This window comes from Miscanthus floridulus, chromosome 19 (assembly GCF_019320115.1).
Source record: "Miscanthus floridulus cultivar M001 chromosome 19, ASM1932011v1, whole genome shotgun sequence".
NCBI classification, from domain to species: Eukaryota; Viridiplantae; Streptophyta; class Magnoliopsida; order Poales; family Poaceae; genus Miscanthus; species Miscanthus floridulus.
Genome location: NC_089598.1, coordinates 16,765,768 through 16,837,856, shown reverse-complemented (window position 1 = coordinate 16,837,856; position 72,089 = coordinate 16,765,768). Strand labels below are relative to the sequence as shown.

General features: G+C 46.5%; 3 protein-coding genes across 4 annotated transcripts; 1 reads left to right on the top strand and 2 right to left on the bottom strand.

Moving 5' to 3' along the window:
• Positions 1-25,858: 25,858 nt before the first annotated feature.
• LOC136525303 (uncharacterized) lies at positions 25,859-46,665 on the bottom strand. 2 transcript variants are annotated; one of them, XM_066518307.1, is made up of 2 exons: positions 46,344-46,665; positions 25,859-25,947 (listed from the first exon to the last, which is right to left on the bottom strand). In XM_066518307.1, exons 1-2 carry the CDS (start codon positions 46,566-46,568, stop codon positions 25,906-25,908), a joined length of 267 nt encoding a protein of 88 aa, XP_066374404.1. In that variant the 5' UTR covers positions 46,569-46,665; the 3' UTR covers positions 25,859-25,905. The 2 variants fall into 2 exon arrangements, with proteins under 2 accessions (XP_066374404.1, XP_066374403.1); XM_066518306.1 differs by lacking the exon at positions 25,859-25,947 and adding an exon at positions 42,593-43,217.
• Positions 38,202-39,740, top strand: LOC136528563 (BTB/POZ and MATH domain-containing protein 1-like). Its single transcript, XM_066521539.1, has one exon. It carries the CDS (start codon positions 38,676-38,678, stop codon positions 39,738-39,740), a length of 1,065 nt encoding a protein of 354 aa, XP_066377636.1. The 5' UTR covers positions 38,202-38,675.
• A 1,194-nt stretch (positions 46,666-47,859) lies between the features above and the next one.
• On the bottom strand, positions 47,860-59,240 carry LOC136527883 (hydroxyproline O-galactosyltransferase HPGT2-like). Its single transcript, XM_066520740.1, has 12 exons — positions 59,017-59,240; positions 58,866-58,929; positions 58,727-58,776; positions 58,453-58,646; positions 58,137-58,197; positions 57,906-57,978; positions 57,609-57,732; positions 57,424-57,511; positions 56,974-57,024; positions 49,013-49,084; positions 48,304-48,413; positions 47,860-48,187 (listed from the first exon to the last, which is right to left on the bottom strand). The coding sequence occupies exons 1-12, from the start codon at positions 59,163-59,165 to the stop codon at positions 48,165-48,167; spliced, it is 1,059 nt and encodes a 352-aa protein (XP_066376837.1). The 5' UTR covers positions 59,166-59,240; the 3' UTR covers positions 47,860-48,164.
• Positions 59,241-72,089: the final 12,849 nt, after the last annotated feature.

The window sequence follows — 72,089 nt, the reverse complement described above, 5'->3', positions numbered from 1 at the left end:
GCACCTCACTAGGACCTTGCTCTTCTTGGCACTCACAAACGTGTTTCTCAGCTGTTGGAATGAGCAAAAGATGCTCCACTCACGAGTGGAGCTTCTATTTATAAGGTAGCCTGAAAAATGAACCGTTATGAGCTTCTGCGGGATGACCGGACGCTCCAGTCGTGATGACCGGACGCTCCGGTCAGTTCAACCCGTGAACCAGTAGTAAAGAGTCGACCGAACGCTGGCAGGGTCCGGTCAGCACTGACCGGACGTGTCCGGTCGCATAAAACCCTTACTGGAACCTTACTGGACTCGACCGGACGCTGAACCCTCAGGGTCCGGTCAGCACTGACCGGACGTGTCCGGTCACTCTTTCCCAAGTCTGGACCCTTACTGGAGTTGACTAGACACTAGCCCTCAGCGTTCGGTCACACGACCTTCCAGCGTCCGGTCACACCAGACTTAATCACCTCAGTTAAATGAACTGACCGGACCCTACGGCCAGCGTCCGGTCAGTTTTTGACCCTCCATTCACTTCCAACTTTCGAACATATGTGAATGAAGTTTGCTCCAAAGGATCTTAGGCATTCATAGGAGCTACCTAGAGCTAGTTTAAACAAGTGTGCACCACACCTAACTCACTAGACTCAACTAGGTCAAGCTACCCGTTCATACCCCCCTTCATAGTATGGCCAAAGGAAAAATAAAGTCCTAAACTACTCTAAGTGTCTCTCCAACTCCAATCAACACTTAGAACTAGTTATCCTTAACCTTGTCGTCCATCCTTTGAAAACCAAAACGATTTCCATCATAGGGGCATGACAACCTCGATTGCCCAATCGATCTCCATTACCATGACCTAACTTAATTGCCTCTGCAAAACACACGTTAGTTATAGTAATCTTGTATTGACATTAATCACCGAAATCCAACTAGGGGCCTAGATGCTTTCAAGCACGGCTTCCTATTTGATGTCGAGGGTGGCGCTGATCCTCAGCGCTCGGTCATCAGGGCAGGCAGGGTCGACCGGGATGAGTTTGATGGTTTCAGCGGGCTCGAACGCCCCTGCACGATGCTTGGAGTCAGGCACCTCACCACTGAGTTGGTCGAGGTGGGCGATGAGGGTCTTGGCCTCTGCAAGAGCCTCGGCGTACTCGATGCATTCGACGTCGCAATCGTATGCATGTTCGTACGTGGACTCAATCGTGATGACACCGCTAGGGCCTGGCATCTTGAGCTTGAGGTAGGTATAGTTGGGCACTGCCATGAACTTGGCGTAGCACAGCCGCCCCAGAATGGCATGGTAGGCTCCCCCGAACCCGACTACCTCGAAGGTGAGGACTTCCTTGCGGTAGTTGGAGGGGGTGCTAAAGCAGACAGGAAGGTCGATGCACCCGAGGGGTCGCGTGCGCTTCCCTGGCATGATGCCGTGGAAGGATGCGACGTCGCCTCAGAGCCTCGACTGGTTGATCTCCAAGAGCTCCAGGGTGTTGGCGTAGAGGATGTTGAGGCCGCTGCCTCCGTCCATCAACACCTTGGAGAGTCAGGTGTTGCCGATGATCGGGTCGACGACCAGTGGGTACTGCCTGGGATTTGGAATATGGTTAGGGTGGTCATCTCGATCGAAGGTGATCACCTCTTGAGACCAGTCGAGGTACTGGGGGGTGGCCACCTTGACCGAGAAGACCTCTCGGCATTCCCTCTTGCGCTGCCATGCCGTAAGGCATGCCAAGGGCCCACCGAAGATCATGAAGGCATTGTGTACCTCAGGGAACCCGTCGTCCTTGCCTTCGTCTCGGTCGTCGACGCCCTTCTGCTTGGCGTCGTCATCGGGGAGCCCGAGCCTAGCATAGTAATGCCGCAGCATGGAGCAATCCTCGAGGGCGTGCTTGACAGGCTTTGGTGGTAAGGGCAGGGTTTCTTGAGCATGTCGTCGAAGGGCCTAGGGCCTTTGAAGCCTCGGGGGTTCTTGCATTCTGTGGCTGTGACCAGATCAGCCTCCAGGACCTCCTGCTTCCCTAGGCGTCCCTTTTTCTTTCTCTTAGGGAGGTGGGAGGCTGAGGCCTCGGGGGCCTTGTCCCTCCGCTTACCCTTGGTGTCGGTGTCGGGGAAGATGGCTTCGACAGCCTCTTCACCTGAGGCGAAGCTGGTGGCGATGTCGAGAAGCACGGCAGCAGAGCGTGGCACGTTCCAACCTAACTCTCAGACCAAGTCCCGACAAGTGGTGCCGGAGAGGAAAGCTTGGATGATCTCTGAATCACCGACGCTGGGCAACTCGGTGCACTGTTTGGAGAAGCACCGGATGAAGTCTCGAAGAGACTCGTCCAGCTTCTGGCGATAGCTCTTAAGATCCCAGGAGTTCCCAGGGCACACGTATGTGCCCTGGAAGTTCCCGACGAAGATCCTAACCAAGTCACGCCAGTCGTGGATTTGCGAGGGAGGAAGGTGCTCGAGCCAGGCTCGCGTCGAGTCCGACAGGAGCAAGGGGAGATTGCGGATGATGAGCAGGTCATCGTCTGCGCCACCTAGCTAGCAGGCCAGGCAGTAATCGGCAAGCCAGAGTTCCGGGTTGGTCTCGCCGCTGTACTTTATGAGATTGGCCAATTGCCAGAACCAGGCGGGGAAAGGAGCAGCGCGGATGGCCCTGCTGAAGACCCGAGGGCCTGGCGATTCAGAGGAAGGACTGCGGTCCTCCCCGCTATTGTAGCGACCACCTCGGTGTGGGTGGTAGCCCTGAGTGGGCCCCTCGTTGTCGTGGCATCATTGCCTGCTGACCACCTCATGGTCTCCCTACACCTCTGTCGATTGCCGAGGCGGTCCAGAAGCACGGGGACCCTGTGGGCTATTGGCGCTCGGTCGGGCTTGGGACGAGCCGGGGCTTCCCTGTCCTGCCAAGGCGGTGCCGTGGGCAAGTTCGAGGCGCCCCTGTGTCATCGGGAGGCGGAACTCTCGGCCTGCTGAACCGCAGTGGTCTCTAGGAGATCGCGGAGCTCGCCGCGGACCTGCCGCCCCTCCATGGTAGAAGGCTCGGGCATTACATGGACCAGCATTGCCATAGCCGCGATGTTCTGGCTAGCGCGATTGAAGACTGGGGGTTGCTCACTCCCTTCGTCGTCATGGATGCGGTGATGCACATCACGGGCCCTCCGTCGGGCTCCCCCGCCTTTGCCGTGGCCTTGTTGTTCTTGTTCGAGAGAGTCTCGAAGCTGCTGCAGAAGGAGTTGGTCTTGTTCGACCTTGGCCTAGAGCTCATGGAGCTGCTCTAGGTCTGGGTGCTGAGGTCGTGCAAGAGCGACATTCTCATTTCGTGTGGTCGGCAGGACATTGTGTGGGGGCATGGCGGCGCCCGCCCCTGGACGAAGCGGGGAACGGCTACCTGCCCCCTCATCCTCTTCGCCGGCCCTCGGCATCCCGAGCCCAACGTGAAAACACTCGCGAGTGGGGTCATAAGTGCCTTCGTCGTCGGAGTCGGAGTAGCCGAGGTAGTAGTCGCTTGCGGCCAAGAACTGGCGCAAAGCCTCAGGGTCGTGGAGCCTAGAGAAATCCACTCCGGGCCATGCCTCGTCCTCATCCGAGGAGTCAGCGTGGGTGCTCGGGTCAAGAGCGAAGCGCTGGCGACATTCTGAGGGATCCTCGTGAGTGGCAGTGTAAGCATAGGCGTAAGAGGTGGCGGCATTTCTCAACCCAAAGGGGTATGGGGATGGTGCCGTTGCCAGATTCTGCTCCGCTGGGGTCGGTTCTTCAGGGAGTGGTGGAGCGGAGCTTGATGACTGGGCATCACCACGTGTCACCGGCGATTTTCCTTTGTCCAAGCTCAGGCTAGACAGGTCCCCAGCCAGGGACCCTATGCCAACAGCTGGTCGTAGGATATCGGCGGGGAGTGGCGTGTCGCCCCGGGTTCGCGTAGCGTCGGGGTGGCCTTGCTCATGTCGTGCCTGGCGAGCACGGTGAGAGTGGCCGCCCGGGCACCGCCTGTGCATGGGCTGCCGGTGCGTAACTTCATCATCGAATGGTGGGGCTCGAGGTGTGAGGAGTACCATGTCGTACTCATGCCCTAGAGACATGAACTCTAGGCTCTCGAACCAAACTACGGTGCCGAGACGCAATGGGCGTATGGGGTCTGCCATCCAGAACCTGCTAGGATGATGAAACTGACATGCAGAGGCCCCTACCTGGCGCGCCAACTATCGGTGTTTCAGACCGGGGGGTCCTCAACCGACTAGTGAATTTGTTCTGCGTGCTCCCGATTCCGAATGGTGATGCAAAGAGACACAAGATTTATACTGGTTTGGGCAATCGGTGCCCTACATCCAGTCTGAGAGATCGAACTTGTATTCCTTGCACTGAAGTGCTCATAGTAGGGGGTTACAAGCTAAGGGAGAGAAGGAACTAGTCCTAGGTCTCAGCCGGGTGTCGTGTGGGTCGTCTGAGACGTTGCTCTCAAGCGGCTGGAATGTGTGCGTGTGTGTTACCCAGTGTTCTCCCCCCTCCCTAAGTGGCCTAGGTCCTCTCCTTTTATAGTTGAAGGGAGGACAAGGACAGTACATGTATTACTATGTGGCGTCATGCCAATAGGGATGGCACGTCCGAGCCCTATGGCCTGTTCCTGTGGCAGCGTGGTCGTAGGAGTGGTCCGTCCTTGGAGTACTGGGGCGGCATGGTTGTCCCATCAGATCCTGTGCATCATGGGAGCCCTGGGAATGCCTCGGAGCGGACGTGGCGGCGAACGTGCAAGCCACTGTGGACAGACTGTGCGCGAGGCCGAGACTTGGTCGGTGCCGAGGCTTGCACTACGGTGGGGGGGTCTTGGCAGGCACGAACCCCAAGATCGCTGAGGCCCTGGTGTATAGTGCTGAGGCCTTGAGCGGGCGGCTGATCGTGGGTACAGCGTTAGGACACAGTGGCCGGTAATCCCCGTCGTACCCTGTCCCAGCCAGTATGGCGCTGATCGTGGACATAGTGTTAGGACATAGTGGCTGGTAATCCCCGCCGTGCCCTGTCCCAGCCGGTATGGCACTGATGCAACCTCGGGTCGCGTCGGCCAATCTATGGCGTTGAGCCACTGTCCGGCTGAGATTGCAGGAGTGGTTGAAAGTATTAATGAGACGTGACGCGCTGTCGGGGGGGTCGACCGAGGTGGGGGGCGGCAGGCTACGGATGAGCCAGCCTCGAGCGGCACGGAGAATGAGGCCTCACGCGAGATGGAGATCAGGCTCCTTGCCGAGGCCTCGTGCGAGAGGCCTCGCGCAATACAGAGAATGCACCTCCTACCGAGGCCTTCTATGGAGAGCCTCGGGTGAGGCGGAGATGGCGTTCCCTGTCGAGGCCTTCTCCGGAGAGCCTTGGGCAAAGCGGAGTTTGTGTCAGGATGCCGAGACCTCCTGCTTGAGGCTCGAGGCGAGGAGGAGGAGGACCCAGTGGGCTCGGTCGTGGCGGGTGAGGGGCCCACGACTTACCTTCTAGTTTTTATTTATTAGATGGGACTCTAGCGACCCTTTTGATGTTTGCTTGGGGTACCCCGTTCTAAGGTACCCGACAAATGGATTGAGATTTGTGATGGGCTAGTTTGGGTTTGGGCTCTCACTAAGAATCCACAGATTCAGATTGAAAGTATAGACTTAAACGGTCTGAAACCATAGGCCTAAACTGTACGCTGAAACAAAAAATTGAGACGCACAAAGATCACTAGGAAGCAGCAAGCGGCTCAAAGCACACCCGCACCCTACCTATGCTGCCACGGCAAATGCAGCAGCACCCATCGACCACTACCACCCATCAAGCAGCAACACTCCCAACCCTCCTCCCTCGTGTCGTGTCATGGCCAAAGGAAGCAACAACATCCAACAACCGTCTCGTGAGCCTACAACATAGTCGTGTCCTATCTCTATAGGCTCAACTTGCTGACCAACTCGACAATGCAGAGGCGACTGACAAGGATGTCATAGAGCTTGCCGCCATCACCATCTGTAAGAAGGCGTCAACCCCTCCCCAAAGGGGCACAAGGATGGTGCAGGGCTCACTACCGCCGCCATCCGCAAGAAGGCGGCCAAGGTCGGCGCCTGCATCAATGGCTACATTGTGGTGTTGGCCTCATTGGCGGTGCCCCTCCGCAGCGTGTTTTGTGTTCCTTACTCCTTGTTTTAGTTTAGCACTAGTGATGGGAGAAAGCATTTAATGGAACGGTTAAGAAACCATGGGCCGAAACCAAACAATTAATCGGTTTAGGTGAGAAATGCTAAGCGGTTTGGTTTGGTTTGGATTGGGCAGAGCAATGAAATAGATGGTATGGTTTGGTTTCTTAACTATACTGGCAACTGAATGGATTGGTGCGAGTTTGACTTGGATTTTGGCTCACTAGCAGGTCCCAACAATGTGATGAAAACATCGCAGTGAACTTGAGTTCATCACTTCTAAATAGTTTAGTTTGCATCTTAAAATTATTTTTAGTACTCGAGCCTAAGGACCACTCATCAACATTGCACATGGAGAGACGTTGTTCCATTCATGACACTGACATAGTGACATGATCCACATTACAAGTAGAAACCTTCGCATACAGCGGACTGTATATCTTGTCTACAGGAACATTATTCGAGATAGTTGATCAGTTTTGGGGCTTTGTTGGGCGCGTCTGTATCCATGCATGCGAGCGAACATCAGCGTCATTCATGCAGCGGCCTCCTGGTCGACTTCAGGGTCAAAATGGCGGACTAGAGGGGATGAATAGTCCTTTCAAAAAATTAACCGCACTGGTTAACCGAAATAAATGCGGAATTAAAACTATCGGTCTAGCCAAGACTATACCCCTCTATCTAAATTCACAAGCACCTTACAAAGATTCTAATTAAGCAACTAAGATGTCGGGCTAGTTAGAGCTCCCCTAACCAATTCTAAAAGCAAGATCACATAAACCTATGCAATTAGTACTTCAAGCAAAGAGGGTTTCTACTTAAACTAGTATGCAAAATCACAAAACCTAAGCTCACTAGCAATGCTAAAAACAAGGCTACTCAAGCCAAATTAGAGATCTCAAATTACTTAGCAACACAAACTAAGCAATGTGACTAACAAGGCTACTCAAGCCAATTAGTCACGCAAGAGAGCTTCTGTGCTACACAAACAAGGAGGGTAACAAACAAGCTACACAAAGCTAACTAATTATAAAAGCAACTACATAAGCACAATATAGAGTTCACGCGCTTATAGGCACCACGCCTAGCTCTATAATAGGGCATCGGAAGAACCTCCACAAGATGAGGGCATTCAATGACACACTCTACTAGAGTTGCTATTCACGGCTCCCGCAGGGCGAGCACAATACCCCTCACAATCACTTCTCTGGAGCACCTCACAATCTTCCTTGTGTTCTTTGATGGATACCACTACCAAGCCATATAGGAGGTGGCAAACTCCAATAGTAACAAGCACCATCGGCTTATAACTCGATCACCTAGTGTCACTCGATGCAATCTCTCAATGCATTCGCACTAGAATCACTCACTCGCAATCAATTCGCAATCTTGTAAGCATAAGTGAGTTAGAGGCTCTCCTAGCACTCCCCAAGCATGGACACTAAGTCCCAAGGGTGCCAAGCAATAGCCAAGGTCGGCCACACACTCCTTTTATAGCCCCAAGGGCTAAAATAGCCATTACCCCCTTCACTGGGCTGTTTGTGCACTGACTAGACACGCTGTAGGGATCACATGATGTGTTTGGTCGCAGAGTTCGGTCACTCTGCAAGTAGCACGGGACGCATCCAGTCATAGCGTCCGGTCATTCTCTGAGCGCCACATATTTTGACTATTTGAATGTTACCGTTGGGCACCAACGGCTCCCGACACGCGCAAATGAACTCTACGTCCGGTCACTTGACCGAACCCTCCTGTTCTTAGCATCCGGTTAAGAGCAAAGAGGTTCCAGAGAGGGTTTTTGGTGACTGAACGCGTCCGGTCATGCCTAACCAGACTCTCTTGTAGTGACCGGACGTGTCTTGTCACTAGGGTCCGGTCACGCTCCTACTAGCGTGCTAGCTTATGAACAATGTGAGGGGCGCGTCCGGTCACGATTTTTTTAATTTTAACACTTTTTGTAAACTAATTCTAAATCTAACACTGTCTATTTTTTATTTTCAAAACTAACACTTTTGGTCGCGCCTATTGCCATGGCGTGGCCAAAGGCCTATGCCACGCCATGCATGGTGGCGCGGCAGGGGGCTGACGTGGCGACGACCAAACTGGCTGACCATTGACGTGGTGAGGCCTGCCGCGCCACCGATCTTGGCGCGGCAATGCTATGCCCTAATCCGTGGCGTGGCAGAGCCATATAAAAACCCCGTAGCCAGTCCCGCCTGCCCGAGCAGCCTACCCGCCCGCCCGCGCCTGGCCGCCGCGCCCACATCCCGCTTGGCCCTCCGTTGCCGCCTCCCTCCCTTCCCTTCCATTCCCCGGCCGCCTCCCTCCCTCCTCGTCCTTGTTCAAGGTAATGACACACTTTTTATTTTTGTTTGAATGGTGGATAGGAATATTATGAATGGGAATTAAGGTTAGGAGGAAAATTATGTTTGGGAACTATGCGCTATGGTTTGAAGGTTAATTATTTAGTTAGAAGTTTGTTTACCATGTATATTTTTATTGCTATAAGTGTTGGTTATATTATTTAAGTTGCAATGCAAATGATTATATTTTACACTAATTTGCGTTGTTTTGATTGATGTTTAATTTGAACCATTTTATTAGATGGAAGACAAATTTTGGGAGCAGTTGTGATGAAAATAGGGTCGTCCTAGAGAATTATACCCCGACGAGTCTAGCAAAGATGCCCCTCGTCCCTCCTAAACTCCCTGTCCCAAACTCTGACAGTGGTCGTCTGGCCGACGTGTTTCAATCGACACATCCTGACACAGCGGCTCATTGCTTCTACACATGCAGTCGTCTTAATGCAAGTAATTATTTTCGTATGTTTTCTTCATTTGTATCACTAGGTGAAAGGGTCGAGATGGCGAACTAGAGGGGGGGTGAATAGTCCTTTCTAAAATTAATCGCGTCGGCTAACCAAAATAAGTGCGGAATTAGAACTATCGGTCTAGCCAAGACTACACCCCTCTATCTATATTCTCTAGCACCTTCCAAAGATACTAATTAAGCAACAAAGGTGCCGGGCTAGCTAGAGCTCACCTAACCAATTCTAGGAGCAAGGTCACACAAACCTATGCCACTAGTACTTTAAGCAACAAGAGAGCTCCTACACATGCTAGTAAGCAAAAGCACAAAGCCAACTAAGCTCACTAGCAATGCTCAATAACAAGGCAACAAATGCCAAATTAGAGAGCACAATTACTTAGCTACACAAACTAAGCAATGTGACTAACAAGGTTACACAAACCAAATTAGCCACGCAAGGGAGCTACTTCTATGCTACACAAGCAAGAAGGTAACTAGCAAGCTACACAAGCTAACTAATTATAAAAGCAATAACACAAGCTCAATGTATATGAAAGTAATCGCAAGCTTGTGTAACGGGGATACAAACCAACGGGAAGAACAAGGTTGACACAATGATTTTTCTCCCGAGGTTCACGTGTTTGCCAACACGCTATTCCCCATTATGTCGACCGCTCACTTGGTGGTTCGGCGGCTAATTGGCATCACCCGCCAAGCCCGCACATCGGGTGCCGCAAGAACCTACCCCGAAGGTGAGGGTAGCTCAATGACATGCTTTACTAAAGTTGCTCTTCACGACTCCCGCGGGGCGAGCACAATGCCCCCACTATCAAGTATGTGTGAGATGGAGGGCTCCCAAGCACTACCACACAAGCCACCAAGGCTATAGTGTGCTCTGCTCTTCCAAGCTCTTGGCCAAAGGCCGACCACGGCTTCTATTTATAACCCCACAAACAAATAGAGCCGTTACCCCTTCATTGGGCATTTTTTGGGTCGACCGGACGCAGCACCGAACGCTGCATCGGACGCATCAATTGTGAATACCAGATGTGTCCAGTCGCTATACCGGACGTGTCCGGTAGTTGCTTGACCACCACGTGTCCTACCGTTGCCTCCAACGGCTCTCTGACAAGACGACCGGATGCTCAACATGAAACGACTGGACGCTCAACACCGAAATGACCAGACACTGAGCCTCAGTGTCCGGTCGAGTACAGTAAGCACCCATGCTCGACCGAACGTGTTCGGTCACTCCGGACCGGACGCTGCCAGCGTTCGATCAATAGATCTACCGAGCACCGTCTTTGCTGATTCACACCAGACACGTCCAGTGTGGCGACCGAATGCGTCCGGTCGCACTATGCAGTCCAGTCCTGAGCCACATACCGGTCGTGTTCGATCTCCATACCGGACGCGTCCGGTCACTCTGTGACCAGCACGACTAACTCGTTTTCAACTCTATCTTCTTCACCCTTGCTCAAATGTGCCAACCACCAAGTGTATCACCTTGTGCATATGTGTTAGCATATTTTCACAAACATTTTCAAGGGTGTTAGCCACTCAACTTGCCACGCCACTCGATCCTAGCGACGATGCAAAGTTAGATCACTCAAGTGGCACTAGATGACCGATATGCAAACAAGTTTGCCCCTCTTGATAGTATGACCATCTATCCTAAACCCGGTCATCACCTTCTCTACACACCTATGACCGGTGAAATGAAATGCCCTAGGTTATACCTTTGCTTTGTGCATTCCATTCTATCTCCTCTAATGTTGATGCAACATATGCACCAACATGATCAACAATGATATGATCCACTTCATATCATCATGTGACCATATTGGTTCATCGATCTTGGCATCACTTGCTTTTCACCGTTGCCTTCATCCATCGGCGCCAAGTCTTGCTCAAGCTTCACCACCACGCGGTCCATTGCTCCAAAGCCTCCGACTTGCCCTTCATGCTTGCAACCGGTCCATCAAGCCAAGTCTTGTCTTGATCTTCTCCACCTTGATCACATGACTCAATGTCATGTCTCATGTGCAATGAGCTCCTTCATCATCACATGTATGAGCTTTGCAACATCTCCAAGCCATTTTCACCTTTATGGCATATGTTGCTCACACATATGTACCTATGGACTAATCACCTATGTATCTCACATAAACATAATTAGTCCACCTAGGTTGTCACTCAACTACCAAAACCACACAAAGACCTTTCAATCTTCCCCTTTTTGGTAATTGATGATGACTACAAAGATATGGAAATTAAGCTCTTTTGGATTCATGTTGCTTGCCCAAGCAATTTTACCATGTGAAAATGATTTTGGACAAGTACCACAAACCCAAGATGGTAGTATTAGCTCCCCCTATATATGTGCTAGAGTGTTTGATTTGAAACTCGCACATATGCATAGATTAAAATTGTGGGAGAGTAATTACTACTAAATGATGCTAAGGTGTATAGAATACACCTTTAAAGCGTGTACCAATCGGAGTTGCACCTTTAAGTTCATCCTAAGCACCATGGTTAGCTAGATATCACTTGAAAATAAAAAGCACTAGATACCTTGTGAGATCAACATTAAAAGCAAGGTACTACCATTACTTGAAAAGCATACCAAGTGTCTAGCTATCATCCTATGCATGCTAGTTATCAAATCATCATTCAAGTTCTACAACTAGCATACACCACACAAGCATGCATATTGAATTTTAAAAGCTTATGCAATGCAAGCAAGCACATGAATATGCACATATCAAATGCAATCAATCAAAGTTCATGAGCTTGCTCCCCCTACTTGTGTGCTTCTCTTGTCCAAGAATTTTGATCCATCTCTTTTTTCAATGTTACTCCATCTTTGTCCGTGTCCATGTCCAACCTCTACTTCTTTGAGCTTTTATATCTTATCTCTCCCCCTTGTACAATCTCAATCTCAAAACTTTCATATCTTTGTACAATCTCTCCCCCTTTGTCATCAATTTCCATAAAAGGTGAGCTTCTCGTTGATGCAAAGGTATACATTTGGGGTAGATGGTTGAGGCTTGAATCTTGCATTTTTTATGGACATGACTTGATTGTTGGAATGACACCACTTGTAGATACCGCTTGTAACTCATACCACTTATATCTTGTGTAAGGCTTCTTGAGATACCACACATAGGATCATTGATCTTGATACCAATTTGTGTGATACCTCCCCCTATGTGATAGCATGGGTCATCCATTTGATACACTTGAGCTCTTGTAGGTGAGGGATGCATTCTTCATTTGATGATCACTTAAAGTTGAGGATCACTTGTGGAACCATTTTCTTGCATGATTGATATTATGTGTAGATGTGATATCACTTGAAAGAATCTTCTAGTATGGAACCACTTGTTGGATTTTTCAATAAAAACCATTTCTTAAACATTTGCTATCTCCATGAATACCACTTATAGGATATCACTTATGAGTTGATCTAGACATTACTTGTAGATTCTTGATGAAATACTTGAGTCTAGATACCATTTGAAACAAACAAACTAGATATCCATTTGCATTGTTGTCTTGTGCTTGTACTCTTATCACTATCATGAGCTTCTATGATTTACTTGAACTAAATTGATTTGCCTAAGCTTCCAAGTCCGGTTTGAACCAATAACAAGCTTCTTCACACCTCTTGCAAGGGTTATCTTGCCAATGTTGTACTTGTTACTTGTTAGCAATCCAAATTGAGTCAAGTACTTGGGTTCACTAGCTCATGAACAAATTCATGTACTAACCACTAGATCAAGTAATCATTCAAATAATAGTGGCAGGCTATGAATTTAAGCATTTCATTTGTTATGCATGATCCTATGAAGCATGTACTATATGCACTAACCGCATACTAGTAAGGGATGAAATGATCATGCACATTACAATGATACCTTTGCTATATTGGAGTAGAGGATAGTCACATAGATTCCAATTCATTACTCCAATAGTAATGTGAAGTCCAATTATAAGCTTAGTGAAGACCAATAGATACCATGTTGAATTTCATTCTTCACCCATATGAAATGAATACCACTTATGATCAAGTGCACTTTCTTGTTGTAGTTGGCTTGCTTTTTCTTTTGATCTTTGCTTGCATGAGAGCATCAATTTGAGAATACCACTTGAAATATCATGACTAGGTCTCTTTTGGATGTTGCTTGCTTTTCTTGATCAACCCTTTTGATTGCTTCAACTAAGCATCTCAAATGTTCCTCGGATCACCACTTCCATGTTAGCCTTCCAAGTACCACACTTGGTTCACCTACACATAGGCGGCAAGCCCCTACACTAGGGAGAAGTGACCTCTCTCCAAGAATCATTCTTGATACTCACTTGAAATGACTTGATTGATTGATCCAAGTGATGGACTTAACTTGATGAGTGACCTTGATTCCTTCTTTAAGTCCTTTTCTTTCTACTTGTTTAAGTCATTTTCTTTCTACCAAATGATCTCCAATCATATCTAGAACTTAAACTATATCTTCATCTTAAGTTTGATCTTGATCTTTCAATTTGAGTACCGAATATGTGCAAAGTACACTCCACAATCAAATAGCCTTGTACTCTTTGCTTGTCATGCTTCTAGATCATCTCAAAAACCAAACTTAGGTACCTCAAACACTTGTACACATGTTTCCAACTTGAGGACCTTTCAATCAAAGTGACTCTAGATCAATCCAACATTTGTCACTTTTCTGACAGATTTGGTACCCTTCAAAGAAATAAGCATATCTCCCAAAGTAAAAATCCAAATACCACAAAATTTGGTGGAGATGTTCTTTACTAAGTTATCTAGAAGCTATAAAAATTTGAGCTTTATTTGACTTCTAGATTGCTACTAGATTTTAATTCTTCCACCACTGCTACATGCTGATAACTGCTGCACTATAGCTGACAAGATCCACTCCAAAACCAAAGCATTTCTTATCCAATCCTCATGAAAATTGTACAGCATCTTATACCATAAGTCTAGAGCATGTACATCAATTTTTATGTCAATCCAATAAGTGTTGATTACTCAAACATGGCTAAGATCACAGCTAGCTCAGATTCTCAATTATAGGATAGATTTCAACAATTGAGCTATACTTCATCAAATATGACTCAAACTTAAAACTAACTTGTTTGAATACTTCCTATAAGACATAAATCCATTCAATCCACTTTCTAAATGTTATCTTATGAACTTATCCAACACAAATCAATCCAAACTTGACTACTAAATTAATTTATCCATTCAAACATCTCATAGCAAGCAATATTGCATATTTATCCAATTCAATCAACTCATATGCACCCAAATGAAATGATCAACAAGAGATATACCTTGGTTGGCTCATGATCATCCAATTAGCAAGCTTCAACTCAAATATTTGCAAGCCATCAAATAATCCAATAAATCACCACAACTTGAATATGACACTTGTATGTTGTAGCACTTGAACTTCACTCAATTTTCACTTAGCATTGGGTTGGATATGCACTAAGCTTCAATGCTTGATTCTATATATGATGATTAATATGAAAACAATTTGAATCAAGCCTCCAATGCCATGGTACCTACACACATTCATCCACTTTTTGATGGTACCCAAACAATTTTGGGTCCTCTCAAGTTAGGAGCAACATACTTAGGCGATGCCTTAGTATGAGTAGCGGGATGTTTTGCAATAGCAACCATAGAGGTACCATCACCATCCTTTCTAAGCATATTATTATCAACAATTGAAATAGGCTTAGAAATATCACCTAGGGGACATGAATGTGCCATGTGTCCCCTTTCTCGGTATGAGTAGCACTTTCTCTTTGCTTGAGCCTTCTCTTCTTTGCTCATGTGGTGCTTCTCATTGCCTTGCCTCTCATGGATTGCTTGAGCCTTCTTCTCAAGCTTGGTAGGACAATTAGAGGCAAAGTGTCCCACACTTCTACGCTTGAAGCACTTGATGTGAGCATAATTTTTCTTCTCATCTTCATTCTTGCTCATCATCTTGGCATCTTAAGTTTACATTGGATGCCTTGCCTTTCCACCCCTTCTTGTTTTCTTCTTCTTTATCATCAAATCACTACCATCTTCATGGTTGATCTTGATTTGAACTTGGGGTGTCTTCTCTTGCTCAACTTGTGACTTTGGTTGAGGCTTCACTTGTTGCTTCACCAATTGCTTGGTTGGGCACATTGAGGTAAGATGACCCCAAATGCGGCACTTGAAGCACTTGACATGCTTTAGCCTCTCTTCTTCTTTTATATTCTTGAGCTTCTCAATGTTAGGGCAACCATTTGCAAGGTGTCCCACTTCATGACACCGGTAGCACATGGTATGAGAGAGCTTTCTTTGTTGTAGCTTCTTCATCTTTCTCTCTCTCTTTCTTTCGCCCTTTATTATCTTCTTCTTGAAGCCAAGGCCACACTTGTCACCATAGTTTCTTTGAGTCTTCAACATGTGCTCAAAGGTGACTTTTGAGTTGTAGCACCTCTCTAACTTGTTGCTCAATTTCTTTACTTCACTTTTTAGCTCAATGTTCTCCTTCAAAATGTTAGTCTCACAAGACATGGAAGTAGAACAAGCATCTATATGTGAAGAGCATGGCATATCTAATAAATCATTACAAGAGGTGGATACATGCTTCTTGCCTACATCACAAGGGTTAGCAATAATATATGATTGATCAATTGACCCATGTGATGAGCTCTCACTAGTTTTAGTTTTTCCATTAGAAATCTCCTTAGTGAGAAAAGCATGGTCTTGTACCAAGTTATCATGAGCAACACTCAGTTCCTCATGAGCCAATTTTAGCTCCTCATGTGAACAAGTAGTAACATAAAGTAGATGCTTTTGTTGTTCACATGTGTTCTTTAGAAAAGAGTTTTCATTTTTCAATTTCTCGGTTTTAGCCATCTCTTTTTCTAAAGCTTTGATCATGTAACCATATCTATCTAGAAGCTCCTCATATAAATCAAGATCAATCACATTTGCATTAGATACCTTAGTGTCACCTTGTGACATGAAGCAATGTGATGTAGTTGGAGAGCTTGAAGAAACATCACTCTCGTAGCCCGAGCATGATCCATCATTATCACCATCAAGTGTGCATGGAGTAGCATCATCATTGGCATCACTTGTGGCATCATCATCAATCTTGTCAAGTGATCTTGTGATATGATTATTATCATCATCACTTGACCATGAGGTGGAGCAATCTTCCACAATCACCAAATTATAGTTATGCTCAACACACTCATGTGCCTCCATCTTGGGCTCATCATCATCATCGGAGACCGTCCCATATTTCTCATTGAGATAACTCCAAATCTCATGGGCAGTCTTTATGTCAATGATCTCTCCAAATATACAATCATGCAAAGATCTATACATGATGTTAGTAGCTTGGATGTCGAGATCTAGGCATTTCTCTTGTGCTTGAGTTAGATTATCTTCATCCAACACATGAGAAAAGCCTACATCTACCATCCACCACATTTGAGGGTAAATAAACTTAAAATTACATATCATCCAATTTTTCCATCGTGTAAAGTGTGTGCCATAAAAAATGTGTGAACAATCAACATCTAGCCCATAAGCCGCCATCCTCTCGGGTCGATGAAGACCACAAATGAGAAACCTAGCTTTGATACCAATTGAAAGGGTCGAGATGGTAGACTAGAGGGGGGGGTGAATAGTCCTTTCTAAAATTAATCGCGTTGACTAACCGAAACAAGTGCAGAATTAGAACTATCGGTCTAGCCAAGACTACACCCCTCTATCTATATTCTCTAGCACCTTCCAAAGATACTAATTAAGCAATAAAGGTGTCGGGCTAGCTAGAGCTCACCTAACCAATTCTAGGAGCAAGGTCACACAAACCTATGCCACTAGTACTTTAAGCAACAAGGAAGCTCCTACACATGCTAGTAAGCAAAAGCACAAAGCCAACTAAGCTCACTAGCAATGCTCAATAACAAGGCAACAAATGCCAAATTAGAGAGCGCAATTACTTAGCTACACAAACTAAGCAATGTGACTAACAAGGTTACACAAACCAAATTAGCCACGTAAGAGAGCTACTTCTATGCTACACAAGCAAGAAGGTAACTAGCAAGCTACACAAGCTAACTAATTACAAAAGCAACAACACAAGCTCAATGTATATGAAAGTAATTGCAAGCTTGTGTAATGGGGATGCAAACCAACGGGAAGAACAAGGTTGACACAATGATTTTTCTCCTGAGGTTCACGTGTTTACCAACATGCTAGTCCCCATTGTGTCGACCGCTCACTTGGTGGTTCGGCGGCTAATTGGCATCACCCGCCAAGCCCGCACGTCGGGCGCCGCAAGAACCTACCCCGAAGGTGAGGGTAGCTCAATGACATGCTTTACTAAAGTTGCTCTTCGTGACTCCCGTGGGGCGAGCACAATGCCCCTCACAAGCTCTTCTCCGGAGCACCGCACAAGCTTCTTGCGGGCTTCGACGGAGACCACCACCAAGCCGTCTAGGAGATGGCAACCTCCAAGAGTAACAAGCACCACCGGCTTGCAACTCGATCACCTAGTGCAACTCGATGCAATCTCATGATGCAATCGCACTAGAATCATTCACTCACACAATCGGATGATCACTATCAAGTATGTGTGAGATGGAGGGCTCCCAAGCACTACCACACAAGCCACCAAGGCTCTAGTGTGCTCTGCTCTTCCAAGCTCTCAGCCAAAGGCTGACCACGGCTTCTATTTATAACCCCACAAACAAATAGAACCGTTACCCCTTCATTGGGTGTTTTTCAGGTCGACCGGACGCAGCACCGGACGCACCGATCGTGAATACCGGATGTGTCCGGTCGCTATACCGGACGTGTCCGGTAGCTACCTGACCGCCACGTGTCCTACCGTTGCCTCCAACGGCTCTCTGATAAGACGATTGGACGCTCAACATGAAACGACCGGATGCTCAGCACCAAAACAACCGGACGCTGAGCCTTAGTGTCCGGTCGAGTACAGTAAGCACCCATGCTCGACCGGACGCGTCCGGTCACTCCGGACCGGACACTGCTAGTGTTTGATCAACATATCTACCAAACACCGTCTTTATTGATTCACACCGGATGCGTCCGGTCGCACTAAGCAGACCAGTCCTAAGCCACATACCGGACGTGTCCGATCTCCATACCAGACGTGTTCGGTCATTCTGTGACCAGCGCGACTAACTCATTTTCAACTCTATCTTCTTCACCCTTACTCAAATGTGCCAACCACTAAGTGTATCACCTTGTGCACATGTGTTAGCATATTTTCACAAACATTTTCAAGGGTGTTAGCCACTCAACTTGCCACGCCACTCAATCCTAGCGACGATGCAAAGTTAGATCACTCGAGTGGCACTAGATGACCGATATGCAAACAAGTTTGCCCCTCTTGATAGTATGGCCATCTATCCTAAACCCGGTCATCACCTTCTCTACACACCTTTGACCGGTGAAATGAAATGCCCTAGGTTATACCTTTGCCTTGCGCATTCCATTCCATCTCCTCCAATGTTGATGCAACATATGCACCAACATGATCAATAATGATATGATCCACTTCATATCATCATGTGATCATATTGGTTCATCGATCTTGACATCACTTACTTTTCACCACGCGCCAAGTCTTGCTCAAGCTTCACCGCCACATGGTCCATCGCTCCAAAACTTCCGACTTGCCCTTCACGCTTGCAACTAGTCCATCAAGCCAAGTCTTGTCTTGATCTTCTTCACCTTGATCACATGACTCAATGTCATGTCTCATGTGCAATGAGATCCTTCATCATCACATGTGTGAGCTTTGCAATATCTCCAAGCCATTTTCACCTTCATGGCATATGTTGCTCACACATATGTACCTGTGGACTAATCACCTGTGTATCTCACATAAACACAATTACTCCACCTAAGTTGTCACTCAATTACCAAAACCACACAAGAACCTTTCACTAGGTTAATAAGAGTTTGTTGGAATTTTGTTGTGTAGGCCCATAAGAGGTGCTTTTTCTTTTAGTGGATCGACGGTGTAGACAAGTTTGACCCTATGTACCTCCTTTTCGACGATTGGTGGAGAGGGCGACATCCATGAGAGCAATTCGAGCGGTGGGTTCCACCTCCCCCTAACCCCCTCCAATGATGGTTAAGGAGAAGCACTTAGCCGCAGTTAGACGACTAGAGGAACCTCCTCTATGCAATTGCTTAGATCGAGCTATGATAAACCCTGAGAATACGTTAGAGTTTATGTGTCCAAACAAGCATGAAGTAAGTGCAAAGTGTATGTGTTAAAATGTTGAGCTATATGTGTTCATGTACTAATGACACCTTATTTAGGTGTTTTCAATGGCGAAGTGTCATTTTAAGGAGTGGTTGTATGGTCCTAAGAACCAATGGCCTGAAGAACCTCCAAAGGCAAAGCAAAAGAAGAAAGAAAATGTTAATTTACAAAGCACCTCCAGTCAAGTGTGAATGTGGTGTTAAATCCAACTACGGTCGAGTCCCTTCGGAGCTTAGAATAGGCCATTATTGCGGCCATATGGTTGACTATGATGAGGTTGGTTATTTTTGTGGTAACCATGAAATCATATTTTGTTTCTTTTGCTAAGTCATATATGATATAATTTTTTGTTTGAACAGAGCACTAGGAAATGCAGGTGGGAATGTTATGATGGTCAAGCTAAGTTCTTGGATGAACTAAAGGGGAAGAAAGTAATTGCACGGAAGAGGGGATATGGACCTGACTAAATCAACCTATTCATTAAACATCACAAAGACAAGATGCATGAGTTTGCTAGACAGTGCGGTATTTGTAACCCGATTGATGTTGGGCTTGACAAATAGGGATTGGAGAGACGAATCACATTAGAGGAGGAGAGGGCAAGGAAGGAGGCAAGGGAGGAGACAAGAGTACACATGCAGGTCTTGAACGAGCATGTTGTTGCATTATGTGCCAGTGAGTGCTTAAAAGTCTATTTTTTGTTGCCTGATTTTAAATGTAATATAATTGCATTGCTAACTGATTGCATTTTATACATGAAGGGATTGGATGCAGCGAGGAACATGCTGCAGAGGTGGCTCATGCAAGGTACGAGGAAAAGAAGCTACATGAGCATAGAAAGCAAGCTGGTCGCACAGTTGAATCACCGATTGTGTTGTCTGATGAGGCGGAGGAGGCTGAGGATGACACTGGTAGACTGAGTGAGCTCATCGCTCTACCAGAGGTAGGCTTGTAGGCGGAGGAGGCTGAGGATGACACTGGTAGACTGAGCAAGCTTATTGCTTTAGCAGAGGTGGGCTTGCAAGCGAAGGAGGATGATGACACGTTCTTCACTCAGGCCGTAGAGGCCGCTGATGAAGCGGAGGCCGCTTACTATAGGCAAAAGGCAGATTAGGGCAATGTAGGTGAGCCTAGCCATAGCAACAGGGTTATGGTTGAGGATTGGTACTTGGACGATGAGTTGCTAACTCAATATGTTTCTGAGTGAGAGTTTATGATTGCACCTTCTGTTAGTTCCATGCGTTATTAATGATCAATGTAGCTGTGATAGAACCGCCCAATTTATACCAGATCAAGTATGGTTGTCCCCGTTTAGCACGTTGACGCGCACATACTTTCACTTATATAAACCCGGTAGTCCACCGAGTGTCATGAAGGACCTCGGTAAATCAACATCACAACCAAGATCGTATGATTAAGCAAATACACATCACATATGCAGAGTTGCAGTGAAATAATATTACAATTGAGTTCACAAATAATAGTACAAGTTTGGGTTTCAAAACCAATTAGTGAAAACAACGTAGCTTTCAAATGATTACATTAATATAAGTTCCAAATACATTGCTAGCATAAGTGACATCCTCAGACAAAATCATATAGATGAGAAGTAAATACAGAGTCACCGAGCCCATTGGCGGTTAGCCACCATCTTCAGCAAGCCGAGAACTTTGCCTGCAATATGGTGGGATAAACCCTGAGTACTCGAATGTACTCAGCTTGACTTATCCGTCATAAACCAGAAATAAAGTGACACCAAGGATTATACAAGGCTTTATCGGTGGATCTTGCTGGACAACCTCTTTGCATAAAAGCTTGAGTAATCATTAGCATTATTAACCTATACTAGCAGTGACTTTTAGCCATTTCCTACCATCTATATTAGCACCTATACTAATCAATCACTTGATTAAGTTGCAAACAATAATAACTATATCAGGTATTTCATGGCTCATCATCATCATTTAACCATATCTTTAAATTTAGTGAATCTACGTTGCCGCTGCTCAATCAAGTTCTCACTATCCGGGAGAGACGATGATTCGAATCGATTCCTATCCAGCTGGAGGGGTATTCCTAACACAAACCTAGGTCTACCAGCCATGGTAGCCTTAGATCACCTTTGGTACAACTCAGGAATTGCGGTTCCGAGCAGCGCTGCATTCTCAAGGGCGACACTCTACCAGAAAGTGCAGGACTTTTAAACACCTGATCCCTTGGACTCATGCTAATGTCCCCAAGCACATCCTTACTACCTCCAGAATGCGCACTTTCACTTCCTAGACTTTCGGCCTGAGTTGAGCTACTCGGCTTCACGGTCGGAATGAGTTATCCGGCCAACTAAGTGATAGGCATGCGTTCAACATGGCATGAGGACATACAACGAATCGGTCCTTAAACGACACAGACGGGGATAGATCCACACCCAAGACCTCCATGTCTTGTTGCTTCTCTATTGACATCCCACCCGGTCTCCATTTATTATTAACATATGGTTATTTCCACGATAGCAAATATAGCCAACTGTGCTTTGATATCCACCTATATCTCGCAGGTGACAGGAAATCACCTGACTTCTACCGGTCTAAGCATCGCTAAGCATACATTTGATCCTGGACCTACATAGGGTTCAAGGTATATTTCTAGACAAGGTAGTTCTATGCATCAAGTGGTTCCAATCAACTCTTATAACCTAATGCATCAAACATAAAGAACTCAAGTGATATTTATAAAAACGTGGGAGGCTTAGAATGCTCCGGGGCTTGCCTAGGATCCAACACTAGGTTAGTGTTTGTTAGACGACACTTGCTTGGTGAGCATCTCCCATCCTAGCACTTGTCCAGTCCTTCCATCTTTGGGATAGGTCCACCATACACCATCTTTGGGTTCGGTTCCAACATCCCATCTGGCACGTGGTTCATCTAGCGTACCTAATTGAGATGCACGATGCAAGTACATGAATGCGGGGAATGGTAATAAAAGATGCATCACATAAAAACATTCAAGACAAGCACACGGCTACACCACATGACATGAGTACTTAGAGAGGAAGCTATTCACATCAAGCCCAACATAGAGATAGCAAGTACATCAAGCATGGCATATTAGTTTACTTAAGCTCTATTCAAATCACTTTAACTTACCAAGTTTAGACAACCTAATATACAATTGCTCATCTTCAGTTAAGGTCCTAGCACCTGCACCTAAGCATTTGCTCAAGTTAGCCTAGCACCTAACAATCAACAAGAACAATGCTACAAAGTATTCACACAAGCACTCATATTTTAGCAAAACTAGGACTATACAGCAGCATAGTAAACTGACCATAAATGGAGATTTATAAATCCAAATGACATGCAACAAGACAATTTGGAAATCTTATGAAATTATCTACAATTCATATTTAATCATCCCAGCATGATTCCTAAGTTAAAAGGGTCAAACAGTCACATTTATCAAATCTGGTCCAGAAATTCTAGAGAACTACAATTTCTGATGACCAACTTAGAACAGTCATAACTCACAAAATATTTGGCCAAATGCCATGAAAATTTAACACAAGATGGTTAAGTGAGTTATGTATAAATTTCTTATTATCATCTTAAGATCATTCTACAGATAACAAGGTCAATCAATCCAATGAATGAATCTCTATCTAAAACATGGATAGAAACTAATATGCCACTTTAAATAGCTATAAATGGAGTTATACATGCCCAATAAATATGGTTCTAGACTTTTTAGAAATCTTAGAAAATTATAAACAACTTTGTTGTAAACACCTAAAGCTAATTCTACTATTAAGAAGGCCCCATAGTGCCAACAAGGAAATCCTCTCTGGGTTTGGGCAGAAACAGCCACAGAGATTTAAGCAAGTATAACTCAAGATCTACTTAACCAAAAATCATAATATTTAGCTTTTTGAAAATATTAATAAAATTACTACCACTCATGTATTATCATAAATTCATGATTCATAACTTAACTAAGCCAATTAATTCAAATATGCAGGCCTATTTAGAATAGGAGCAAAGCAACACAGGACATTTGTTATTTTTATAGATCTTAAACTATCAATTTTAAACTCCTGAAATTTTTACCAGGCATCAACCATCACATAAGTAACATGCCATAAAAATTTTAAATTTAATTGAGCACTACTACTGCAGTTATGAAATAGACAAGTAAGACTAGCATTCAAACCCTAACCTGCATAAATCTATTTTTATAGCAGAAACTTTAAACTAAAGCATGCCATATTATAGATCTACTGCATAGAAAATTTTACAAGGATTCTAAAAAGTCTTCATTTACTATTTTATGATTTTTCTACTAATTACTATGAATTTTCAAAGCTGATCATTCAAATCTGTAAAAACCAGAGAAAAGGAAAAGTAAATCTTGCATAGGGAACCCTGAAGTTTACACAAATTTAAACCCAACAAATAGATCTTTTATTGCACTATTCATATGAGTCACTGATTCATCACTTAACTCCCTCGCTTTATCCTTATTGCTGTGTGAGGTCCTTCTTCTTCCTTCCCTCGACGGTAGAGCAGGGGAGCGGTCGGCTCGTGGCTCCGGGCGGCTGAGGCGGCGCCGACGGCGTGCTGCTGCAGGCTCTGGCTAAGGCGGATCTAGGCACGCCTCTAGGTGGCCACAGCATGGACTGAGGTAGCCTGTGGCCTGCCGGCCACGTGAGCAGGCGGAGTGTCGGTGGCTGCTCCGACGGTGACGGCGCTACGACGGCCGTGGTGACTGGAAGAGGGGCACAGGAGGGGCGTTGCACGACGAAGAAGGTGGTGGCGCACGCGGTAGCGCATGCGGGAGCTCGGGGCAGTGGAGACGCGGTGGCATCAAGCTCGGCCAGCCAGCCATGGCAGCCGTGCTCCAGCACTCGCGCGTAGGCGCTGGAGAGCGAGGGAGGGAGCGGCAAAGCGAGTGAGGGAGAGAGGGAAGCATGGCGTTCACTTCAGGAGGGCGCAGGGATGCGACAGGGGGTAGATCACGTAGTAGTGGCATGCGGCAATGGAGGGGCGCGCTCGGCTGCATGGTTGCCATGAAGACAATTCATCAAGTACGTGGTGTGCGTTGCTGTGCCCGACTTGGAGTCTATTTTTGGCATATTCGGTGCAGATTCAGACCTTGGCACCAGTAGCAAAGTTGCTCTACTCTGGATGCTCTACAAACTTGATTAAGGGGTCACATCCATTAGGTCTTTGAGACAATAGTTAATTAGCATCCAATTAGCAAGTGTCAATGCATTGACAGTGACAAACAAAAGTCCAAATTACTGGTCCAAACTAACTCAAACGAGTGCCATCTTTTTACATGCTCTTATTCATCATGTACACTCCAACTTTTATCTTTGGACCAAATAGAGTTGCTTAACAAAATTTGGAGAACACGGAATGCCAATGGCGATGACAATGGATTCTAGACTTAAGAAAAATTCTAAGTACTAAAAACAGTTGTCGATTCAACGTTTGAGCCTCGATTCGCCTTAGTTCCAAGTTGATCTGGCTCTTGGTCCAAAAATAAAGTTTGTTCTACTCTACTCAAACTTCAGCTTTTATTTAAGGTGCAACTCCATGCAAGCCCTATAAGTGATTGGTCAACACAGGACAAAGTAGCATCATGGTAAAGCTTAAATCCAAGTTTTAGACCAATTGAGGTATTTTCTTGTCCTCCGCTCAACACGAACCCTTCATGACTTTTGTTGTAGAGTTCAATTAGAGTCATTTGGGCAAGGTTTAAAGGTTTGGTTGATGATCTAGAATTCCATTCACTTTATAAAACAATTTAGGCAAGGACATAACTTGTCATTTCATATGACTTCTTCATTCCAAAGTTCATGAAACTTTTCCATGGATCAATATAGATGGATATTGATGCGAGACACATGAAACAAGTATATCCAGCATTACTCAAGCATACTTTTAGAAAGGGCAGCATGTAAGCAATGGTGCATGGTCCAAGTTTAAGTGGTGGCTCATTTTCATATGTTTGACCTAACCTCTCCATCACCACTTAACATGCCATGGTTGAATTTAAACCCATTGCTTAACTGGTGACAAACACCTAGGGTGTTATAGTAGCTATGTACTATAAATTCCATTGTGTTGTCTTATATTCCATTTGAACTATTGATGTATTATACCCATGTATCATATACTCGGATTACCCATGGTCGATCTTAAGTGATCCCATCTGTTTATATCATGCGTCGAGAATTTCTAAAACGAACATAATCGAGTGAAATTATTTCGAATACAGCACCATAGCCCACTGGTTCTACCGCGCCAAAGCCCAGGCCTTGCCGCGCCATAGTCCACGGTGCGGCAGTGATGCGCCATAGCCCATGGCGCGGTAGTGACGCTGACAGAAACTGACCAGCCTTAATTGAGCTGTTGTCGGTGTTGTAAACAACTACAAGTGCTGTCATGACCGTGCACAATGTGAAATGAATATAAAGCAAACAAATGGATGATAAGTTGCCACATAACATTTTCATTGGTTTATGAGTCTGCAAGTTTCAGATGACAATATTCGTTCGACATAAGTTCAACGTAACGAACTAAGTCCTAGGAATGTAAGGATCCCTCGAACGCGTCTTGGAAACCTTGTTGTCCGGTGGAAGAAGGGGGTAGTCGTACTCCACCTCAAGAAAGGGGTACATCTGGTGTGGCGTGGGAGGGGACATCCTGTTACAAATTGATAAACAAAGGGTTAGAGTATTCAAATTAACAATATTCAAATTAACATTATGTATCATTGCAAAATTTGAACAACTTATTATGCAATACGAACACAATATGAAAGCACCTACTGCCCTCGTCTTCTATGGCTGCTAGCCTTGTGACCAGATTCTTTGCAAACGGAGCAAAGATTCCTGCCATGGGTCTCATTGAAGTCTCCTCCGCCATACATGTCTTCACCGTACCCTCTCATAGCGTCCATGTTCCCCTTGAGTTGCTTCTTCTTCCTTCTACCCTTCCCTACCTTCATTAGATCTGGATGTGGCACATAGTCATAACCATTATAAGGTGGCCACTGTGTCGGGTCAAGGTATGGCTCGAAGCTCGTCTCTCAAATACTAACGGTGTTCAAACAGAGATACAAGGGTGACATATATGTCAGATCCTCATAGTTGTACCCTCGAACCCTGTAGGCCGTGATCATATGAGAGCAAGGGGCATGCATGATCTAAGGAACATTGCAACTGCACTCTACCTTTTCAAGATCAACATAGTAGTTTTGTCCACCATAACGTTCGCCGCCCAAGCTTGTGTCACCCTTGCCCCGTACACTAAAGATATGGCGGCGGGGTCCATATGGCTTGACGGTGTGCTGCTTGGCCAATTCCTCTGCCTCCTTCAAATGTTCAGCTCTGGCCTTTCCAAAATGCCCCTGCTTAGCTATATTCCTCTGCGCAAGTTCCCACCTCTTGACAAAATATTCGTTGCACTTATGAAAGGAGAACTCAACAATTCTAGACAGGCAACGATCAAACTTCGGTGAATACACGGTTGAAGGACTCTAAGGAGTTAGTGGTCATGATGCCATACCTGAAACCCCCGTCATCATATGCTAACGCCCACTAAGCCTTCTGTTCCATCTGCGTCTCTAACCAAGCATTTCCCGCTTCATTTACCATCTTGTCTAGTTCTCTCTTTGTCTCCTTGAACTGGTGCTCTGTACATACACAACATAGAGCCTTTACCTTGTCACATACCTCCTACTTCCGCTGACGCTGCAAAAAATTAGCGGCAAAGTGTCTCATGCACCATGTATGCACTAGAGGTGGGAACCCATCTATATGCTCAGCTACAACATTAAGAAGCCCTGCGTGATGGTCCAAGATCAAACATATAGTGCGAGATGGGCCAAACACTTGTACATGTAGAAACCGAATGAACCATGATCATGATTCATTGTTCTCTCCCTCTGCCAAAGCAAAAGCCTTGGGTACTATCTAGTCCTTAGGATCAATAGCAGCAACCATCATCAAGGTGCCCCTATACTATCCTGTCAGGAAAGTGCCATCAACAAGTACAATTGGCCGACAAAACTAGAATGCATGTTCCGTTTGCGCGAACGACCAGAACACACAATAGAGGACATGCCTCAATGGGTCCTGAAAACACATCCCTCTAGTGTCCACAAACCATTTCAAGCTAGGGTTGTAGTAATGCATTGCACATAAGATGCGGGGCACCCTGTTGTACGCTTCCTCCCAACTACCCCATCGAATCGCTAGGGCAATTTGCTTAGCACGCCAAGCCTTTCTATACTTCACATTGTACTTAACGAAGCTAGCTATGGACTGTTGTAAAGAAGACACCAAAATGTCCTTATTGTCATCAACGAGCCCTAATATACGATGGGCAAGGTAACGTGCAGTGAGCTACTGATGATTTTCCTTTCCCCTATTGTCTTGGCAAGTGTGGGGTTCAACAATTTTAGTTATCCTCCACTTGCCATCACTCTGTCTCTTTCGTGCATTTAACCTCCACATACAACCATTTTTGCATATCATGTGGTACCTCAACTCCTGGTCTGAATGAGTGATGGTGTATGGCCTATGGTGATACACAACATAGTCCTGAAGGGAGAGCTTCATCTCTAACATTGTATTGAATATCATCCCCTTCCTAAGGGTTTCTTTCTAATGGTCATACAATGATTTCCTACACATCTAGAGACTGGTGTCACAAACTACCATATTCGTCATGCTGACATCCCTATAGTTCAGAACGCCCCTGAAAGGTACGTTCATCGACCTTAGTTGCTCAAGCTCAGTCGCTGTGTAAGGTGGTGGTGGAACATACTGCTGCGCTTTGCTAATTCTAGCCCATGAATCATAGGGGGTATCATCTGCTGTCAAATCTGTGACTAGTCTACCCTGAGCCTGGACACTATGCAAAACCTTAGTTGGTACTGGTAATGGCATAGTATGAACCAGTACTGGCATGGCATCAGCCGGTGTAGGCATAACATCTATACCTCCTTGGTCATCATCAGAATCGTCTGAATCACTGCTAACAACATCACCGATCCTATCCTTCTCCTCCTCTTCCTGTTCAAACTCATTCACATCGAAGTCATTGCTTATACTGCCTACTGTAGTTGTATGAAACTGCTCCTACGTCAACTGACCATCTAAATCTATGTTATCCTGAGTTGCTTCCCCTTCGATCCCTAATTCTTATTCATTGCCTCCAAAGCCATCAATGGACGGGCCGTCCTGAACACCCTATACCCATTCTCCACCACCACCTCAGGCATGGGCACATTGGAACCTTAGAGCACCCTAGTGTAGCGGGACCAGTGAGCAGGGTTGCACAAAGGCATGAGGACATAGTGTGCCCTAGTCTTTCTAGTATCAAACCTCCCCTTCTGAAAGGGTCGAGATGGCAACTAGAGGGGGGGGTGAATAGTCCTTTTTAAAGCTTAATCACATTGGCTAACCGAAACAAGTGCGGAATTAAAACTATCGGACTAGCCAAGACTACACCCCTCTATCTATGTTCACTAGCACCTTACAAAGATACTAATCAAGCAACAAAGGTGCCGGGCTAGCTAGAGCTCTCCTAACCAATTCTAGAAGCAAGGTCACATAAACCTATGCCACTAGTACTTTAAGCAACAAGGGAGCTCCTACACATGCTAGTAAGCAAAAGCACAAAGCCAGCTAAGCTCACTAGCAATGCTCAATAACAAGGCAACCAATGCCAAATTAGAGAGCGCAATTACTTAGCTACACAAACTAAGCAATATGACTAACAAGGTTACACAAACCAAATTAGCCACGCAAGGGAGCTACTTCTATGCTACATAAGCAAGAAGGTAACTAGCAAGCTACACAAGCTAACTAATTACAAAAGCAACAACACAAGCTCAATGTATATGAAAGTAATCGCAAGCTTGTGTAACGGGGATGCAAACCAACAGGAAGAACAAGGTTGACACGATGATTTTTCTCCCGAGGTTCATGTGTTTGCCAACACGCTAGTCCCCGTTGTGTCGACCGCTCACTTGGTGGTTCGGCGGTTAATTGGTATCACCCGCCAAGCCCGCACGTCAGGCGCCACAAGAACCTACCCCGGAAGTGAGGGTAGCTCAATGACACACTTTACTAAAGTTGCTCTTCATGGCTCTCGTGGGGCGAGCACAATGCCCTTCACAAAGCACTTCTCCAGAGTGCCGCACAAGCTTCTTGCGGGCTTCGACGGAGACCACCACCAAGCCATCTAGGAGGTGGCAACCTCCAAGAGTAACAAGCACCACCGGTTTGTAACTTGATCACCTAGTGCCACTCGATGCAACCTCACAATGCAATCGCACTAGAATCGCTCTCTCACACAATCGAATTATCACTATCAAGTATATGTGAAATGGAGGGCTCCTAAGCACTCTCAAGCATGGACACAAAGTCTCCCAAGGTGCTCAGCTCCAGCCATGGCTGAAGGCCACTTCTATTTATGGCCCCAAGGGTTACACTAGCCGTTACCCCTTCACTAGGCAAAAGTCGGGCTGACCGGACGCTCCGGTTGTGTTGACCGGACGCTGGACCTCAGCGTCCAGTTGCCCGATGATAGCCACGTGTCACCTGCGTTCAATGGCATTCTTCCTATCTCAACGGTCATCTTCTGACCGGATGTAGTAGCTTCAACTGACCAGACACTGGACCCTCAGCATCCAGTCGTTTACAGTAAGGTACCGACCCCGACCAGACGTGTCCGGTCGGACGTGATCGGACATAGCCCTAGCGTCCAGTCACTCTCTAGCGATACTGCTTCGTCCGACAATAGGACCAGACACTACCACCAACGTCTGGCCACCTTCAGAGCCAGTGTCTGGTCGACTGACCGACGCTGCACGCTGACTGCCACCACTGACTGGACGCTAAGCCTCAGCGTCCGATCACTGTGTGACCAGTGTCCAGTCCACTCTGTGAGACCCTATCTTTTCAGAACAGGGCGCTGGTGGCACTGTTGGACTGTCCGCACTCTACGGGCGGACACTCCGCTGGTGGAGTTCCGAACCCTTCACACCCCTGTTCCATCACCGAGTTGATCCACATCAACTCCAACTTCATCTCCTTTATAAATGTGTCAACACCACCAAGTGTACACCATCATGTGTATGTGTGTTAGCATTTTCACAATCATTTTTCAAAGGATTAGCCACTCAACTTGCCACGCCACTCAATCCTAGCGATGATGTAAAGTTAGATCACTCGAGTGGTACTAGATAACTGATATGCAAACAAGTTTGCCCCTCTTGATAGTACGGCCATCTATCCTAAACCCGGTCATAAACTTCTCTACACACCTATGACCGGTGAAATGAAATGCCCTAGGTTATACCTTTGCCTTGCGCATTCCATTCCATCTCCTCCTATGTCGATGCAACACATGCACCAACACGATCAACAATGATATGATCCACTTCATATCATCACGTGATCATATTGGTTCATCGATCTTGACTTCACTTGCTCTTCACCGTTGCCATCGTCCATTGGCGCCAAGTCATGCTCAAGCTTCACCGCCACATGGTCCATCACTCCAAAGCCTTCGACTTGCTCTTCACGCTTGCAACCGATCCATCAAGCCAAGTCTTGTCTTGATCTTCTCCACCTTGATCACATGACTCAATGTCATGTCTCATGTGCATTTAAGCTCCTTCATCATCACATGCGTGAGCTTTGCAACATCTCTAAGCTATTTTCACCTTCATGGCATATGTTGCTCACACACATGTACCTGTGGACTAATCACCTGTGTATCTTACATAAACACAATTAGTCCACCTAAGTTGTCACTCAACTACCAAAACCAAACAAGGACCTTTCACCTTCAGTGTGAAATCACCACCAAACTCTGCATTCAAACAAACACAAAGGTCGTTGAAGCTAGGAGGTTCATCAAACCATTCCAATTCTTCTTCCATATCCTCAAATATACCATCTTCTCTCCCAACACTTCCTCCATATAAAACTCTAACACAACAATCCATCTGCAAAAGCATTTCTAGAAACTTCATCAAGTTGTCGAAATCGTCGTACGTAATGTCCATAGTAATATTAATACATATTCTAACTATAACTATACTAACTAATCTAATATTAACATCTATACAATACAACAACTAATTAGACTAAATCCAATGTATAACTAGACTCAATAAATGTACTAACTAAACTACTTAACTTTACTATCTATACTAACTTACTATATTACCTATACTAACTAAACTAACTAACTATATTTTACTAATTATACTAACTCTATTAACTATACTAACTACACAAGGGGAGTACCTCGCGGCAGCGACGCTTGTCCTCACGGCGGTGGCGCGCTAGACTAGGCCAGGAGGCGCGAGTGCTGGCCTCGGTGGGCGCGGCGGGCAGCCATCATGCGTGGCCGGAGGTGGTGGCGTGCCGGCGTGCGGGCGCGGCGGCCACACCGGGCGGCCGACAGTCGTGCCATGCAGGCGTTCGTGGCGCGGCCACCGGTGTGCTCGACGGCGGGCAGGGCCGGCGTGCTCGACGGCGGGCTGGCATGGGCAGACGCGGGCACAGCGGCCAGGCACAGGTGGGCGGGCAGGCTGCTCGGGCAGGTGAAACTGGCCGCAGGGTTTTTATACGGCTCTACCGCGCCACGAATCAGGGTGCGGCACTATCACGCCAAGATCGATGGCACGGCAGGCCTCGCCACGTCAACCGTCAGCCGGTCCGGTCGTTGCCACGTCAGCCCCCTGCCGCGCCACCATGCATTGCGCGGCACAGGCCTTTGGGCGCGCTATGGCAATAGGCGCGATCAAAAGTGTTAGTTTTGAAAATAAAAAATAGACAGTGTTAGATTTAGAACTAGTTTACAAAAAGTGTTAAATTTTTTTTAAAAAAAAATTCTTGGTCGCGGCCCAGTGCCAGCATCCGGTCACTCCGGAGCCAGCGTCCAGTCACACCTAGTGACCTCTATCTCTTCTCTTTTTATCCCTTTTAACTCAAACTTCTTCTTTTTTGCAAATGTGCTAACACCACCAATTGTACACCACGATGTGCAAGTGTGTTAGCATTTTTACAATTATTTTTCAAAGGATTAGTCACTCTTTTTACCACGTCACTCGATCCTAGCAACGATGCAAAGTTATATCACTCGAGTGGCACTAGATTACCGATATGCAAACTATTTTGCCCCTCTTGATAGTATGGCCGTCTATCCTAAATTCGGTCATGCACTTCTCTACACAACCTTTGACCGGTGAGATCAAATGACCTACAAATATACATTTGCCTTGCATATTCCATTCCATCTCCTCCGATATTGATGCAACACATGCACCAATTATATCACAAATGATATGATCCACTTCATATCATCACGTGACCTTGGTTCATCGATTTTGACCTCACTTGCTTTTAACCATTATCTTTGTCCATCGGCGCCAAGTCTTGTTCAAGCTTCACCGTCACGCAGTCCATCACTCCAAAGCCTTCAACTTACTCTTCACGCTTGCAACCTATCCATCAAGCCAAGTCTTGTCTTGATCTTCTCTACCTTAGTGTTGGCGGTCCTTAACTCAAATATTTTTCCCGCCAAAGTGCATTAAAATGACAACATTCCATGCTACGTCATAACAAACTATTATTTTATCTAACAAGTTCCACGAGTTTTGGTACTCTCACTTGTTTTGCAGGATATTTAATTTTCCACAAAACAAAACTATCTAAAATGACAAAACGGAGTACACCATTGCGAATAGCACGTCGAGACGATCAAAATGGATATATTGTTTGCTATATTTGGAGATCCAAATAAATAGATATCAAATCCGCAAATTAAAAAGGAGCGCTGACGTCACCGCTGTCGCCAGCACCCCAACAGTGGGCCATGAGTGGCCCAGCTGACCCCACGGCTGCAGCCAATGCCGGAACCGGGATAGGAGGAGGCAGGCAACAGGGCCAGCCACTGCCCTGGCAACGTGTGGCACGGTGGTTCCCCTCACGCGGGAACGCGCGCGCTGGCGGGGCGCGATGCCGCTCGCCTAAGCCGGGCTAAAGGACGCGTGGCAGGCCTGGATTGGAGGTGCGATGGCGGTGGCGCGGTCCAGCGCGATCTGCGTGGATTTGGCTGGCTAGACCGGCCGGTTTGGCCCGTGTTTTGGCCCAGGAAGCCGATTGCCTTCCCAGTAAATGTAGACAGCGCACAGTTTTGTCGGTTTAGCGTCGGTTCAAGGCCCAGTAGACTGGTTTTCATTCGGTTTTTTACTAAGGTCGGTGGGGGAATTAATTTGCCGTGATCCTATGCTCCAGCACCGACTACAGGAGGTCGGCAACTCCCCAGGTTGCCTAAAATTAGAGGAAGGGAGCTAGGAATATTCCTCCCGTCTCCGCTATAAATAGAGACCCTCTTCTTCACTTGAAAACACACCTACACACAAGAACTTTATTTCTTCATCCTATATTTTGTAGTAGTGTCCCTCTAGGTGTCTCTCATCTAGTTGTAGTATAGAAAATAGGAAAAGAGGCAACACGAGAGCTAAGGGGGAGCCAGGTCTGTCGAATCCTCTTCGACTTTGTACCTCGGTGGTTGTAGCTGTTCTTCTATCTACATCCAGAATATTACTCTGGTATTTTTGGCTTATCTAATTAATTGAGATCAGTATTTATCTCAAGTTTATTCATCGGATTTCCGCTTGCATCAAGTGCTCTAGTCTTTGCAAAACTAGAGTAGTAATCTATATATTAGGCGTGGTGCTTAGTCTTGCGATTACCTAGAGTTGCAGCCAATCCCACGGATAATTGTGGTAGCCCCAGGTGGTGACAGTCCTGACGACTAACGTAGTCCACCACGTTCGGGTTGGGGTTTGTAGGACCGTAGTCGGAGCTTCCTAGCCCCCTTCACATCGTAGTCCGTGGCTAGTGTTCTGATGTCTCGAAGGGAGTAACCTTGAAATAACCTGATCCTTGATTCTTTAAGATTGGCTAGGAGACCTTAGAAAATTCCTCTCTACCCACAAAAACATCATTCTTATCTTTTTATCTTTGGTCGAACTTGATCCTTAAATAGTATACTTCGCGTTCCTCGTGGAAATCGATACCTTGGAATACTCCCGAGTAAAAGCTACAACGGTATCCATGCGCTTGTGGATTTATCTGTTTGCGTTAACAAATACCAACAAGCTTTCTGGCGCTGTTGCTGGGGAACAGTAGCTGTGCTAGTTTCGAACCAAGTTCGTCCATGTATCATTCTTTTTCGTTTACCACCACCATATTCACCTTACCACAATCATCTTTACCACATGGATTCCACTCCTATATATAAATTCTTTGCTCTAAAGGGCGAATTGTTGGAGCCTCCACAATCATCACATCCTATCCTTACATCTGGCTATAAGCTTCGCCCTGCTTTCATAGGCATGGTTTGGGAGCAAACCTTCTCTGGAGAAGAAGGTGAAAATCCATATGACCACCTTCGGGACTTTTAACAAGTGTGTTCATACCTGAATATTTCTGGCATGACACATGAAACCTTAAAATGGAAATTGTTTCCATTCTCTCTTTCGAAGAGGGCGAAACAATGGTATGCTCATACCATAAGAAGTGTAAATGGAGAATGGGATGAACTTTGAGGCACATTTTGTCTTGCTTTCTTCCCTATTTCTCAGATTATCACTCTTCGTCTCGAAATTCTTTCCTTTCAACAAAAAGAGAAGGAAACTTTAGGAGCAGCTTGGGCAAGATTTTCAAGTTTGAACATATCTGGCCTAGATCTATCAATACCTAACCATGTCCTTTTACAACACTTCCATCATGGCCTTAGCAAAGAAGCTACCCTTTAGGAGGGTCGTTCTCACATAAATCCGTTAGTGAAGGGAAAGCCATCCTTGATAAAATCCTTGAATACAACCCTTACACTAACATCTATGATGAATTCCTTGAAGAGGAAGTCAAACCAAGCCCCGAACCAAAAGCGGAGGCACATGCAACCGAATTAAAACTTCCAATTCATCCTTCTCATAATTTGGTTGCTGAAAAACCTCCCGATAAGGGAACACAAAACCAACTAGAGGATGATGAAAAGTCTCCTTTACAGTTTCCCTTTGAATTTGAGGAAGATCTCTTTGAAGATTATGGAAATACTTCAAAGTTGCCTGTCCAAGCGAGACCTATGGCACACACCACTCCATCTAATCCGCATGAAGAATCTATTCTCATAGAACACATCAAAAGCCTTTCGGCGGTCATGAGTTACGAATGGTTAAGGAAGCAGAGTTATCTCCTTATGTAGCTCGAATCACCTCTCCTTCAACCACGCTTTTGTGCCAAATTAGGGGGTCCGCTATGGAAATCATATCTAATCCTTCTGTCGGGTTAAACATTATTTCAAAGGCATTAGTCAAAACTCTTTATCCTGACACATCCTTAACCCCATCTCAAAAACTTCTACAAAGCCCATCAGGATCTATTCTTGAAAGCCATGGGGTCTTAAGGGTTGTTCCTGTCACAATCAACAACTCTGAGATATGTCTAGACTTTCACATTTATGACATCTCAGAGATTCCTCACTTGATTGGCAGACCAATCATGAGACTTCTACAGGAAAAACCACTATGAGGTCATTTAGACTTCAAGGTTGGGAATTCCACTATCAACATTCCTCTTGCTCATTCTGTAAACACAATAGTGGAACCCAAACCCGAACAAGACCCTATTGAGGAGCCCTGACGGCCGACGTAGTCCATCATGTTCAGGTTGGTGTTTGTAGGACCATAGTCGAAGCTTCCTAGCCCCCTTCACATCCTAGTCCGTGGCTAGTGTTCTGATGTCCCAAAGTAAGTAACCTTGAAATAACCTGATCCTTGATTCTTTAAGATTGGCCAAGAGACCTTAGGAAATTCCTCTCTACCCACAAAAACACCTTTCTTATCCTTTTATCCTTGGTCAAACTTGATCCTTAATTAGTACACTTCGTGTTGCTCGTGGAAATCGATACCTTAGAATACTTCTAGATAAAAGGTACAACGATATCCATGCGCTTGCAGATTTATCTGTTTGTGTTAACAAATACCAACACTTAGTCACATGACTCCATGTCATGTCTCATATGCAATGAGCTCCTTCATCACATGTGTGAGCCTTGCAACATTTCTAAGCCATCTTTATCGTCATGGCATGAGTTGCTCACACAAGTGTACATGTGGACTAAGCACCTGTATATATCACATTTAACACTTCCATCTAAGTTGTCACTTAATTACCAAAACCAAACAAGAACCTTTCACTAGCGCTCTCCACATTAGAAAAATAATATCTTTTTTTGTATGGAGTCAAATGAAGATACTTTTTATACCAAAGTTGTAGCTCTCAATGATATCTACAACTTTGTAGTCTTGAGTTTTTACATTTGAGGTCGTTAAGATGCTCGAGAAAATAATATAAAGCTTCAGCAGCATATTAATCGTGCATAAGGGCTTGTCGCCTCACAAAAATTATGTTTTTCTTTATAGGTGTCAAAATGAAGATACCTTTTATATCAAAGTTGTAGCTATCGACAAGATGTACAAGTTTTTTAGTTTTGAAGTTTTTCATTTGAGATCCTCAAGATGCTCAAGAAAACAATACAAAATTTACCAAATCTTACTTTTTTTAGAAAAAAATCATATGTTTCCATTTAATGTTGAATAAATACTTTTTTATATGAAAGGTTTAGCTCTCGATAAGATCTACATCTTTCATTCAAAATTATTTTTATGCGACATCAAAATAAGAAATATATGGTTTTCCTCTAAAAAGATAAGCTTTTGTACGCGATTAATATGCCCCTTAATTTTTCTATTATTTTCTTAAACATCTCAACGATCTCATACAAAAAAACTTCAGAACTAAAAAGATGTTGACCCAATCGATAGCTACAACTTTGATATGAAAAGTATCTTCATTTGACACCTATCAAGAAAAACATAATTTTCGTGAGGCGACAAGCCCTTGTGCACGATTAATATGCTGCTAAAGCTTTATATTATTTTCTCGAGCATCTTAATGACCTCAAATGTAAAAACTCAAAAGTACAAAGTTGTAGATGCGGCCACCTTCTCGTCGATGCGGCCGCTGATGAAGAAGTCCTCCCCGAAGCCCATGGTCTGCGCCATGGCCCCGAGCACTTGATGAATATTGCCCAAACCCTATTCCTCTCTCTCCAATCCATATAATGTGGGCCTAGCAATGGATTAGTGTCGACGAAATGCCATCAATTACCTTGCCATAGCCTCCCCGCTCTCCTATGTGACACAGAGACGCGAACCATTGCGAACAGTGTTTGTTCCAAGCCACCGCTACTCTCCCTTCACCCTTGCCTTACACGCTCCACAAACAATCGTACCCATGCCTCTCGTCTTCCCTTGTTCCATATCCTCATGGTCCTACAAGACAACCGCAATAGCTGGCAACCCACGCGTTCCTATTGGCCTCCCCGACACCTTCTCCTTTTGCTCTTTTACCACTCAACAAGAAATGGGGCCCAACCCCACCTGTCATGCCCGCACCATTTCCCCTTCCCCTTGTCCCTTTCTGGCACAAAGAGAGCTGGCACCACTCTCTCCCCCTTCTCTCTTCGTTCCTTCTTCCCTCCTTCCATCTATTCCTTCCTCCCTCCTTCCCTCCGATTTAGACCTCTGTCTCATTAAGAAAAAGCTAGATCTAGCCAATTATTTTATGTAAGGGTACAATGGTCATTTGTCCATTTTAAAAGGATAGCTTGGACATTGTGTCTATACCTAGTAAACTGAAGTTGAATCCATTTCCATCCCCAATATAAGTTGGACCACCACTAAAGAACACATTGAACGCGACCCCACTCAACCCGATGGATTTTTGAGCTAAATAGTCAAGATTTTCATATACTATCCCAAATCAACACACACGTTATATAATTATAAATATAATAAATAGTGGGAGTAGCAATTTTCCAACTATACCTAAAGTAGCATTGGGATCCTAAGGTAGCTACAGTGGGTGATTGTACCGTCCAATCTGAAATGAGCGGTCCAGAATGGAAGCTACAAAGCAAATGCTAAATTCCAAAAAGGTTTGTAGAGTGACTGTATCAACCGTGCATACACTACATTGACAGTGCCACAGAAGATCCAGTTCCAAACCTACTTAATGTTTTACTTCTGCTTTAAGTTTCTTGGCTATCACCTAATCTCTCTTGTCCCTCCCAAATTTCCCCAATGCCCCGTCGGCCCTTCGCCGCCATTGCCGCTGCCGCCGCCGCCGTCGCTGCCATTGATGTCGTCGATGTCGCCGCCACTGATCACATCTCCCTTCCAAGGTTTGCCTCCACCACCCAAAGAAAGGCACTTCTTTTAAAGTAACTTGTTGCGCTAAGTTCTTGCTATATATCCTGGCTACAGGGATGATATGGCAACCCAATCCAAGGTGACAGCGTCTAGATGCACCACTCAGGCAGAGATGGGCACACACACATTCGAGATCATCGGGTACAGCCTGATGAAAGGCATGGGCATCGGCAAATTCGTCCAGTCGGACATCTTCATCGTCGGGGACCACTCCTGGGCCATTCGCTTCTACCCTGACGGCATAACCGATGGCACCAGGATGTTCGCCTCCGTCGCTCTGGTACTGATGGACGAGGGCACTGAGGTGAGGGCATTCTATGATCTGTTTCTGGTGAACCAGATTAAATGTCGGTCAGAGAGTATTATGTGTTCCGAATCCACTGCAACCATGTTTGTCGCACGCAATTATTTTGTTGCAAGAGAAAGAAAGCTGGAGCTTCCATCAAATGGCTACATCCAGAATGATCGCATGAACATTCAATGTGATCTCACAGTCGTCAGGGATTCTGAGCTATGCAAAACCAAGGGGGGCTTCGAAATTCAAGTGCCACCCTCAGACCTATCAGAGCATTTTAGTAGGCTGTTGTTCTACGAAGAGGAAGCAGACGTGATTTTCAGTGTCCAAGGAGAGACTTTCCCAGCGCACAAGATTGTACTCGCCACGCGGTCCCCTGTGTTCAAGGCACAGCTGTATGGAAAGATGAAGGAGACCAAGGCGCGGTGCGTGACCGTGGAAGACATGCAGCCTGATGTTTTCAAGTACCTGCTGAATTTCATCTATACTGATGCGCTGCCTGTCTTTGATGATGACATCGACGACGATGATTACAGTGAGATGATCAAGCATTTACTTGTGGCTGCAGATAGATATGCCATGGACAGGATGAAGCTGTTGTGTGCAAGTGTTCTTGTCGAGAACCTTCGTGTGGAGACTGTGGCAACTACCCTGGCCTTTGCGGACCAGCATAACTGCAAGAGCCTTAGAGACATGTGCATTGAGTTTATGGCCTCTTCCGATAGGATGAGAGATGTTATGGCCACTCAAGGATATGCAAATCTCAAAAGAACATGCCCTTCTGTCATAGTTGATGTACTAGAGAAGACAAGTAGGTGCCGCAAAATATAGATGGTCATTTCATTACTTATGTGGAGTAGGCAGTTTAGTTCTTATAATTATGTCTTTTTTACTAGAGTACTATATGGTGACTAGCATTTGTGGATGGTAAGTTTAATTTTAATTAGCTTCTTAAATTATGTTGCACATCTTATCGAGCTACTGGATTAAGAATCAATGTTTGGCCATGTCACTGTCACAACTTTGTAATGCAGAACTGCAATGTCAGTAACAATAGCAAGTCGACGATGGAACACAGCGATGTTATCATAATGTCAATTGCATTATATTAAATTGACAGATAAATCTTTGTATGCAATCTTGCAGATAATTCTGAGGCCCATATGATGCAAACATGCCTTATTTTAGTTTATGTGCTTTATGATACATAGTTTTGTATTATAGCACACGGATACAACATCTTGGCGAATATATGGTTTTCATTGATAAACCATTAGAGTCCATGCAGTAGTGTAATTTTTGGGATAATCATGTTGATAGTCAATCATATCTGTCCTTTGAGGCTAATGTCAGCTGAAATTGGGTTATCTAGTTATTAATAAGTAGTCAAATTTCAATTAAACATAATGCAGAAAATGGGGCATCTCTGGTCTTAGTGTCCTAGATCTAGTACACTAAAATGCAAGTACGTGCACTGTTGCCGCTTGTTTTTCTGTTGTTTCCCTGGAATTGACATAGAAATACAATTCTCTTTGTTACTATATCATTAGTATCATGTAGATGCAATTCTATGATTTTATAACTAGCACGATGCAAGTTTTATTTGGAAACAAATTTTTAGTTGTCCAAATGGTTATTGACTTTATCCAAGATGGATCCAAAAGTTGTTGCGGTTAATGGCGTGTGGAGTTATTTTAGGACTGAAAATGAGAGTTCGCCTTGGTTTCTAGTTCTAGGAAATATGATTATCCTATGTTTGCTTGTCCATAATATGCAAGACAATTCCCTTGTTTAATTTTTATTGTTATGAACTTTTTTGGTAGCTATGGTTCAAGTGATTATGGAAATTGACTTTACTATTGGTAAGTGATTTTAGAAATTATTGTCTTGTTCGTAGAATCGGTTCCCATTCTTTTTTTTGGAAGGGTCGGCAAAAGTTTTGCCGAGATATATTAGTACGAGAAAGTTAAAAAATGGATGTATAGAATATTTACAAAACATGAGAACCCAAAAGACACAACAAAAGCACAACTAGACGAACAACGTCTGTCCACACAAGACTAAAAATACAGGCTTGTTATCCATCTTGATCATTTTCAAACGCTATGGAATACTGATGAATGTCTTCTTTGATTAGGTATCGGTTGTAGCTCTTTGTGCTGAAATGTTCTTCGGTTTCTTTGCTTCCATATATTCCACCAGAAATATATTAAGATCCCGTCGAACTCCTTTCTTCTGTCCTTATCAATTCTTCTCTTCTCCATTTTCTCCAACATTTGTAGACCGACTGTAAGTTTGTGCTCACCTATGGTGCTAAGTTCCATCCACACACTCACAAACTGATGATTGCCCAAACTCTTTTGTTGTAGGTGCAATCTTTGCATAGATGCCTCTGGATTTTCTTGTTCGTTATTACATAACTTACAAATTGGTTCTAATTCTCAAAGCAAACAAAATGCTAGTCCAATATATTCCCCCAACCAACAATGGTGCTTGTTCAATACATTCCCTCATCCAAATGGCTCCAAGTCATCATCCGATCCGAGTACGAGTGAATCCATGTTGGACGTGCTGTTGCCGAACGAGGCCACTCCCCCAAACCAAACACGCTGCAAATACACATAATGAGTCCTTTGGATGTTATGGTGATTCGAACAACCCCAAAAGATACTTTTCCCATGAACACCACGGCCCACCCTGCCTTGCCCCCACAAAAATTCTAATCTAAGCAACTAAAAAATATAAAAAAAAAAGAAAAATGAGAAATTAAAAAAAATATACATGATTAGACTTAGATCAGATGGCAATGGAGAATTCCTCGTCGCGGGATGGCTCCCCATCCCCGTCCCCACGGTGAAATTTTTTCCCATCCCCATCAATGCCGTCGGGGGAGCGTTTCGCCCCATCCCCAAGTGGGATTAAATCCCTGCTGGTCCCGTCCCCGTCAGAAAGATCAATCAAGTCCGTCACAGTGAGCAAAAGCAAATCTAAAATCTCATCTAAAAAAATACTGCCAGTTCCGAGATGTGCATCGAGCAATACGATTTTTCCCACATGCTGATTGCCAAAGAAACGGAGCTAGTTCTCATCTCACAAAATACAAAGAAACTACAATGTGTAAACAAACAATATTACAAGAACCCTTAAATCACAACTCTTTTGCTTTACTTCTTGGATTAAGTCTACTTTTGACCCTCAACTATTGTGTTGGTCTAATTTTAACCATCAACTACAAAACCTTCTAGTACCGGTACCCCAACTGTCAAAACCTATGATTTTATAACTAGCACGATGCAAGTTTTATTTGGAAACAAATTTTTAGTTGTCCAAATGGTTATTGACTTTATCCAAGATGGATCCAAAAGTTGTTGCGGTTAATGGCATGTGGAGTTATTTTAGGACTGCAAATGAGAGTTCGCCTTGGTTTCTAGTTCTAGGAATTATGATTATCCTATGTTTGCTTGTCCATAATATGCAAGACAATTCCCTTGTTTAATTTTTATTGTTATGAACTTTTTTGGTAGCTATGGTCCAAGTGATTATGGAAATTGACTTTACTATTGGTAAGTGATTTTAGAAATTATTGTCTTGTTCGTAGAATCGGTTCTCATTCTTTTTTTGGAAGGGTCGTCAAAAGCTTTGCCGAGATATATTAGTACGAGAAAGTTAAAAAATGGATGTATAGAATATTTACAAAACATGAGAACCCAAAAGACACAACAAAAGCACAACTAGACGAACAACGTCTGTCCACACAAGACTAAAAATACAGGCTTGTTATCCATCTTGATCATTTTCAAACGCTATGGAATACTGATGAATGTCTTCTTTGATTAGGTATCGGTTGTAGCTCTTTGTGCTGAAATGTTCTTCGGTTTCTTTGCTTCCATATATTCCACCAGAAATATATTAAGATCCCGTCGAACTCCTTTCTTCTGTCCTTATCAATTCTTCTCTTCTCCATTTTCTCCAACATTTGTAGACCGACTGTAAGTTTGTGCTCACCTATGGTGCTAAGTTCCATCCACACACTCACAAACTGATGATTGCCCAAACTCTTTTGTTGTAGGTGCAATCTTTGCATAGATGCCTCTGGATTTTCTTGTTGTTATTACATAACTTACAAAATGGTTCTAATTCTCAAAGCAAACAAAATGCTAGTCCAATATATTCCCCCAACCAACAATGGTGCTTGTTCAATACATTCCCTCATCCAAATGGCTCCAAGTCATCATCCGATCCGAGTACGAGTGAATCCATGTCGGACGTGCTGTTGCCGAACGAGGCCACTCCCCCAAACCAAACACGCTGCAAATACACATAATGAGTCCTTTGGATGTTATGGTGATTCGAACAACCCCAAAAGATACTTTTCCCACGAACACCACGACCCACCCTGCCTTGCCCCCAAAAAATTCTAATCTAAGCAACTAAATAATATCAAAAAAAGAAAAATGAGAAATTAAAAAAATATATATACATGATTAAACTTAGATCAGATGGCAATGGAGAATTCCTCATCGCAGGATGGCTCCCCATCCCCGTCCCCACGGTGAAATTTTTTCCCATCCCCGTCAATGCCATCGGGGGAGCGTTTCGCCCCATCCCCAAGCGGGGATTAAATCCCTGCTGGTCCCATCCCCGCCAGAAAGATCAATCAAGTCCGTCACAGTGAGCAAAAGCAAATCTAAAATCTCATCTAAATAAAATACTGCCAGTTCCGAGATGTGCATCGAGCAATACGATTTTTCCCACATGCTGATTGCCAAAGAAACGGAGCTAGTTCTCATCTCACAAAATACAAAGAAACTACAACGCGTAAACAAACAATATTACAAGAACCCTTAAATCACAACTCTTTTGCTTTACTTCTTGGATTAAGTCCACTTTTGGCCCTCAACTATTGTGTTGGTCTAATTTTAACCATCAACTACAAAACCGTCTAGTACTGGTACCCCAACTATCAAAACCGTTCATTTTTTAGCATCTAGACGGGGACAAGGCTGTTTTGACTGAAGTTAAGTGGGTTTGACCACACCACGCTGGCGTTGACCTCTACCTAGGATGCTGGCCTGCATCTCAGCGAATGTGGGGCCCGCGAGTCACCCACTCATTCCATCCTTCTCCTTCCTCTTGCTCTAGCAGCTCCAGTCGAGCACGGGCGCCTCGCCCTCGCCACACAGCCGTGTCCTCTCCGCGGCAACGTCAATGGACTTGGCATGCGGGTAGAGATAGGTTGCCTTAGCTTGGAGTGGATGCAAAGCTTTGTACCTGGATCCAGCGGCTGCATAGCTCCTCGGTGTTGTTGCCGCTGAAGCCACAGATGTCAGCGCCGACCATGGGGATGCCGAAGATGCCGAAGCTGAGCACGGTGTTGATGGAGTAGCGGAGGTCGTCCCACGTGGCGGCGTTGTCGCCGGTCCAGTGCGCGGTGTACCATCCGGACCCCACGAACGTGGACCGGCTGAGCACGAAGGGCCGGCAGCCGGTATCGGCGAGTAGCGCGTCGTGCGTGGCGCGCGCCTCTAGGAATCTGAAGAGGTTGTGCACGTCGTACTCGCGCACGCCGCCGTAGTGCACCGAGGACGCCGGCATGGTATTGTTGTTGATGGGGCGGCGCATGCCGGAGTTGTTGATGCGGTACGACGGGTCGTCCAGCGTGTTGAGCGCCGGCGCCGACGGAGGGGCACAGGTCGAGGTAGAACGGGTGGGAGCCGTAGAGGTTGAGGTCCACGTTGGAGGTGGCGATGTCGGCGATCCAGAGCGTGAACGTGTCGTTGCGCTGCAGCCGAAACATGTGTTTGGTGTGCTCGCCCTGCCCGTATAGTGACGGCCGGCCGGACGCCGGCAGCGCCGTGGTCAGCTCTAGGTACCTGTCCTTGAACACCAACGCTGCGGAGGTGTCGAAGAGGACGTCGCCGCTGGAGCACTGGGAGACGGTGAAGCGGAACGGCGAGGCTTGCAGGGTGAAGGTCAGGTTAGACGTCGCCGTGGAGAGGACGTAGCTGTGCGGCGAGGGCGAGGCGCCCGTGCTCGACTGGAGCTGCTGCTGTCGGAGGAAGGAGAGGGAGGGAATGAGCGGGTGACACGCGGACCCCATATGTCACTAAGATGCCGTCATGCGTCCTACGTGGCGGTCAACGTCAACGTGACGTGGTCAAAACCGCTCAACGTCGATCAAAACAGACTTACCTCCGTCCAGGTGCTAAAAGTGAACGGTTTTGACAGTTATGGTACCGATACTAGACGGTTTTGTAGCTGTGGGTTAAAATTGGACCAACACAATAGTTGAGGAGGAAAAAAGACTTAATCCTTCCTTCTTTGTCTGGCCACCCACGTACACGAGGCGACTTCATGGGAAGGCACGACGGCATTGTGATTTGTCACCACGTCAGGCCATCTTTGGCCACCCACGCACACGAGGCGACTTCATGGGAAGGCACGACGGCATTGTGATTTGTCACCACGTCAGGCAAGCAACTTGGTCTGGACTCTGGAGTCTGAGTACGTCCGCATGTGACTGCGTGAGGACTAGAACTTGCGAGCTTGCTTGGCCAGTGGCCACCTGCTCGCTCCGCAGCGTGTACTCGTGCAGGAGGTTGCCGAGCGACGGCGGGTGGTCCGGCCAGAGTCTCAGCTGCCGCGCGTCGTACAGCCGGTCGCACCAGTCGAGGATCTGCTCGTCGGTGTCGACGCGGTCCCATGTAGTTACTCGCATATCTATCTCTAGATTTATGGCGTATATGATCTGATAAAGTATATGTAGATAAAATATATCTATATGATCTGATGAAGTATACGTAGATAAAATATATCATTATACTAGACCATCTAGGATACTATGTATGATAAGTATATATGTATACTTAGAGTATATGGTTATACTTATTTTATATGTTATTATCGTAGTATTATATAATATATTAAAAAATATGTGCTTTTTTCAAAAAAAATTATATAGTAAAGATTTGGAGTATCTTAATATTAGTATGTTAATATACTTAAACTGATAAAGTATGTATACATACGTAACGTGATTTTTTAATTATAGAAGTAACTACTCCCGAGAGTATATAAAATGAACCATATATATATATACTACTATCCTGTAGCTGGCTACAGAATAACTTATTCTGTAGCCACTTTGAGTTACGATAATTACTATGTTATTTTACGAGATTATAGTAACTCCTTACTAAGTGGTTTAATATAACGTTATGGTAAATATCCCCATGGGTTATAGTAACCCAACTATCGTAAATATGTATTTATATTATGGTAAATTAGTATATAAAATTATAGTAAATGGAGATGGCTACAGAATAACTTATTTTGTAGCCGGCTACTAAATAGCCTCTCCCTATATATATATATATATATATATATATATATATATATATATATATATATAATGGCCGTGCTATGCATACGTACCGCGAAGAGCCCCCAGGACTGGAGCGCCGCCCGAAGCTTGGCGACCTCGTCTGTGTCGCCGGGCTCGGCCAGGCGGCGCACGTCCACGGTGGGGAATTCCAGCTCCGGCGCCGCGCCGCCACCGGTTGGACGGTCCTCCTCCCTGAGCACGTACCGGCTCGGCGGCGCGGGTAGGCCGCCAGTGGCCAGCTCCTGCACAAGCTGCCCCTGAGCCTGATGCACCATGCTTTCTAGCTGCCGAGTGCTGGAACGTCTAGCTGCTAAGTGCCGGTACGTACACTTGTGGTTAAGATATTTTCCTCTCACTCGATTCACTTGTGAGTTCTCCCCTGTTCAGTACACAGTGGCCAGAGGCCAATTTATAGCAGGGAGCTCTCTTCTTGTCACTTATAGGGGCCCGTGACGTTTGGAGCTGCTGCTAGATAGATGCGTCCAAAAAGGTGAGTCATCGTGTTCGTCTTCCATTGAGATACTTCGAGCCTATCCATTTATTGGGCTCTGATATTTTTCTTTAGTAAGGAAAGATTTTTTTTAAAAGACAAAAAAAGATTTTATTAAACTTTGAAGACAATTAGACCGAGTTGATACAACCATCCTAAAACTACTCCCAGTTTCTGTAAGCAAATGCACACGTCTAACAACAAAACTACGCGTGTGTACATCAAAGCTTCACAATTACGCGTCTCGACATTGATGGTTATATCACATATTATTGAAAGAAATATAGATGTGTTTGATCAGTGGGTATCCACTCTGCTAAGCATCCAAGGAATTGCTTGGTTATTATACGAGCATAAATCATGTTCTAATTTTTTTTTGGGACATACACCTAGATGAAAACATCAGTGTCAAAATGCAATACATACTATGGCCATCTTTAACAGGGCTTGGACTTCTCCAATAAGGGCTCGTTCGATTAGAACTTTTTCCAGGCAGGAATAGTTCCAGACGGAGAGCTAGCTATACAAATTACATATGCATTCCTGGTAGGATTAGTTCCAGGACTTAGATTCCAGGAGAACTGAACGGAGCCTAAGGAAGAAGTCAGAGAAAAGGCATGTTTTGGTAGAGCTCTAAATGGATTCGGCTTCATTGTTTTTTTGTTTGTTTGTTTTTGCTTCAGAAGCCATTCTTGTGTGTGCTCGTCTGGTAGAGCTTTTAATTAAGTGTAGAGAAACCACTACAAGTCTACAAAAGCCATACAAAGAGGGCTATATATAGTCCGTAAAGCTACATTGTTGTTGGGTATAATTGCCATCTTCCATGACTTGAGCGGATTGCGATCGAATTTGGTGATGCGAATGGCACGTCACGATTGCACATAACTTCGTGATGCTTGCCGGGATATTTTTGGAAGCTAAATGCCAGTCTTTGTAATGAGCTTTCACTGTGTTACGATTGGGTGATCCACTATGTGGCCTTCGTTTCTTTTGATTGTTCAAAATTGATGGATATCTATTACTTTTAATCTTCTTGATTCAAAATAATGCAGATGCTGACCAGAGTGATGTCAAAATGAGCAACCCATCAACAAATGTATTGCGAACTCGTAGACATGGTTTGGCTCCGAGGAAGAGGATCGGCACAAAGAGGGAAACGTCAATCAACATCAGTTACAAGAATACTCACGGTTGGAAAAACTTGTTCTCCTAAAATTTGGTTAGGCAGTACTATGTATGATAGGGCAAGACAAATTCTATCTGGATAGTAGCCTTTCTCCGGTTCACAAAAGCAGTCTATGTATACAAAATGACAGGTGTACAAAATCTTCATCAGGATGGATGTGCAGCAACAGGCCAACAGCCACGCCTTCCGCTCAACTCAAGCATTAGAACAGACTTTCTCTGGGAATGATGGTTAAAAAACATGGCATTAGCACCCCAAATAAAAAAAAAACAAGGAAGTTTCCTTGGAACCGCCAGAAGCTGATGCATTGTTTTAATTAAAGAGAAGCTTGTACCTTTGGAACTGCTGCAGCACAACCTGTCATCGTCCACGTAAGTTGCATTCAGTCCCATCATCCATGAACCTACTGATATGTCGTCGTGTGCATAACTCTGCAGTGATGCACTGTGTGACAGAGAAGACAAAGCTGAGCTGAAGAAAGAAGACCTGGTGGGCAGAAATAAAGCACCAGAAAAAGGAAGAGCTTCTGTCCAGACAAAAAATTGGTAGCACATATTTCTGAATAGAAACATCTAATGCTCAAATTTTGACATGGGAATGCTTAAACGTGTCCTTGCATCTTGAAGATAACGGTGATATTTATCCTTGACAGAATATGACATGATGTGTGTTCCATAGGAAGTAAATTAAAATAGCATTCTAATCAATGCACTCATTGATAATCCGTACCCAACGGGTATTCAGTAATAATTATTTGGATAACTATCATGGCAACATACGATAGGGATTTAGATATAAGAAACTAAAGTTGAAAAGAAAAGATTAGTTCTTTCATCCACAACAAAACATTCAGCCCAAATATGTCACATTCAGTCTGATGTAATCCAACTCCTGCATCAGCATAAGATGTTCTGCAGATTCAAAAGCTCAGGGACTGTTGCACATACTATTAATCTAGCTAACTAGGATGGTGTTGCTCAAAGCCAGTTTAACTTGATATTGGTTAAGATGAAACAGGGAGACACAAATGACATATCACTTACCTATTTATGTTGATGTAGCGTGCCAAATTTTTTGAGAGGATAAACAAAGAACCAGAAGCATGTCGAAAATACCTGTTTTTATGAATAAAGTGAATCAGTCAGTGAACATGAAAAAAGTATGACAGAGACTGCATCTTGAACGAAAAAACCTAGAAACTTCTGTGACATGAGTCCACCCCAAGAAAAAGGCCCATAGAGGTTAAGTAAGTACTTAAACCAATGGAAAAAAAACCAAAGAATATAACTGAATAACATCAAGTGCAAAAATTGTGCTGAAACTGGAAGTGCTGGGTAGTGGGTCCAATAGCTGGTGTCACTCTTGTTAGAGTATATTTGATAGTTTAGGATTGTAATTTGATATTGCCATATGTATCTGGGGCCTGGGAGGCAATTTGCCCCCCAAGTCTCTGTACTCTATATACTGCCCGAGAGGCTCAATACAATATATCCCACGCATTATGTCGTATCTACTATGCTTTCATGGTATCATGGGTTTAGGTTTCGTCCCTGAACCCTCAGGCTTCCCGCTATCATCACCATTGCGCCACCCCTGGGGAGATCGATCTCTACCAGGGGAAGCACCCTTGTAATTAGGTTGGGCTGATCTAACTGATCTGCCCTGTGTATCATTGTCAAGCAGCATGGGGCGGCAGCAGGCCAGCAGCAAGCATCCTACACTGTGTTGTCAGGCTAATCTACCATTGGCATTGTAGGACCACGTGACCGTCTCGCGCCCGACTGTGCCGCACCGTGGCCGCCACATCAGCGGGAATTGTGCCCTATAGGATGCTGTCCACCAGCTGGGCCATGCCACACCGCTGGTTGGGTCACATTGTGGTTCACCATGCCAGGCAGATGCTGCTGCTGTTTTTTCTTCAATCAAAGATTGGGGTTGTGTTTCCCTATCTACCAATTCCTCAACGTTGGATCGTCGACCCTCCCAAGCTCGAGGTTGTCATTGCGTGCCCTCCTAGGCAACAATGACACTGCTCGTGGTCAAACTATCTTCATGGTCGCCGCCTATCCAAGCTGGCACCACCCATGCTGTCGGTCCTCCTCAAGCTAACTCGGGATCCGAGTTCGTGCTTACTGCCGCCACCTCTATAACATCACCAGTTCACCACTAATGTCGCTAACGGATGATGTGTGAGCGCTTATTGATACAGCCGAGCAGCCCGATCTACATTCACCATTTGGTCGGCTCTATTAGAGATATGTATAGTCTATGTACCTTACTTGTACTCCAAGTTGTATCCTGGCTATATATATGAAAGTTACCCCTCCCTAATGGGTGTGACGTGTTTTCCCTATTCTACATGGTATCGGACGCATGGGTTCCCTTCCGGCCCCTCCCTCTGCCCTAGCTTCTCCCCACGCCGCCGCTTCCACAGCCGCGCAGCCACCCCTCACCCATGCGATCTCCCTTGCGCGCAGCCACCATCTCCCGCGTGGACTCTTCCCTAGGCTCATTGTCCTGCTGCAGTCATCGACAAGAAGTTGGTGATTATGTGTACTCATGTTCCTATGTTGATGCTTCAGACCAGCGCCTCCCTCCACTGCTTTGACCACATCCACCTTGACCCCGGCTACTTCGTTGACAAAACACTACTTGTCAGTTTCCACTCCATGCAATGTGACGTTGCTACGACAACGAGTGGATTAGTCTTCGATTTCTTCTCTAGTTTGATTGTCTGTGATGCTCTCTCTACGATGCTATTAGGATATGTATATATCTAGATCAATTAGCGATTGATTGGTATTTCCCTAGATAGGCTAGCTGCCATGTATAGCCTAGGATAGCTTCCTTATACAGGAAATAGCTTCCCATGTATGTGACTTCCATGTATGCCTATTGGCTATATATATGAAAGGTTCCCCACCCACATTAGTGAGTGTGGTGATTCTCTACCTCTCTACATGGTATCAGAGATTTAGATCCTCCTTCTCCCTCCCTCCCACCGCACAGCCCCCCCCCCCCCCCCCCCCCCCCCCCCCCTGCTGCGTTGCTCCCCCTCCCAGGTCGCCCATGTCGACCTCCTCTGCCACCAGCTCCACCACATCCTCCAGCACCTCGGCTGCTATGGGCTCCATCTCTGCCCCAGCTGTCTTCGTCGCCCCATACGCGACGATCAATGTCAAGAACCACATCCCGGTGACCCTGGAACTGACGAAGCCCAACTTCAACCAGTGGGAGCCGTTCTTCACCTCTCTCTGCGGGAAATTCGGTCTCCTTCCGCACGTCGACGGCACGGCTGCGGCCAGCCCCACTGACCCTGCTTGGGCCATTGCCGACGCCTGTGTCCGCAGCTGGCTCCTCGGCTCTGCCGGGACGAACGTCATCGGCCTTGCTGCGGCACCGAATCAGACTGCGCGCGAGCTCTGGGTTGCCATCAGGCGCCTCTTCGAGGCCAACAAGGCTCCACGCGCCATCTTCCTGGGTCACGAGTTCCACTCCATGACCCAGGGCGATTCCTCCATCAACGACTACGCCCAGCGGATGAAGGCCACAGCCGATGCTCTGCGCGATGTCGGCCGCACCATCACCGACTCGGAGCTCGTCCTCAACTTCCTCCGCGGCCTCAATCCCCGCTTTGCCAGCACCGCCGACAACATCGCCGATTCCCACCCGCTGCCGGACTTCGCCACCACCCGTGAGAAGCTCGTGTTGAAGGAGCTCCGCCTCGCCAACGAGGGCTCCGTCGCTGCCCAGATGGCGTTCCATGCCTCGTGCGGCACAGGCTGCCGCATCACCTCCGGCACCACGGACAGTGGCTCCACGGCCGGTCGTCAGGGCAGCCACAGCAGCGGCTCTGGCAGTGGCTACGGCGGCGGCGGCCAGGGCAGTGGCGGCGGTCGCTGGAAGAAGGGCAGGGGCGGCTCAAACTCTAGGGGCGGGCAGAGGTCCTCTGCTCCGCCAACGGGCCCTTGGTACTGCTACGCTCCCTGGACGGGCGGGGCGCAGCAGCAGCCCTGGCGTCCGCCGACGCCGAACCTAGCCTGGCGTGGCCCTGGGGTCCTTGGCGCCTTCCCTTCAGCCCAGGCGCACATGGCGTTCGCCCCCACCCAGTTCTCCTACGCCTCTCCTTCACCTCCGCAGCAGCATGGCGGCTGGGATCAGGCCGGTCTCATTGCCACCCTAAACCAGATGTCCCTCCAGGGGTCTTCCCCCTGGGTCCTCGACACCGGTGCCACTGCCCACATGTCGTCCTCGGATGGTATACTCCTGTCCCGTCTTCCCCCACCCTCTTCCGGCATCACAGTTGGCAACGGCACTACAATTCCTATCACCTGCCGTGGCTCATCCACACTGTCTTTTCCTAATTCTGTTTTTCATCTTAACAATGTTCTGGTTGCTCCTCATTTAGTGCGCAACCTTCTTTCCGTCCGTCAATTCACTCGTGACAATGCTTGCTCAATTGAATTTGACGCTTGTGGCTTTTCTGTCAAGGACCAACAGACGGGGCGCGTGACTCTTCGCTGCAATAGTGGTGGCGACCTCTACACCTTCCCCTCCACACCAGCTCACTCCTGCAGCCTCGCCACCACATCGTCTCTGTGGCACCACCGCCTCGGCCACCCCGGTCCAACCAGCCTCGCCACTCTCCGGAGCATGTCGGTCATCTCCTACAATAAGAGCTCGCCATGCCTATGCCATGCCTGTCAACTTGGCAAGCACGTGCGACTCCCATTCAGTCACTCCACCTCTGTAACCAATGCTCCGTTTGATTTAGTTCATTGTGATGTGTGGACATCTCCCGTGCTTAGCAACTCCGGATTCAAATATTATCTTGTTTTAGTGGATGATTTTTCTCATTACTGCTGGTCCTTTTCACTTCGCCAAAAATCCGAGGTGCACCGCCACATTGTCGAGTTCATTGCCTACGCTCAGACACAGTTTGGCACAACACCTAAATCCTTCCAAGCAGATAATGGGACCGAGTTTGTTAACCACGCCACCACCTCTTTCCTCACTAGCCATGGCATTCTGCTCCGCCTCTCCTGCCCCTATACCTCCCCACAAAACGGCAAGGCTGAACGCATGCTCCGCACCACCAACAACACCATCCACACCATGCTCCTCCATGCATCAATGCCACCTCCCTATTGGGCTGAGGCTCTCATCACAGCCACCTTCCTCCTCAATAGGCGTCCCTCCTCCTCCATCCACAACAGAATACCTCATCAACTCCTTCACGGCACCATCCCAGATTACTCCTCACTTCGCATTTTCGGGTGCCTCTGCTATCCAAACCTCACTGCCACCTCCCCACACAAACTCGCCCCTCGCTCCGCACCTTGTGTTTTCCTTGGATATCCATCCTCTCACAAGGGCTACCGCTGCCTCGACATGTCTACTCGTCGCATTATCATCTCTCGTCATGTTATTTTCGACGAGTCCGTGTTTCCGTTCTCAGCAGCACCATCGGCGGCTTCCATGCCGTCTTCACTTGATTTTCTAATGCAGGGACTCTCCTCCTCGCCGACACCAACGAGCACTACTCCGCCACTCGCTGCCACCAGCGAGGATCCGTTCCCGGCGCTCCTGGACCCGGCTGTACTCCAGCTAGGCCCCCTGGCTACGCCTGCGGGCGGGCACCCTCCAGCTGCTCCTCCTGCGGGCGGGCCACAGCTGGGAGGCCAGCGCTTCGGTGCCGTCTACACTCGCCGTGCCCGGACTCCTGCAGCGCCGGCCACCGAACCGGTGCCTCCTGCGGCTGCCTCCGTGGCCCCTGCTGCTGTGCCAACAGCGGCTGCAGCACCGGCAGCGCCACCAGCTGTGCTACCCGCAGTACCAGTGGCCCGGCCTGTGACACGCTCACAGACCGGCAGCCTCCGCACCGTCCAGCGCTACGGCTTCTCTGCCTCCGTCGCCTCGCCGGTCCCAGTGAACTATCGCAGTGCACTCGCCGATCCCAATTGGCGCGCTGCGATGGCGGAAGAGTACAAGGCGCTGATCGACAACGGCACTTGGCGCCTCGTACCTCGGCCGCCTGGTGCGAACATCGTCACTGGCAAGTGGCTGTTCAAGCACAAGCTCCACTCCGACGGCTCCCTCGCCCGGCACAAGGCACGCTGGGTCGTCCGCGGGTTCTCCCAGGAGGCCGGTGTTGACTACGACGAGACATTCAGCCCCGTCGTCAAGCCGGCCATGATCCGCACCGTCCTCAGCATCTCTGCGTTGCGAGATTGGCCCATACGCCAGCTCGACGTGAAGAATGCCTTCCTCCACAGCAACCTCGAGGAGACGGTCTACTGCGAGCAGCCGAAAGGCTTCGTCGACCCCGCTGCTCCTAACTATGTCTGTTTGCTGCAAAAGTCCTTGTATGGACTTAAGCAGGCGCCGCGTGCTTGGAACCAGCGCTTCTCCAACTTCATCTGCAGCATTGGCTTCACCACATCCAAGTCGGATGCCTCCCTGTTCGTCTACAAGGCTGGCGACAACATGGCCTACCTCCTCCTCTACGTTGATGACATCATCGTCACCGCATCGTCACCGGCCCTTCTCCAGCATGTCACTTCACGCCTTCACTCGGAGTTCGCCATGACGGACCTCGGCGACTTACACCACTTCCTCGGCATCTCGGTGACGCGGGACAGCAGCGGGCTATTCCTCTCCCAGCGGCAGTATGCTGCTGATCTCCTCCAGTGTGCTGGCATGGCTGAATGCCATCCGACGGCTACTCCTGTGGATGCCCGGACCAAGCTGTCCGCCTCAGAGGGCACCCCAGTTGCCAATCCCTCGGAGTACAGAAGCCTTGCGGGTGCGCTCCAGTACCTCACTCTGACAAGGCTGGACCTGGCTTATGCTGTCCAGCAGGTCTGCCTCTTCATGCACAACCCCCGCGAGCCACACCTTGCGCTGATCAAGCATATCCTGCGATACGTCAAGGGGTCTCTGTCCGCCGGTCTGCACTTGGGCTCCGGTACCGTTGACCAGCTCACAGCCTACTCCGACGCCGACTGGGCTGGCTGCCCCGACACGCGCCGTTCTACCTCGGTGACAACCTGGTGTCCTGGTCTTCCAAGCGTCAGACGACCGTGTCTCGCTCCAGTGCCGAAGCAGAGTACCGAGCAGTGGCTCATGTTGTTGCCGAGTGCTGCTGGCTGCATCAGCTTTTACAGGAGCTCCACATCTCCATCCCGCTTGCGACGATTGTCTACTGCGACAATGTGAGCGCCGTCTACATGGCTGCCAACCCCGTCCACCATCGCCGCACGAAGCACATCGAGATCGACATCCACTTCGTCCGCGAAAAGGTCGCTCTGGGACAGTTCCGTGTTCTCCATGTCCCATCTGCGCATCAGTTCGCAGATATCATGACCAAGGGTCTGCCCGTCCAGCTCTTCACTGATTTTCGGACCAGTCTATGCGTCCGTGATGCTTCCGCTACGACTGCGGGCGGGTATTAGGATATGTATATATCTAGATCAATTAGCGATTGATTGGTATTTCCCTAGATAGGCTAGCTGCCATGTATAGCCTAGGATAGCTTCCTTGTACAGGAAATAGCTTCCCATGTATGTGACTTCCATGTATGCCTATTGGCTATATATATGAAAGGTTCCCCACCCACATTAGTGAGTGTGGTGATTCTCTACCTCTCTACAGATGCAGAGGGATATTTGAGTATATTTAGTAGTTTAACATTGTATTCGACATTGCCATATGTATTTGGGAAAGTGGGAAGGCAACTTGCCCCCCAAGTCTTTGTACTCTATGGGTGTGTTTGGTTTCCTGGCCTGCTTTTGGCCTAGCTAGCCATCTAAGCCTGGGCAGTCTAGGCCTGCTTCAACCAAGCCAATGATCAGTTCTGCCTGCTAGCAAATGGTGTGTTTGGTTGTCTGGTTTGCTTTGCATAGAATCACCTCTTCTTTGAGCTGGTAAGTTTACCCTCTTGAGACATTTTGTCGAACCGTTGGTGGGCATGCTCAGCTGCATCCTCCTCCGCCACACGAACTCGCCGGGCAACCCCGCCGCTGTGCCACGTGCCCCAGCTGCGCGAGCCCAGTGGCGCGTGATACCGCTGCCACACCGCGCAAGCCCAGGAAGCGATCATGAGAAAGGTATACTATGTCGCCACCGCGCAGGTTGGTCGTCATGAGGTGCTCGACGTTGGGGTGCAACGGCGTGGGGTGTGCTCCTGGAGCTCGGCGCGACGCTCTGCAGAGCGGGAGGTCCTGCGGCCGGGACTGAAGGGCCTGCTCCTGGAGCTCGGCATGGCACTCGACAGAGCGGGAGGTGTGGTGGCGGGGAGCCAGGGACCGAAGGGGTCGCTACTGGAGCTCAGCTTAGCGCTAGGGGGGGCCGGGAGGTGCGCGACGAGGACCGAAGGGTGATAGGTGAGGAAGTGTGGACCCGCGTCGGGAGTGAGGCGAGCGCAAGCCAAGCCATGCTCCGAGAAAACGGACACCCCCCGCATTTTTGTTAAGCCTGGCTAAGGGGGCGTCTGTGAGCCTCAACCAGGCTACCAAACACTTCAAAGGTTGCATTGCGGAAGCCTGGACAGGGATAGTGCAGGTCACCAAACACTCACTATATGGCTATATATATTGCCCAAGAGGCTAAGAATGCAATCTATCCCACGCATTATACCCAATCTACCATGCTTTTCATTCTCAAATTTAAAAATAAACCGGAATGGACTTCATAAGGTCAAAAAGGCATCATGTAGTCCCCATAAGACAATATAACTGAATTCTTGTTACAAGGTTAAAATCTATGGTGAAATTGCCTATTGCACTCAACTCATGGTTGTGAAAAATTGAATGAGCTCTATTGGAGATACTATCTCTACCCAGGGGTATCCTCTTAGTAGGAAGCAAGCATTTTATTACTTGCCAACCGCCAAACATGGTGTAAATATAAGTATTTGAATGCTCTTATAGCAAGAATATGGTATCTACTAACAGGAAAAAGAATAAATTCATTCAGGAGAATGAGAAGATGGCAATTAACTCACGTTTTTGAATCTCCAAATTTCCACCAGTCAGGTTCATACCATTGTTGGCCCCTAAAATTGAGATTGACAACAGAATCACTTTGATAGTTGACTAACAAGAGGCAAATAAATCCAAAATGAAATGCCGCATAGATGAAAAATGCAATACAAAGCACATGTTTTCTCAAGTTCATACAGTGGTAGCACAAAACGCATTAGTTTTTCATCAGAATTATTTGCTAACTAGATTGAACTATCAAAAGAACTGACTGCAAAAGGTTACTAAAACATTTGCTCAGTGCATTCCACTACATGGCACAACTTTGGAAGGATTATGCATCCCTACTGAATCAACAAAAAAACGGACTTCTACTTAAGAATGAGATGGCTTGGAGTTGGAGTCAGAGATACCATACGCGCTAGGCTATCAATAAATTAAAAACCTGATGATTAAGTAAAGAAAGCACATACTCTTCACTTATGACAACCCCTGATTTCATACAACCCATATACAATCCTTGGCTACCTCGACGGCCTTCGAGCATCTCAATTAACCCAGCTGACAGAATAATTGCAAGAGGTTAGTTTAAAAGGAAGGGGCAAGATCAATGGAAGTACTGTAAATCAGCATACACAGAGAACATAAAAAAAGATACCTAAGTCAAGATTAATGTTATCCTCAACTTTGACATAGAATTCTGCATCCCAGGTTTCAACTGCGGCACTGAAGAAAAACTTTGCTTTGCTCGGTAATTCTTCTGCAGCCTCTTCGTGACTTTCCTGCCCAATCCAAAATGCTTACAATTTCAAAGTTCATTGATGAAATGTATAAGATCACATGGGTCCAACCTAGTCTTTGATGGAAGCAAGAAAGGTCTAAACTCTAAAGTCTTGCTTACGTACTACAACTTGTGAAGGACAATTGAGAATATGAGATACTAATAGGACCTTACAAGAATCAAGAAGTCCTTTGTCTGCCGATTTTCATCGTCAATATTACGGTCCAAGCTATCACCTCGATTTGCACTGCAGGTCCAAAAAGGTACACACATCATCAATAAAACGAGAGATGGAGAATGGATTATATTTTTCTAATAAAAGAGAAAACGAGAATGACAATGATATTGTTAGATTCTGAACTAATAACGATGCAATAACTCAAAGGTATAGATCCAGAACAAAACCTCCGACCAATAACAAAACGAATAACTACACCCTTTTCCTCAAGCTTCTTCAGAGCATCACCTGCAATTTACAGTGAAATAGAAGAATACAGTTATACTTATGAGTTGGAGAAAATCCTTGTTTACACAAAACAATTTAGCTACTCCATATTTATCCAGCATTTTAAATCAAATAATTTTGCCGTCTCTTCATCAACCACTCTCAAATTAGTAAAGTTTTGTATCACAAGCAGTCTCTTCCACTACTTGGTGTTGTCAAGGGAAATTATTTCTATCGCTAGGAACTAGCGAAATTTAAAGAACAAGAGCAGCAAACCTCTGGGCATCCAGGAGCCACGGAAGACGTTCCTCTTGAGACGGGATCCAAAACCAGTGTAAACTCCAATGACGGCAAGAAGCTGCTTCTTCTTGTCAGAGTCCACAGCTGCAGTCCTGTTCCCCCACAGGTACCCCTCGCTCTTGGTCTTGGTCAGGTCCATCTCCGCCTCAACAATTTTGCTTCCAATCGCCCTGCCACCACGGCACTTCGAATCAGCAGAGCAGAAAAGTAACAACAACCCAAATTCACTTACAAAGAACTGAAAACTCACTTGCATCCGAGGTTCCTAAGCTTGTCCTCCACCGAGAGCACCTTCGGGACCTACAATCAGGTGGCGCCGTCAGGCTGAATCAAGAGGTAGAATTAAAAATGCGAGTAGGCGGAGTGAGGAGGCGAGGAGAGATTCGCACGCTGCCAGAGCTCTTCTCGAGGAATCCTGACAGGATCGCCCGGGTCTGCGCGTCCTGCCACAACCTGAGACGGAGCCAGGAATAAGATCACGACTCCCTATCGGGTGCTGGACCGGAGTGTCTGGGATCTGAGCGGGTAGGGGGGACGTACCGGCCGGCGACGTAGAGCCAGGCGAGGCAGGAGAGGAAGGCCATGACGAGAGGGACCCTGCCCGAGGCGAGGGCGGTGGCGACGGAGGAGGAGGACGGGGCCTTGGACCGGCGGTTCTCGCGCCGCATGGCGCTGGCCAGCGTCTCCATGGCTGCGGAGGAGATCTCCAACGCTGGGCTCTCGGCGGTCGGCGCCTCCTGTCTGCTCTGCTTGCGGCCGTTAACGGAAAGGAAGGACCGAAGGAAAACGCCAGGCTACCTAGCCGTGGGCCATAGAAGGCCGGAACTGGGTCGCGCTCGAGATGAGGCCCAAAAATAAATCAACTAACAGCTTTCTAGATGAACCAATTCAGACTGAATTGATTACTGAAAATGAAAATGTAAGATCCCATTTACCAGGAATTGTTTACACAAAAGTGACATTGTTTATGACTGTTTTTTATCATTATCATATAGAATTTAAATTTCCAATATATATCCGCACCATATTAAGATCGTCACTGAATAGCTGTATTAATAATGTGGCAAGTCTCCAACCGACTGGTATCGTTTCTTTAAGATCATCACTAATAATTATCTAGAAATTAAGTCCCAATAATCTGGTTTTGACATCTTAGCTATTGGTACAAAAAAAACACAGTCCATACGATGGACGAAATAACTCGCCACCGTGATTGCCCATCCCTAATATCAGCTGACCCTTAAAACCTTTATTGCCTGATCTACTTTCTAGCATTCTCACAGCTGAAAATAATGGTTGGAGATCCAATTTTAGCAAACCTCATAGGTGGCAGCAGACAAGTCATGGTTGGACATCCCGACACCGTAACTCACACCCAGAACCTCCAAAATAGAATCTATATTGCCGACTCTATCTTATAATATTCTCAAATCTAAAAAGTAGTGTCCGAAACTGCAATTCCAATGAACCTTAAGGCGGAGGCAGAGGCGGCCATCGAGGGCAACAGGGAGCACCAAGAGAAAAAAAAATGCCACCAGGGGGCCAACACTAATAAGGGCACTATTTGGTAGAGCAGTCCCAAAAAGTGCTTCCTTGAGAAGCTCCCAGGAAAGAATAGTGTGATCAAAATAAGCTAATTTATCACGGTTTCTGCATTTAACAAATGAGTATTGTGGGGGAGAAGCCTGGCCAAGAAAAATTGCAAAAAAAACACGTTTTCTAGTTTTGGGTTGCTTATAAGATGTACCAAACAGGTCCGAGAAGTATAGGTTGTTCATGCACGGATGTCTTTTTTTATTTTTCAAATGCGAATATTGGGGATTAGGATAAGAAGTTGTTGGAGTGGGGGTTTTTTCAATAGAAAACATATGGAGTCAATTTACCAAATTGTTCTTTAAAAAAATATAGTTTTCCACTTACCTCTCTCGTAACTCCCTTTTTCTGAGATCGGCATGGCCGCACAAGGCGTCGACAGCATCGCCTGACCATCGGATCACTACCAATACCAGGATCCCTCCTCCAAATCCCAAGCTGCTCTAGGCCATGCATTGGCCATCCGCACATTACAGGTAAATAGGGATGGAAACGGATCGGATACGGACGAATATCACCGATATTATATTTGTTTTCATATTTCTGTCTGGATTTGGATTCGAATACGGATAATGTCAACTATGTCGGATAGGATACGATTGAATATCGACATCATAAATATGCGATTTGAGTATTTGGATATGGATACGATATCGGATGTTGGATATCCAGACTCGGATACGGACAGATCTCAACCTCTCTAAACGGATTCGGTTTCGAATACGGTCGAAAAATATCCGTACCGTTTTCATCCTGCAGGTAAACAGCCACCAAAAATACATTACGACAGTACATCTATACTGTCGCAACCACGGCCCTATGATTGCTACGCGCGTGAGCATGGAGCTGGCTGGACAAAGGCAAATAAAGGCAGCACAACAACCCGCGGTACAGTGACCCAGAACGGATTAGCTGCTCAAGCCCGTACGTGTTGGACCGTTGATTTCCCTTAATTTGATGGTAGTATAATTCAAAGATGTGACAAAGTAGAACGTGAGGGAAATCAAATATTTATAAATATGTTTTTTATGAAGAATTATAAATATGTTACCCCTTTTGCCTTTATTTGATCAATGCTATGCCCTACCTTGATTTCCATATCCAATATTTATATGTATTTTTTACACTGTATATAGCACTCCTGTCTCCATGAAAAAAAATAAAGGCAAACCGAATTTACTACAGAAGCATTGTCTTATCGACAATGATACCGTAAGGATGTCCGTCCCGTGACTTCCGAATGGGCGTGCTCCCGAAAATAAAAGAAAAATCTCCTTCCGCTCGTTCCACTCCCCGCGACGCCTCCATCCCACGCATCCCCCGCGGCGCCTCCGCCCGCCGCCGGTGGCTTCTTCCCGCCCCCACTCAGCCGGAGCTCGCCAACAGCCGCCTGCTCCTGCGCCCGGCCCCTTCCCCCCAGCCCTCGCCCGGCCAGAGCCCGTCGGTAGCCTACGCCATCCATCGCCGACTTGTCCTAGCCTTCCCTCCGCCCGCCTGTGACGGTGGCAGCCCGCATCTCGCCCAAAGCTCGCCAGCGGCCTCTCCCCTCCGCCCCCTGCTCGCCTCTAGAAGGGGGCCGCGACGGCGCTGCCCTCCGCCCGCCCATCCCCCGCTTGCGCTGCGTCGTACGGAAGAAGGGTGAAAACGCATGTTGCAAGCGTGCAAATGTTTCATAAGGATGTTTCAGATGTATGTTGCAAATGTTTCATAAGGATGTTGCAAAAGTAGATCGGGATGTTACAAGCTTCCGTTGCTAATGTTTCATCTGTTTTTCAGACGTATGTTGCAAGTGTGTTTATTTGGATGTTGCATATGTTCCACACATATGATGCAAATGTTTTATCTGTATATTGCGTATGTTTTACAATGGTTTTGAGGTGTTTTTGCAAGGGTTTCAGATGCATGTTTGAAGTGTTTCGTCTGTCTTGAGACGTATGTTGCAAGTGTTGCATTTGGATGTTTTAAAAGTAAATCGGGTGTTGCATCTCACTCCCTCCTCGCCTTCGGCTGCCTCACCTCGGTGTCTCCACCTTCTCTCGGCGCCAGCTAGGCATCCGAACCAGAGGCGCAGGCGGACGCCGCCCCCTCCCCTTCTTCTAGATGCTGGCAGCGCGTCGTGGGATAGCGGCGTAGCAGGGAACGGGCCGCCGTGAGTACACGCGGGGCGCGCGTTCCTTCTGTTCCGTTACGTGGGGGAGGAATATGTGCGCTCGTTTCTTTTGTTATGCGCTGAGATCGAACGGCTCTTGTTCCTTAAATCGGATGCCCCCCCCCCCCTCCCTACCCATACCGGAGCAATGGAACCCATCTGGAGCCTCCATGAATTTTTAGGCAAAGTTCTATAGTGTAGGCGGGGCTGAGACTTAAGATCGAGCAGCAGTCGGAGATATGTGTTGTTCAGCCCCCCCGCCCCCCCCCCCCCCCCCCTAAAATTTTTCCTGGATCCGCCGCTTTTGTGGGTGTGCTCAGATGTGATATGCCTAATGTTTTAGTATATATAAACTACTCTGAAAGAGGGCACACTAGCAAGCAGCTTGTAGTCAAGATGTGGCACACCAAGAAACAATTTAAGTAGCTATCAGCAGTTTCTTTGGCTCCTAAGTCCAATAGAAACAAGGGACAAAAAAGCGTGCAAATTTTCGTCTCCCTTAATTTTCGGGCAGCTCAACATTACAATAAGCTAAATCTGACAAAGAAAGTACACGATTACATACCTGTACAAGTTGGGTCCTATAGCCAACAGTATGGTAGCCATTGTGATGCAGCATCCTCTCAGCTAGCTGGTTACCATATCCTACGCAGAGAGCTCTCCTCAGCTTTCTATAGTCAGGGTCACTCTTCAGGCTTTTCCTTGCATGCACCTCAGTTGAACCTAAATTTAACAGCATTTCAAGTTAACTTATGTGGACTTGTTTTCCCGAGATGACACTAAGCTAGGGGGATCCCACGGTGGTCATGATTCCTAGCCTATATATGTAACTTTGCCATTGGCCTTCTAATCAATCTATCAATTTTCTATGCCATACTTTGCTTTCATGGTATCAGACGCCTAGGTTTTCTTCCGCTGCCCTAGCTCTCATGCGCCCCCTGGCTACGCATCTTCCCTGTGCGTGGAACCTTTCCCCGCTCCAACCATGTCGGGCACTCCCGTCCTGACCACCCAATCCTCCTCTGCCGCCGTTCCTCCAGACGATGCGACCCGCACGCATGCTCTGCCGAGCACGCTCGTGCCGCTAAGGCCGAGCACGCCCATGCTGCTGCGCTTGAGGAGGAGCGCTCGTGCCACCGAGGCTGAGCGCGCACGCGCTGCTGCCCTGGAGCGCCAACGGGCTGATGCCGCCGCCGCCGCTGAAGCATGCTCAGGCCACCGAACAGGAAGCCACATGCACTCGCAGCGCGCTCTCCTGTGCTGCTCGTGAACGGGAGGCCGCCGAGGCCACTGCCGAGGACGCTGCTTTCAACGCCGGTGGACTTGAAGACTTCCACTCCCTTCCTGGCGGCGGCGGCCCTCGCCAACCGCTCTGGGATGTCCTGCTAGCCCATGAGGCTACAGCCATCATCAATCTGCATGCCCAGGCCGTCAGCGTCCAGAACATTCGCTCCCTCGTCCTCGCCGTCCTCGACATTGTCGCGGCCACGCTCGCCCGCCGTGGCACTTTAGGATCTTTGTAACGGTTGAGTGACACAAAACACCCCATGTGACAAACCAACGCATATAACGCCCAACATCATGCCCATCTATCGAGATCATTATAATTTCAGAAAAATACATGTTACACAAAGTATACACAATTTTAGTTTCTCCCACTAGGTGCAACATTTTGGCAATTCACTCGAATTCTTATCGGAGTTAACTCGTAGCTCATCTTGGATTTGCCCAATCCAAGGTCTACTATGCAGCAGGGAATAGAGCATTACCTCACGTCCACCAAGGCAACAACACCTGCAAAACAATTTAATGGCAGCACCGTGAGTACATTTCGTACTCGTGGGACTTAAGTCCAACATATGAATATTTGGTGGATGCAAGGGTATTATCAGGCATTTGTACATTTGCGAAAAAGCATATGGCGTTTCTTAAAATGACATGCTATGGATTCATTATTAAATATATTAACATTAAAAGGTACGATGTCCAAACCGAGTGATCAACATCATTAGAACATATCATCATCAAGTTCCATCATTACACTACTATGGGTATATTGAGTAGGAACAACTAAACGGGTCCGTCCCAAGGGACTTTAGGCTTTCAAAACTCTATAGAGGTGTACAACTTATATCCACACGGAAATACAGGACTAACCACCATACTCCGGATCCTAGAATAAGGGTTGCCTCGTGATTTTCAACCTTTCCCTAAATCGGCCCGAATATCTCATGAAAGGTTCGACTGGTGCCCGATTAGTGCTAGTGCTTCCACCCACTCACCGACGCCACCTTCTTGCCAGTCTCACGGATAGACCGGTTGCAGTTAGTTACTAGGCTTGACGCTGTAACACCCCTGGTGTTACGTGCTCGTTTAGCACCGCGATTTAGGCCTAAGAAAAATTTCCGAAATGAGTCTCTCGGATTTTGATTTAAAACATACTTGAAGTGATAAGGGAATCATGTGTGACTCGGTTTTGTGTACTCGAATCAACGCCAAGTTGAATTACTCAGTGCGTAAAGATATTTAGGAATGCCCGATAACGATTCTAGCAAGTAAATGACGAATGGTTTGTTCTATGGATTAAGTGTGAAAAAACAATTTTTATAAACCGTATAAAATATAGCGGGTAATTCATATTTAGATAAAAGTTTGAAGTGCAAGCTTAATAGATAAAATGCTATTTTTCAGCGTTTGAATTCTAACAAAATTTTCTAAATCTTAGTTTCGTGTTTGGTACGTTTTGTCGCATCAAGGTGTGTACTTGCGCTTTCGTCGCATTAGTAAGTTGTTTTCGGTTCGCTTTTAAAAGCGTGCACGACGTCGTTCCGGCCAGCCCGGCCGCTGCCACTGCCTCGTTCTGCGTTGTGCTCCTGCCGTCTTGCGTCGCGTCCTGGACCCTGCACCGCTGCGACACTGTCGGTCATCCGATACCATTGCTGCGCGTGCACGATCTCCCTGGCCACGAGTTTCGAAGCGCTGTGGTCTGTCTTCACGTCTCGCCAAGACTAAATCGTCTCGTCCATGCACTGCTATCATGCGCCGGCCAAGTGCGTGTCGGTGCTGGCACTTGGCCACTGCCCTCACTGGTACTGCCCAGCGTGCGCCTTGCCGGCCACCCACTTGCGCTTGTTTCCTTGTCGACCCCGCTCACGTCCTTGCTACTGCTGAGTCGCTGCTCACTCTGTTCTCTTGCCTCGGTTGCCTGCTTTCCTTGTCTCCATTGCTTGTCGTGTCTGCCTTTGTTATCTGCCCCTTGCTCACCCTTCCTCGGGTCTGCGCCGTCCTCCCATGCTGGATCACTGCTTGCCCTCCACTCCATGACTGCACGACACCGCTCCGCCTCCCTCGCCCTTCCTCTGCTTGTCCGTGCCAGCGTCGCCCGGCCGCGCACTCCGTCCACGCGCGTCTCCACCTCGCTCCCAGCGCTGCTCCATCCAATTCCCCTCCACCGTACGCGCAGCGCACCCGTGCCCGCGCTGCCGTGCACCACGTCCCCGCTTCTCCACAGCGCCATCATGGCCGTGCTCCCATCGCCGGCCACCGCATACGCAAACGCACAGGAACCCCACGGTCCCGCGCTGCTGCCGCACGCCGCCGTTGCCCTGCTCCAGGTCTACTCGCCGGTGCTGGTCCTCCTCCGCCGTGCGTGCCCGAGCACTGCGCTCCACTGTGCTGCTCTCCCTCCATGCTCCGTGGCTGACCGCAGCGCTGCCCCTCCTCTTCCACCCCGGCGTCTCTGCCTTGCCAGTGTCGTACCGCGCCGCTCGTCCGTCATCGCTGCGCCTTCCGCAGTTTGCCACCCAGCTCTCCTTCGCGAGCACCCGCGTGTTCCACACCGGTGCCCCCTCGTCTTCCTCATCGCCTCCAACGCCGCCGAGCCAGCACCTCCACCAGCACCGCCGTTGTTGCCTCCCCTACCGCGGCCAGCGTGCCCGCCTCCATGGCTCGTGCGGGCAGACTTCTAGGGGCCCGCTCGGCTCTTGCCGTGGTCAGCCCAAGGCCGCGCGGGTCCCCCTGCGGCTCGCTGGCGGGTGGTCCACCGCCTCCGTGCCTTCCCCAGCCCCATCACGCTGTTCCCGCCGCCGGTCGATGCTCCCCGTCTGCCCTCTGCTTTTGAGGATGAATAGAAGGGTATGAATCCAAGTAGGAATTTTATACAAGGTCCTAGGTGTAAAATACGTGACTCATGTGAATAGTATATTCTGGACTACAGATCGATTTAGTAAAACTGTGGGGTCCTTTCTGCATAGATGATGCGCACATCTGGGCCTTGGCCGCTGGGCCACGCGCACCGCGCTGCTGGACTGCCATTGCGCCTAGGCCGTTCGCCGCGTTGGGCCGCCGCCTGCGCTGCTTGGGCCGGCCTGGTGCCACGCTGTGCGCTAGGCCGTGCGCCCCTATGGGCCGCGCCACGCTGCTGGGCCAGTTAGTGGCCGCCGGCCCTTTCCATTTTCGAAATGCTTTTCAAAAATAGGTTTCTAGTTTAACTTGTAAAATCAATACAAAAAGGTATAGGAATCCAAAAATTATGAAACTAGTTTTGTTGAGTTTCTAAAATCATGATCCATTCAATAGTGTATTTTGTTCACATCGTTTGATAATATTCTTGGAAGCTATATAATTAATTTAAGATGCTTAATAGTTTTAAAAGGTGAACTTGTAGGAATTTCCGTGATAAATCGGTGATAGTATTAACTCTAAAAATTTTACAGTAAATTACTAATATTATTATCTGCTCACTGTAATTTTTGTAGCTCAATAATAATTACTTTGTGAGGTAGATAATGATGCTCTATTTCGAATAATGATTAAATCGATAGAACGAAATAAGAAAACAACCTTGGTTTATATAACTAAAATAATTATTGGGAAATAACGTTTTATCCGACAACGTGTATATATAGCCTAAGTACGGTCGTCCTTAGAACTAGCCCATTAACTTGAGAGGCGTAAATCGTATTTTATGAGTCACGATTGCAGTCGATTAATTACGTCTTTGCATTGCATCGCATTGCATATCATATAGGTACGATGACGGATCAACGGATCAAGTGAAAGATGAGTGGGAATCTGCAGATGGTGTGATGGCATTCTCTCCAGGAGATGGTGCGATGGGCTTTCTATTCAGATGATGTGGATGATCTGAAGATGCAAATACTAACTTTTGGTTATATTTTACCCAGGCAAGCCCCGGTGCATAACCCCTATTTTTCTACACTTTAAATTATATTTGTGCATTAAGTTTTTAGGAGTTGAATGAAATCCACTTGCATATATATATATATATATATATATATATATATATATATATATATATATATATATATCTTTATCCTATGAGTCTTACTAGTATTACAGTATCGTGTAGAATGCTATGCTACAGGACTCCAGTAGAAGTTGAGTGATTGTCTGTCACTCGCGAGAGATAGGAAATATATTACTGTATGATTATCACTTGGAAAATATAACTGGTGCAAAGGAAAAATAGTGACCGGGTATGGATATGGTTTGGGTATTAGTGGGTGTAAGAGGTTGTGTCGCCGCGGACACAGGACATAGCTTGGTTACACTGTTTTCCTTGTCTATATCGGTTAAGGACCGGTCGTTGCATAAGCCATCGAGGCAAGTCACAGATTTATTATCCTAAGCACATACTTGTGTATGGGCGCTTGGAAGACTTGTTACTCTCTTGTCATGGGTTCTGACTCTTTCTGGACCGACTGTCATGGTGATTTTTGGGTTAGGAGGTTCTTGCACCGCACTGAGTCCGGGACTCAGGGGCGGAGGCTTGGAGTCTCAGTTTGGACGGGGACCTGAACCCCGTGATAGGAGGGTAGTGGGTTGGTCCTGCTTGTGCTCGGGGTACAAGCAGGGCGTGTATTTTCAGGGTATCCAGCTAGGGGCATTGATTCGTGAATCACCAGACAATCCGGTATGACTTGTTTTGTGCTTAGCACCGTAGTAAGATCTAAAAGATGAAAGATAGAATGGAAAAGGAAGTCTGATTGCTTACCACCTGCTTGAAAGTAGCACAGGTGCTTACATAGAATGGATAGTTAATGAACTAATGCGTCTTACTAATAAAAATCCAATATAAGGATGCACGCTTAGTAATGCTTAGTGCAGATGCAATAAATCCACAAGCTAGAAAGCCTTGCATATCCTTGGAGTCTTTTCTTTTCTCCTGTCGGGTAAGTCTTGCTGAGTAGAATTGAGTACTTAGGGTTTTATTTTTCCCTATTGCAGGTGACAGGTGAAGGCTAGAGCTGACCTTGGTGTGTGGATTCCTCCTGGTGGGCTCAGAGAGGATTTCCTTTACGCTGCGATCATAGTTTTTATTTATAACTCTTAATAAATGTTTTTATAAATGAAAGTTTATAATCTGTTGTCATAGTTTACATATCACTGCTTCATCATGCCATGAATAGATAATTATTTCCGCTGTAATTCTGATCACATGTTTATATTCCGCTGTTACAGTAAATTGTTTATAACTCTGATAATATGATTACATTCCGCTGTTATAATAATAAATGTTATACTCTGATGTTACATGTAAAGTGATGTAAGAAATGGTTAAGAATGATGTAAGCTTTATTCTCTCATCTGTGATCCTGATGTAAAAATGTGGATTTTCGGGTTCTCCCTTGGGGTGTGCCCGACAGAACTGAGTAATTTGGTGTTCTCTCTTGAGTCCTTAGTGTCTAATGGAAGACGAGTACTTCTGGGAGGCATTAGATTAGGCGGTTCTGCCACAGCCACCCCCATATGCGACATGTGGTCTGTACGGCGGTTACTCTGACTCACATATCCCAATGCATGGTCCTTAACTGCTCCACAAGCTATGTCACTTGAGATCCCCCACTCATAGTGACCTACCCCTCGCATGAGCAAGAACTACCAAGTTGATCATCATGTTCAAGTAACAAGGTTAGGTTGAGTCCTTAATCAAGATTAGGGAAGATACACAAGTTGCAACCCTCATTCATTTTAGTAGTTAATTATCCCGGTGTAGCATCCTACACACGCAAGCATGAGTTCCCTTCTCATACTCGACTTCTACCGTAGCTAAGCAAGTAAGCAATTAAACGTTACCAAACCCATTGATTAAAAGAAGGCTCTAATTACAAGATGAGTAGTTCTATCTTAGTGAAGCATCATTAAATTGATTAAGCAATCTACATGAAATGCATAACTCATAATGAAACACAATAAGTATCTAAAATATGGTTCATAGTAGTGGGGTGCCTGTCTAGTTTTGCCACTCAAACGAATTCGAAGTTGTAGATGACAACTCATACATGTCCTCACGCTACTTGGCTCCTGAAAGAAGGCAAAGATCGGGATTGAAGATAACTGACGGGGACTTGAAGACAAGGGCTTGCTTTGGAACTTGGGAAGAGACATCTAACTGTGGCTCTACTATTGCACTATTTGCAACTAAACCTAACCTAGTATTGTTGACCTCTTGGGTAAGCTAGCTAGGCAACTACATCCTTACTGTTAGCTTGACGGACACTCCGACCAAGGAGGCGGACTCTTCGTTCGGTTGGGCTTCGAGGTGACTTAGGTTTGGTTTGACTCTATTTGGGGTTGACGAACACTCTGTCGAAGGTGGCAGATACTCCGGTAGGAACTAGGAGGTCTCAGGTTTGTTGTGTTATTGATTCTATGAATCAATGAACACTCCGTGAGAGGTCACAGACGCTCCATTGAGGACTCTAGGCTCTCAGGTTATGGGGTTAGACACTTATAAATCAACGGACACTCCAGTGAAGCCGTGGACACTCCTGAAAGGATCAAGATGCCCAAGAGGGAGGGGGTGAATTGGGCTAATTCTAAATTCTCTTGCAATAATCAAATCCTATGGATAGCCCAATTAACCCCTTATGCCTAGAAAAGTGTTTCTATCAAATTAACGCACAAAAGACTTGCAACCTATGTTCCAAACTTACTCTAGCATAGCAATTCTATGAATATAAAGACAAGTATTGAATTGCTCAAAGTAAATAGAGAGAGGAACGCGGCGATGTTTTGTCGAGGTATCAGAGAGTCGCCACTCTCCACTAGTCCTCGTTGGAGCACCCGCGCAAGGGTGTAGCTCCCCCTTGATCCGTGCAAGGATCAAGTGCACTCTATGGGTTGATTCTTCGACACTCCATCGCGGCGAATCACCCAAAGCCGCTCACAACTTGAGTTGGGTCACCCACAAGCTCCGCCGGGTGATCACCAAGCTCCCAATCACCACCAAGCCGTCTAGGTGATGGTGATCACCAAGAGTAACAAGCACGAACTCTCACTTGACCACGCGAAGCCTAATGAGAAGATGGATGCACACTTGTCTACTCTTGATTCACTAATGAGGTTTCACTCTTGGATTCTCAAATCACAAACACCTCACTAGGACCTTGCTCTTCTTGGCACTCACAAACGTGTTTCTCAGCTGATGGAATGAGCAAAAGTAACTCCACACACGAGTGGAGCTTCTATTTATAAGGCAGCCTGAAAAACGAACTGTTATGAGCTTCTGCGGGGTGACCGGACACTCCGATCGTGTTGACCGGACGCTCCGGTCAATTCAACCCGTGAACCAGTAGTAATGAGTTGACCAGACGCTGGCAGGGTCCGGTCAGCACTGACCGGACACGTCCGGTCGCATAAAACCCTTACTGGAACCTTACTGGACTCGACCAGATGCTGGATACTCAGGGTCTGGTCAGTATTGACCGGACGCGTCTGGTCACACATTCTCAAGTCTGGACCCTTACTAGAGTCAACCGGACGCTGCCTCTCAGCGTCCAGTCACTTAACCGATCCAGCGTCTGGTCACACCAGACTTGTTCTACTCGATTAAATGAACTGACCGGACCCTATGGCCAACGTCCGGTCGTATCGGAGCCAGCGTCCGGTCAGTATTTGACCCTCTATTCACTTCCAACTCTCAAACATATGTGAATGAAGTTTGCTCCAAAGGATCTTAGGCATTCATAGGAGCTACCTAGAGCTAGTTTTAACAAGTGTGCACCACACCTAACTCACTAGATTCAACTAGGTCAAGCTACCCGTTCATACCCCCCTTAATAGTACGGCCAAAGGAAAAGACAAAGTCCTAAACTACTCTAAGTGTCTCTCCAACTTCAATTGACACTTAGAGCTAGTTATCCTTAACCTTGTCGTCCATCCTTTGAAAACCGAAATGATTTCCATCGTAGGGGCATGACAACCTCGATTGCTCAATCGATCTCTATTACCATGACCTAACTTAATTGCCTCTACAAAACACATGTTAGTCATAGTAATCTTGTATTGACATTAATCACCAAAATCCAACTAGGGGCCTAGATGCTTTCAATCTCCCCCTTTTGGTGATTGATGACAATACTACCTCGAGTATGTTATGGAGTGAGGTTTTTGACGGGCTTGGTTCATATAAGCTTTTGTCGATAAGAACAAAAGAGTTAGGCAAGCTTATATGACCCAAGTCAACACAATGTACTCAAAGGATATGAATTAAGCATGAGTACAAATTACAAAGCTCATTTGCTTCGAAGTATAAGCGCGAAAGCAAAAGCAAATGAGCATTACACAAGTGATATGACATATAAATAATGTGAAGTAGAAAGCACATGTCATAAATCAAAATCACGTAGATAGCACTATCGCATATATATAATAGTATGCATGAAAGTAAACACATGAATTCATAAGTAATAGTGTATCACACAAATAAAACTCCAAATGTATATAATAAGCTAATACTATATAACTAGCTTCCCCTAAATGATGCTCCCCCTGAGTCTACATACTCGAACCCTCTCCCCCTTTAGCGTCAAACACCAAAACCTAGGGGTCAGTCGGTGGGGCTACA

What these genes read in the sequence shown, in the direction of transcription:
- LOC136528563 (XM_066521539.1), top strand. Translation starts at nt 38,676, where the DNA reads ATGGCAACCCAATCCAAGGTGACAGCGTCTAGATGCACCACTCAGGCA.
- LOC136525303 (XM_066518306.1), bottom strand. Translation starts at nt 46,568, where the DNA reads ATGGTGCATCAGGCTCAGGGGCAGCTTGTGCAGGAGCTGGCCACTGGC. An exon ending in AGTCCTGGGGGCTCTTCGCG is followed by an intron (nt 43,218 to 46,343) that starts GTACGTATGCAT and finishes GTGTATTTGCAG; the next exon opens with CGTGTTTGGTTTGGGGGAGT.
- LOC136527883 (XM_066520740.1), bottom strand. Translation starts at nt 59,165, where the DNA reads ATGGAGACGCTGGCCAGCGCCATGCGGCGCGAGAACCGCCGGTCCAAG. An exon ending in CTTAGGAACCTCGGATGCAA is followed by an intron (nt 58,647 to 58,726) that starts GTGAGTTTTCAG and finishes CCGTGGTGGCAG; the next exon opens with GGCGATTGGAAGCAAAATTG. An exon ending in GTGCTGCAGCAGTTCCAAAG is followed by an intron (nt 48,188 to 48,303) that starts GTACAAGCTTCT and finishes CATCATTCCCAG; the next exon opens with AGAAAGTCTGTTCTAATGCT.